The sequence below is a fragment of the Anas acuta genome, unplaced genomic scaffold (genome assembly GCF_963932015.1).
Source record: "Anas acuta unplaced genomic scaffold, bAnaAcu1.1 SCAFFOLD_52, whole genome shotgun sequence".
Taxonomy (NCBI): domain Eukaryota; kingdom Metazoa; phylum Chordata; class Aves; order Anseriformes; family Anatidae; genus Anas; species Anas acuta.
This window is the reverse complement of record NW_027075986.1, coordinates 518,363-590,196: the sequence shown is the minus strand read 5'-3', so window position 1 is coordinate 590,196 and position 71,834 is coordinate 518,363. Positions and strand designations below refer to the sequence as shown.

At 44.1% G+C, this 71,834-nt stretch overlaps 1 pseudogene; it reads left to right on the top strand.

Moving 5' to 3' along the window:
* The first annotated feature begins 21,871 nt into the window (after positions 1-21,871).
* Positions 21,872-54,050, top strand: LOC137848791 (kinesin-like protein KIF27; annotated as a pseudogene).
* The last annotated feature ends 17,784 nt before the right edge of the window (positions 54,051-71,834 follow it).

The window sequence follows — 71,834 nt, the reverse complement described above, 5'->3', positions numbered from 1 at the left end:
GTGCCTGTTGCCACTGAGCAAAACGGGGAGAGCTGCTTTGTCGAACGCGGCGTGTTAAAGCACGTGCCGCTGCCTGGAAGAAAAGCACGGACTTCTTCCCTCGTGTGGGACTTCTTCCCTAGCGATCTGTGGTTTACCTGATGGTTTCCCATAAGCTGTGAATGTTTAAAAGAAAAAAAAAAAACAAAACCAAAACCCAACCCCAGCGTTGAGAGTGGTGAGGCAGATCCTCACCTGGGGACTCAGAATCAGCGGTGACATCACCATGCGAAGCATTGTGTGCGCTTCGGGTCGGGGCTGCTGCGAGCCTCGCAGCGGGGAGGGAGAGCGGATCCGGGTTGCCTCTGTGTCAGGCCTGTGCCCTGGTGGCTTCGTGAGCACTGAGAGTTTGACTCCTGTGTTCCCAGCTTTTGCTTGCGCACCTGCGGTGTGGCAGAGCCAGCGAGCTGCTTCCTCAGCTGGAGGAGGAAGAGGAGTGACCTCAACGTTGCCGAGGTAAAGCACAATTATTGAAAAGATTTGGCAAAGATGTGGGTTGTAGCAGCGCGGCTGCTGCAGCTGCAGCAGATCCTGGAGTATTGGAGAAGATAGAGAGGGGTTTCTTGGTGAAAAGAATGCTGTTAAAAGTGTTTTCATGCCAGAAATTAGGAGAAACGCCTCTGTTGTTTGACATCCTCTATTGACCTGGCACATTGGCATTACAGCGTACCCTGGCACGCTGTTTGTATGGAAAAAAAAGGTCTTTTAGTCAGGGCAGGCCAGAAACCTGCCTTGGCACTTCCACATCGCAGCAATGCTTACAGACCCTGCATCCTGGCTGCCAGGCCAGGATCTAAATCCGATGGTGCTGTTGGTAAACTGAAGCTCAGGAAGCGCTTCTGGGTTTTTCTGTACTTCCATGTGAATTTTTACCCTCTGAAGATGGTGTATTAAGCTATTTTTGTAACAACAACTAGGTTTAAAAGCAGTTTCAGTTTAACATCTACATGCTTGGGTGTTATTAACAGAGCTTTGTATACTGAGCTGGTGCTTGGTAGGAGAAAAACCATAAATCTTCCCTGGGAAAGTTGGACCCCCTCAGCTACATACTGCTATGAGGAAACTCAGATGTAAGAACACACTTAAATAACACATCAGCAGAGCTGTTGTGCTCCTGACCACCAAAGGCACCTTTTTCCAACACCGTCGTACTGGAAGTTGATGCAGCTGGTTCCATCCTTAACGTGGGACTGTACAGTGCTGTAAAAGAAATATTTTTTCACAGCTTTGGAGAAAGTGAAGCAGAGAAAACCCCACCTAACCACTGATACCTGGACCCCAAACTGCCACAGACTGACAGCGATGCCCACTGGATATCTCCTGCTGCCTTCTGACTGCTCCAGCAGAAGTCCCGTTTGAATTAGCCAGCAGGTCCCTCTGAGTGGCTTTGCTGAAACTCCTGCCCTAGGAAGTATCCTACGGGAGCCAAGTTGCTAAACTGATGTGTGGTTTTCCCTTAACCCCCTCAGCCCTGACTTTGCAGCTCCTGACGACACTGCCAACGTGTGCAGTGTCACCGTGTGCCAACTAGGTGCCAGCTGCCATGGTTTATAGATTGTAAAATGAGTGATTTGGGACTCGTGAGCACTGAGAACAGGTTAGCAATTGCTTAAGAGCTTTACTTGTGTCGCTCTGGGGCAGGGAGATGGGTGAAACATCTTAGGCTTGAAAGTGATTCCCTGCAGAGGGACGTGCTCAGATCTGCACAACAGATCTGTCGTTTTGGTCACCTTATTAGATCCCTGCTTGAGAGGTTGCTTGCAAGAATCGATTCCTCTTCACCTTGATGTGTCAAGCTAAAGACAAATCTGTGCCGAAGCACTGTCTGATCAGACGAGTGCCTCAGTTCAGGATTGTTCTTGGACAGCTCCAGAAACACCAGGACGATCAGCGCCTTCAGGAACAGATTAATTGGATCTCGAGGCTGTCATAAAACAGGTCCCTGAAGTTTGAAGACTCTTCCAATAGTTTGGGCCAGCAAGGAGCAGCTGTAGCTGGCGGCTGCGGTAACTCGGGGCTCAGAGTCTCAGAGAGCGTGCTGAAAGGTGACCCCCCGCTGGCTGCTGGAGGAAGCTGAGGCAGCGTTCAGCTCTAACCTTTGCCTTCTTGGCTGTCATCTTTGCACTCCTGCTGTCAGTGGGTGTTGAGTGTCCTTCCCCCCAGCCTCAGCACGTGCCCTCAGATGTAGGCAGCGTTTAGCAGCTAGAATTCACTCCAATATAAAGAGTACAAATCATGCGTTTTCTGCTTTTGCTTTGGAACTCTTAGCTTGAGGTTTTCCTGCAGGCCATGAGGTTTCTTGCAGCAGCAGGGATGAGTTCTGTTAGCAAGAGGCTGTTCTGTGCTTCGACTGTGGGAAGATGAATGGTTACCCGTGCACCGTTAAATAGAACTTGACACCTAGCACACCGCACTTGCAGCCTGTGGGGTGCTTTAACAAGCAGGTAAATCAGCAGAGGCTGTTTTGCAGCCGGGGTGATGCTGGGTGATTAAAAAGCAGGGGCAGAACAAGGAGTTTCTAGTGTTTGTTCTTGCTTGTCATCTGACTCTCCACTTCCACTGTTCGTTAGAAAAAAGAACAAAAACAAAACAAAACAAAACAAAACAAAACAAAACAAAACAAAACAAGGGGTAAGCATCTTAATATCTTTATTATAAATGGAAGGCACAAAACAGACCAGCTACAGAGACTGTCCAAGAGAAATACTTGGTGCTTTATAAACAAACAAGGAAGTACCCTTAGGTGGGTGTGATAATCCTCCTCTAATGCGTTTTTGGAGTGCAAAAATAGATTTGTTCTTGCTCTTCTCTCCAGGACAAAGGCAGAATAGGCAACTGCAAAGTTAGACCAGGGAGGTCAGTTTGTTCCATACTGAGAAAGACAAGCCTGTAAAACAAACTAGACAGATTTTCTTGGTACTATTCATCTTCCTTCAGCAAAGGCAAAGCTTATGACACTTGTTGGTGTGTGTATATATATTTATCCAGTGCTCTCACAACAAAATTTTGATTTGAAGAGGGCACACAGATCTGATTTTTTTTTTTCTTTTCCAGTAACTAGTATAATAAGCACTGGTATTTTTGTATAAAAACAGAAAAATACAAAACAAAAGACTGAATATTATGTGGTATGCATGACATTAAAAAAAATGGTGGTTTCAAAGCAATATGTACCCTGGTGTGTTTGCCATATCCTAGAGTCCAGCTTAAAGTGCATCTGATCTGTATTGCATTTTGATATTAATCTCTGTGTACAATGTTTTGCATGTAATTTATATAGTTCTTGGGAGAAAAAAAAAAAAAAAAAAGAATGAATTGTCAGTTAGCTTCTTCTGAGAAAACAGACTCCAAGCAGAGATATTACTCAAATCAGAAGTGGACGAGCAGTTGAGGGGTGGGAAAAGGGATACATATACAAAATTTAAAAATAAATAAATAAATAAATAAAACATGCTGGGGGTGGGGGAGAAGGGAAATGGTTTTGAATCAATAAAGCTTTGGCTGTTGAGCAGAAACAATGCGCGAGTGCATCCAGAGAATAAAATGTGCCCACATGTAACTGTGACGTCCTCAGTGTGTCCACCAGCTTGTGAAATCAATCCCACATCTTCTCGTGGTGCTGGATGAATGGCTGAGCTTCCCATCTGAGCAAGGCAGAGCGTGCAAGTAGGGCCTGCAGGGTGGAAAGAGGGATGGGGCTCAAGAAGCAAGCCCACTGCTATGACAGAGTCCCTATAGGCAGTGTGGGTTTTCTCTCTATGCAAGCCTCATTATTCAGAGGCAGAGTATGGCTTCGTCCATTCAAGGTCCAGAATCAGTTGTCAAATGCTAGCCAAAGCCAGTGGCTCCTGGGCTATGTGACAAACTAACCCTAGAGCAAAAACCCTCCTTGTCCTCTTACCTGGTGCCCTTTCTGCGATGCCTTTAGGGTGAGTCAAGGCTATGATCTCCACCTTCTGGGGCTGGTGTTTGAGCTATGTCCTACCTCAGTGCTGAGACTCTTTTGCCTCTGTAGAGGCCCTTTGCCATGACACGAGTGACGATGAGAACTAAAATCAACTAGCCTCTGAAACGTTCTTGTTCCCAAGCACAGCTTTTTCACTGGATTGCTTGAACTCCTCGTTTTTGGCCGAGAAGCTATTGTTTCTCTGTGCCTTTAATAAGAGGCTTTCTCTGGAGCCAAGTCAGGATGGCAAGATTGAGCTGGGCAAGGCTATCGAGGAGGAAATTCAATCTTCCCAGCTGGGTGTCTGACCCTTGGAGCCCGGGCCAACTGATCTGAAGCGGCTGTAAAAGCTTTATTTCACAGCATCGCTGTCTTCCCTGCTCGCATTCTAGGCACGGTGTTTCTGCTGACAGCATCTTCCACCTCCTCAGCAGAAGCTGCTTCTGTCTTTAAACGTAGTACAGGCTGGACGCAAAGAAAGAAACTGCTAGCGGTACTTTTAGCTATTTAAATGGGGAGAAAAACAGCCACTGTTTCTTTCTTTGTCCAGGGCAGCCACGAATGCTTGCGTGACGTGGGCTCCTCTCCCACGTCCTTAATTGCCAAGCCGATAGCGGCTCTGGTGACGTGTCCCATGGGTGTCTGCGCAGTGACAGGGCTGCCTCACCCCTGTGTACCCCAGGACAGACATTTGGGGGGCTCTTTGCTGCTACCACAGGGCGCAACCTGCGGGTCCTGGGGCAGGCAGGATGAGTGCTGCTGGGCCCGGAGGGTAGGCCTGGCCTGAGAGGAGACAGTAAAGGAGGCAGGTTTGGGGCTTAAAGCAGGCTTGTCCTGCCCCAGCCTTCTCCAGAACCTGTGTGCCTGGCTCTGGAAAGCCGTGACAAGACATAAAATGACTCGCAGCTTGCCAAGAGAGCTGCGGTGGTGGAGGAATGGCCGCCTCAAGGGGCTGAGGCCAGGCACCATCACGGGCAGGACTCGAGAGACGAGGCACGATCTTGGCACAGACAGAGAAGGGAAGGGGAAGCACTGCTCTGCTGGCCCTGAGCGGTGCAGCCCCAGGAGAAAAGAAAAATCTGTGTTTCCTTCCGCTGATGTCCACGCTGAAGGTGCAGAAGGGTTCCGTGCTGTTGCTTGGGTCAGCCTTGTTGCCAGGTTGGGAATGTTTAGCCTCCCGGTGCTTCGGTGCTGTTGGGCTGCACTCAGAGTGTGAGCTCTGGGCGTTATTTCTCAACTACTGCGTTATTGGAGCGTACAGACCCGAGATATTCTGCGGATAGGTGATTTAAGCCACGTCAGAAACACCGCTGTGGCATGTGCCAGCGTCGGACGCCCGTTCGACTGATCGGGCGGAGCAGGTGAATTGAATTTGGTGCTGGATGGCAAGGTGGTGTTGGGAGAAGAGCTAGGCTAAGGAGAGCTTCCTCTTGCTCTACCCCTTCCCATCTCAAATGGCCGCTTCCTGGGGAGATGGGTTCGTTGGGAGGTTAACTACAACGTTACAGTGAGGATGAGGAATCCTCTTTAGTCCCGTAGGTATTTGCTGCCAGGCGGCAGCGTTGATTTCAGAAATTGTATTTCAAAAGGGAAAAAGAAAGGAAATCTGTATTCTTTGACATACTCTCTTTTCTCGGAGAGTAGATGTAGGAGCTTCAGCAGTGCCCTTCCTCCAGAAACGATTCCCAGTGTCTGCTCAGACACTGAGGAGGAAAATGGAGGAGAGCCACCCGCTATAAATAAAGGAAAGAAGGGGTCATGGATTAAGGGAGAGCCACTACTTCAAAAATTGGTGCTCTCTACAAACCGGTTAAGGGTTTGGGACCTGCAGGTGCTGCCTACACCTGTGTGCGTTGCAGTCGTGCCTGTTGCCACTGAGCAAAACGGGGAGAGCTGCTTTGTCGAACGCGGCGTGTTAAAGCACGTGCCGCTGCCTGGAAGAAAAGCACGGACTTCTTCCCTCGTGTGGGACTTCTTCCCTAGCGATCTGTGGTTTACCTGATGGTTTCCCATAAGCTGTGAATGTTTAAAAGAAAAAAAAAAAAAACAAAACCAAAACCCAACCCCAGCGTTGAGAGTGGTGAGGCAGATCCTCACCTGGGGACTCAGAATCAGCGGTGACATCACCATGCGAAGCATTGTGTGCGCTTCGGGTCGGGGCTGCTGCGAGCCTCGCAGCGGGGAGGGAGAGCGGATCCGGGTTGCCTCTGTGTCAGGCCTGTGCCCTGGTGGCTTCGTGAGCACTGAGAGTTTGACTCCTGTGTTCCCAGCTTTTGCTTGCGCACCTGCGGTGTGGCAGAGCCAGCGAGCTGCTTCCTCAGCTGGAGGAGGAAGAGGAGTGACCTCAACGTTGCCGAGGTAAAGCACAATTATTGAAAAGATTTGGCAAAGATGTGGGTTGTAGCAGCGCGGCTGCTGCAGCTGCAGCAGATCCTGGAGTATTGGAGAAGATAGAGAGGGGTTTCTTGGTGAAAAGAATGCTGTTAAAAGTGTTTTCATGCCAGAAATTAGGAGAAACGCCTCTGTTGTTTGACATCCTCTATTGACCTGGCACATTGGCATTACAGCGTACCCTGGCACGCTGTTTGTATGGAAAAAAAAGGTCTTTTAGTCAGGGCAGGCCAGAAACCTGCCTTGGCACTTCCACATCGCAGCAATGCTTACAGACCCTGCATCCTGGCTGCCAGGCCAGGATCTAAATCCGATGGTGCTGTTGGTAAACTGAAGCTCAGGAAGCGCTTCTGGGTTTTTCTGTACTTCCATGTGAATTTTTACCCTCTGAAGATGGTGTATTAAGCTATTTTTGTAACAACAACTAGGTTTAAAAGCAGTTTCAGTTTAACATCTACATGCTTGGGTGTTATTAACAGAGCTTTGTATACTGAGCTGGTGCTTGGTAGGAGAAAAACCATAAATCTTCCCTGGGAAAGTTGGACCCCCTCAGCTACATACTGCTATGAGGAAACTCAGATGTAAGAACACACTTAAATAACACATCAGCAGAGCTGTTGTGCTCCTGACCACCAAAGGCACCTTTTTCCAACACCGTCGTACTGGAAGTTGATGCAGCTGGTTCCATCCTTAACGTGGGACTGTACAGTGCTGTAAAAGAAATATTTTTTCACAGCTTTGGAGAAAGTGAAGCAGAGAAAACCCCACCTAACCACTGATACCTGGACCCCAAACTGCCACAGACTGACAGCGATGCCCACTGGATATCTCCTGCTGCCTTCTGACTGCTCCAGCAGAAGTCCCGTTTGAATTAGCCAGCAGGTCCCTCTGAGTGGCTTTGCTGAAACTCCTGCCCTAGGAAGTATCCTACGGGAGCCAAGTTGCTAAACTGATGTGTGGTTTTCCCTTAACCCCCTCAGCCCTGACTTTGCAGCTCCTGACGACACTGCCAACGTGTGCAGTGTCACCGTGTGCCAACTAGGTGCCAGCTGCCATGGTTTATAGATTGTAAAATGAGTGATTTGGGACTCGTGAGCACTGAGAACAGGTTAGCAATTGCTTAAGAGCTTTACTTGTGTCGCTCTGGGGCAGGGAGATGGGTGAAACATCTTAGGCTTGAAAGTGATTCCCTGCAGAGGGACGTGCTCAGATCTGCACAACAGATCTGTCGTTTTGGTCACCTTATTAGATCCCTGCTTGAGAGGTTGCTTGCAAGAATCGATTCCTCTTCACCTTGATGTGTCAAGCTAAAGACAAATCTGTGCCGAAGCACTGTCTGATCAGACGAGTGCCTCAGTTCAGGATTGTTCTTGGACAGCTCCAGAAACACCAGGACGATCAGCGCCTTCAGGAACAGATTAATTGGATCTCGAGGCTGTCATAAAACAGGTCCCTGAAGTTTGAAGACTCTTCCAATAGTTTGGGCCAGCAAGGAGCAGCTGTAGCTGGCGGCTGCGGTAACTCGGGGCTCAGAGTCTCAGAGAGCGTGCTGAAAGGTGACCCCCCGCTGGCTGCTGGAGGAAGCTGAGGCAGCGTTCAGCTCTAACCTTTGCCTTCTTGGCTGTCATCTTTGCACTCCTGCTGTCAGTGGGTGTTGAGTGTCCTTCCCCCCAGCCTCAGCACGTGCCCTCAGATGTAGGCAGCGTTTAGCAGCTAGAATTCACTCCAATATAAAGAGTACAAATCATGCGTTTTCTGCTTTTGCTTTGGAACTCTTAGCTTGAGGTTTTCCTGCAGGCCATGAGGTTTCTTGCAGCAGCAGGGATGAGTTCTGTTAGCAAGAGGCTGTTCTGTGCTTCGACTGTGGGAAGATGAATGGTTACCCGTGCACCGTTAAATAGAACTTGACACCTAGCACACCGCACTTGCAGCCTGTGGGGTGCTTTAACAAGCAGGTAAATCAGCAGAGGCTGTTTTGCAGCCGGGGTGATGCTGGGTGATTAAAAAGCAGGGGCAGAACAAGGAGTTTCTAGTGTTTGTTCTTGCTTGTCATCTGACTCTCCACTTCCACTGTTCGTTAGAAAAAAGAACAAAAACAAAACAAAACAAAACAAAACAAAACAAAACAAAACAAAACAAGGGGTAAGCATCTTAATATCTTTATTATAAATGGAAGGCACAAAACAGACCAGCTACAGAGACTGTCCAAGAGAAATACTTGGTGCTTTATAAACAAACAAGGAAGTACCCTTAGGTGGGTGTGATAATCCTCCTCTAATGCGTTTTTGGAGTGCAAAAATAGATTTGTTCTTGCTCTTCTCTCCAGGACAAAGGCAGAATAGGCAACTGCAAAGTTAGACCAGGGAGGTCAGTTTGTTCCATACTGAGAAAGACAAGCCTGTAAAACAAACTAGACAGATTTTCTTGGTACTATTCATCTTCCTTCAGCAAAGGCAAAGCTTATGACACTTGTTGGTGTGTGTATATATATTTATCCAGTGCTCTCACAACAAAATTTTGATTTGAAGAGGGCACACAGATCTGATTTTTTTTTTTCTTTTCCAGTAACTAGTATAATAAGCACTGGTATTTTTGTATAAAAACAGAAAAATACAAAACAAAAGACTGAATATTATGTGGTATGCATGACATTAAAAAAAATGGTGGTTTCAAAGCAATATGTACCCTGGTGTGTTTGCCATATCCTAGAGTCCAGCTTAAAGTGCATCTGATCTGTATTGCATTTTGATATTAATCTCTGTGTACAATGTTTTGCATGTAATTTATATAGTTCTTGGGAGAAAAAAAAAAAAAAAGAATGAATTGTCAGTTAGCTTCTTCTGAGAAAACAGACTCCAAGCAGAGATATTACTCAAATCAGAAGTGGACGAGCAGTTGAGGGGTGGGAAAAGGGATACATATACAAAATTTAAAAATAAATAAATAAATAAATAAAACATGCTGGGGGTGGGGGAGAAGGGAAATGGTTTTGAATCAATAAAGCTTTGGCTGTTGAGCAGAAACAATGCGCGAGTGCATCCAGAGAATAAAATGTGCCCACATGTAACTGTGACGTCCTCAGTGTGTCCACCAGCTTGTGAAATCAATCCCACATCTTCTCGTGGTGCTGGATGAATGGCTGAGCTTCCCATCTGAGCAAGGCAGAGCGTGCAAGTAGGGCCTGCAGGGTGGAAAGAGGGATGGGGCTCAAGAAGCAAGCCCACTGCTATGACAGAGTCCCTATAGGCAGTGTGGGTTTTCTCTCTATGCAAGCCTCATTATTCAGAGGCAGAGTATGGCTTCGTCCATTCAAGGTCCAGAATCAGTTGTCAAATGCTAGCCAAAGCCAGTGGCTCCTGGGCTATGTGACAAACTAACCCTAGAGCAAAAACCCTCCTTGTCCTCTTACCTGGTGCCCTTTCTGCGATGCCTTTAGGGTGAGTCAAGGCTATGATCTCCACCTTCTGGGGCTGGTGTTTGAGCTATGTCCTACCTCAGTGCTGAGACTCTTTTGCCTCTGTAGAGGCCCTTTGCCATGACACGAGTGACGATGAGAACTAAAATCAGCTAGCCTCTGAAACGTTCTTGTTCCCAAGCACAGCTTTTTCACTGGATTGCTTGAACTCCTCGTTTTTGGCCGAGAAGCTATTGTTTCTCTGTGCCTTTAATAAGAGGCTTTCTCTGGAGCCAAGTCAGGATGGCAAGATTGAGCTGGGCAAGGCTATCGAGGAGGAAATTCAATCTTCCCAGCTGGGTGTCTGACCCTTGGAGCCCGGGCCAACTGATCTGAAGCGGCTGTAAAAGCTTTATTTCACAGCATCGCTGTCTTCCCTGCTCGCATTCTAGGCACGGTGTTTCTGCTGACAGCATCTTCCACCTCCTCAGCAGAAGCTGCTTCTGTCTTTAAACGTAGTACAGGCTGGACGCAAAGAAAGAAACTGCTAGCGGTACTTTTAGCTATTTAAATGGGGAGAAAAACAGCCACTGTTTCTTTCTTTGTCCAGGGCAGCCACGAATGCTTGCGTGACGTGGGCTCCTCTCCCACGTCCTTAATTGCCAAGCCGATAGCGGCTCTGGTGACGTGTCCCATGGGTGTCTGCGCAGTGACGGGGCTGCCTCACCCCTGTGTACCCCAGGACAGACATTTGGGGGGCTCTTTGCTGCTACCACAGGGCGCAACCTGCGGGTCCTGGGGCAGGCAGGATGAGTGCTGCTGGGCCCGGAGGGTAGGCCTGGCCTGAGAGGAGACAGTAAAGGAGGCAGGTTTGGGGCTTAAAGCAGGCTTGTCCTGCCCCAGCCTTCTCCAGAACCTGTGTGCCTGGCTCTGGAAAGCCGTGACAAGACATAAAATGACTCGCAGCTTGCCAAGAGAGCTGCGGTGGTGGAGGAATGGCCGCCTCAAGGGGCTGAGGCCAGGCACCATCACGGGCAGGACTCGAGAGACGAGGCACGATCTTGGCACAGACAGAGAAGGGAAGGGGAAGCACTGCTCTGCTGGCCCTGAGCGGTGCAGCCCCAGGAGAAAAGAAAAATCTGTGTTTCCTTCCGCTGATGTCCACGCTGAAGGTGCAGAAGGGTTCCGTGCTGTTGCTTGGGTCAGCCTTGTTGCCAGGTTGGGAATGTTTAGCCTCCCGGTGCTTCGGTGCTGTTGGGCTGCACTCAGAGTGTGAGCTCTGGGCGTTATTTCTCAACTACTGCGTTATTGGAGCGTACAGACCCGAGATATTCTGCGGATAGGTGATTTAAGCCACGTCAGAAACACCGCTGTGGCATGTGCCAGCGTCGGACGCCCGTTCGACTGATCGGGCGGAGCAGGTGAATTGAATTTGGTGCTGGATGGCAAGGTGGTGTTGGGAGAAGAGCTAGGCTAAGGAGAGCTTCCTCTTGCTCTACCCCTTCCCATCTCAAATGGCCGCTTCCTGGGGAGATGGGTTCGTTGGGAGGTTAACTACAACGTTACAGTGAGGATGAGGAATCCTCTTTAGTCCCGTAGGTATTTGCTGCCAGGCGGCAGCGTTGATTTCAGAAATTGTATTTCAAAAGGGAAAAAGAAAGGAAATCTGTATTCTTTGACATACTCTCTTTTCTCGGAGAGTAGATGTAGGAGCTTCAGCAGTGCCCTTCCTCCAGAAACGATTCCCAGTGTCTGCTCAGACACTGAGGAGGAAAATGGAGGAGAGCCACCCGCTATAAATAAAGGAAAGAAGGGGTCATGGATTAAGGGAGAGCCACTACTTCAAAAATTGGTGCTCTCTACAAACCGGTTAAGGGTTTGGGACCTGCAGGTGCTGCCTACACCTGTGTGCGTTGCAGTCGTGCCTGTTGCCACTGAGCAAAACGGGGAGAGCTGCTTTGTCGAACGCGGCGTGTTAAAGCACGTGCCGCTGCCTGGAAGAAAAGCACGGACTTCTTCCCTCGTGTGGGACTTCTTCCCTAGCGATCTGTGGTTTACCTGATGGTTTCCCATAAGCTGTGAATGTTTAAAAGAAAAAAAAAAAAAAACAAAACCAAAACCCAACCCCAGCGTTGAGAGTGGTGAGGCAGATCCTCACCTGGGGACTCAGAATCAGCGGTGACATCACCATGCGAAGCATTGTGTGCGCTTCGGGTCGGGGCTGCTGCGAGCCTCGCAGCGGGGAGGGAGAGCGGATCCGGGGTGCCTCTGTGTCAGGCCTGTGCCCTGGTGGCTTCGTGAGCACTGAGAGTTTGACTCCTGTGTTCCCAGCTTTTGCTTGCGCACCTGCGGTGTGGCAGAGCCAGCGAGCTGCTTCCTCAGCTGGAGGAGGAAGAGGAGTGACCTCAACGTTGCCGAGGTAAAGCACAATTATTGAAAAGATTTGGCAAAGATGTGGGTTGTAGCAGCGCGGCTGCTGCAGCTGCAGCAGATCCTGGAGTATTGGAGAAGATAGAGAGGGGTTTCTTGGTGAAAAGAATGCTGTTAAAAGTGTTTTCATGCCAGAAATTAGGAGAAACGCCTCTGTTGTTTGACATCCTCTATTGACCTGGCACATTGGCATTACAGCGTACCCTGGCACGCTGTTTGTATGGAAAAAAAAGGTCTTTTAGTCAGGGCAGGCCAGAAACCTGCCTTGGCACTTCCACATCGCAGCAATGCTTACAGACCCTGCATCCTGGCTGCCAGGCCAGGATCTAAATCCGATGGTGCTGTTGGTAAACTGAAGCTCAGGAAGCGCTTCTGGGTTTTTCTGTACTTCCATGTGAATTTTTACCCTCTGAAGATGGTGTATTAAGCTATTTTTGTAACAACAACTAGGTTTAAAAGCAGTTTCAGTTTAACATCTACATGCTTGGGTGTTATTAACAGAGCTTTGTATACTGAGCTGGTGCTTGGTAGGAGAAAAACCATAAATCTTCCCTGGGAAAGTTGGACCCCCTCAGCTACATACTGCTATGAGGAAACTCAGATGTAAGAACACACTTAAATAACACATCAGCAGAGCTGTTGTGCTCCTGACCACCAAAGGCACCTTTTTCCAACACCGTCGTACTGGAAGTTGATGCAGCTGGTTCCATCCTTAACGTGGGACTGTACAGTGCTGTAAAAGAAATATTTTTTCACAGCTTTGGAGAAAGTGAAGCAGAGAAAACCCCACCTAACCACTGATACCTGGACCCCAAACTGCCACAGACTGACAGCGATGCCCACTGGATATCTCCTGCTGCCTTCTGACTGCTCCAGCAGAAGTCCCGTTTGAATTAGCCAGCAGGTCCCTCTGAGTGGCTTTGCTGAAACTCCTGCCCTAGGAAGTATCCTACGGGAGCCAAGTTGCTAAACTGATGTGTGGTTTTCCCTTAACCCCCTCAGCCCTGACTTTGCAGCTCCTGACGACACTGCCAACGTGTGCAGTGTCACCGTGTGCCAACTAGGTGCCAGCTGCCATGGTTTATAGATTGTAAAATGAGTGATTTGGGACTCGTGAGCACTGAGAACAGGTTAGCAATTGCTTAAGAGCTTTACTTGTGTCGCTCTGGGGCAGGGAGATGGGTGAAACATCTTAGGCTTGAAAGTGATTCCCTGCAGAGGGACGTGCTCAGATCTGCACAACAGATCTGTCGTTTTGGTCACCTTATTAGATCCCTGCTTGAGAGGTTGCTTGCAAGAATCGATTCCTCTTCACCTTGATGTGTCAAGCTAAAGACAAATCTGTGCCGAAGCACTGTCTGATCAGACGAGTGCCTCAGTTCAGGATTGTTCTTGGACAGCTCCAGAAACACCAGGACGATCAGCGCCTTCAGGAACAGATTAATTGGATCTCGAGGCTGTCATAAAACAGGTCCCTGAAGTTTGAAGACTCTTCCAATAGTTTGGGCCAGCAAGGAGCAGCTGTAGCTGGCGGCTGCGGTAACTCGGGGCTCAGAGTCTCAGAGAGCGTGCTGAAAGGTGACCCCCCGCTGGCTGCTGGAGGAAGCTGAGGCAGCGTTCAGCTCTAACCTTTGCCTTCTTGGCTGTCATCTTTGCACTCCTGCTGTCAGTGGGTGTTGAGTGTCCTTCCCCCCAGCCTCAGCACGTGCCCTCAGATGTAGGCAGCGTTTAGCAGCTAGAATTCACTCCAATATAAAGAGTACAAATCATGCGTTTTCTGCTTTTGCTTTGGAACTCTTAGCTTGAGGTTTTCCTGCAGGCCATGAGGTTTCTTGCAGCAGCAGGGATGAGTTCTGTTAGCAAGAGGCTGTTCTGTGCTTCGACTGTGGGAAGATGAATGGTTACCCGTGCACCGTTAAATAGAACTTGACACCTAGCACACCGCACTTGCAGCCTGTGGGGTGCTTTAACAAGCAGGTAAATCAGCAGAGGCTGTTTTGCAGCCGGGGTGATGCTGGGTGATTAAAAAGCAGGGGCAGAACAAGGAGTTTCTAGTGTTTGTTCTTGCTTGTCATCTGACTCTCCACTTCCACTGTTCGTTAGAAAAAAGAACAAAAACAAAACAAAACAAAACAAAACAAAACAAAACAAAACAAGGGGTAAGCATCTTAATATCTTTATTATAAATGGAAGGCACAAAACAGACCAGCTACAGAGACTGTCCAAGAGAAATACTTGGTGCTTTATAAACAAACAAGGAAGTACCCTTAGGTGGGTGTGATAATCCTCCTCTAATGCGTTTTTGGAGTGCAAAAATAGATTTGTTCTTGCTCTTCTCTCCAGGACAAAGGCAGAATAGGCAACTGCAAAGTTAGACCAGGGAGGTCAGTTTGTTCCATACTGAGAAAGACAAGCCTGTAAAACAAACTAGACAGATTTTCTTGGTACTATTCATCTTCCTTCAGCAAAGGCAAAGCTTATGACACTTGTTGGTGTGTGTATATATATTTATCCAGTGCTCTCACAACAAAATTTTGATTTGAAGAGGGCACACAGATCTGATTTTTTTTTTTCTTTTCCAGTAACTAGTATAATAAGCACTGGTATTTTTGTATAAAAACAGAAAAATACAAAACAAAAGACTGAATATTATGTGGTATGCATGACATTAAAAAAAATGGTGGTTTCAAAGCAATATGTACCCTGGTGTGTTTGCCATATCCTAGAGTCCAGCTTAAAGTGCATCTGATCTGTATTGCATTTTGATATTAATCTCTGTGTACAATGTTTTGCATGTAATTTATATAGTTCTTGGGAGAAAAAAAAAAAAAAAGAATGAATTGTCAGTTAGCTTCTTCTGAGAAAACAGACTCCAAGCAGAGATATTACTCAAATCAGAAGTGGACGAGCAGTTGAGGGGTGGGAAAAGGGATACATATACAAAATTTAAAAATAAATAAATAAATAAATAAAACATGCTGGGGGTGGGGGAGAAGGGAAATGGTTTTGAATCAATAAAGCTTTGGCTGTTGAGCAGAAACAATGCGCGAGTGCATCCAGAGAATAAAATGTGCCCACATGTAACTGTGACGTCCTCAGTGTGTCCACCAGCTTGTGAAATCAATCCCACATCTTCTCGTGGTGCTGGATGAATGGCTGAGCTTCCCATCTGAGCAAGGCAGAGCGTGCAAGTAGGGCCTGCAGGGTGGAAAGAGGGATGGGGCTCAAGAAGCAAGCCCACTGCTATGACAGAGTCCCTATAGGCAGTGTGGGTTTTCTCTCTATGCAAGCCTCATTATTCAGAGGCAGAGTATGGCTTCGTCCATTCAAGGTCCAGAATCAGTTGTCAAATGCTAGCCAAAGCCAGTGGCTCCTGGGCTATGTGACAAACTAACCCTAGAGCAAAAACCCTCCTTGTCCTCTTACCTGGTGCCCTTTCTGCGATGCCTTTAGGGTGAGTCAAGGCTATGATCTCCACCTTCTGGGGCTGGTGTTTGAGCTATGTCCTACCTCAGTGCTGAGACTCTTTTGCCTCTGTAGAGGCCCTTTGCCATGACACGAGTGACGATGAGAACTAAAATCAGCTAGCCTCTGAAACGTTCTTGTTCCCAAGCACAGCTTTTTCACTGGATTGCTTGAACTCCTCGTTTTTGGCCGAGAAGCTATTGTTTCTCTGTGCCTTTAATAAGAGGCTTTCTCTGGAGCCAAGTCAGGATGGCAAGATTGAGCTGGGCAAGGCTATCGAGGAGGAAATTCAATCTTCCCAGCTGGGTGTCTGACCCTTGGAGCCCGGGCCAACTGATCTGAAGCGGCTGTAAAAGCTTTATTTCACAGCATCGCTGTCTTCCCTACTCGCATTCTAGGCACGGTGTTTCTGCTGACAGCATCTTCCACCTCCTCAGCAGAAGCTGCTTCTGTCTTTAAACGTAGTACAGGCTGGACGCAAAGAAAGAAACTGCTAGCGGTACTTTTAGCTATTTAAATGGGGAGAAAAACAGCCACTGTTTCTTTCTTTGTCCAGGGCAGCCACGAATGCTTGCGTGACGTGGGCTCCTCTCCCACGTCCTTAATTGCCAAGCCGATAGCGGCTCTGGTGACGTGTCCCATGGGTGTCTGCGCAGTGACGGGGCTGCCTCACCCCTGTGTACCCCAGGACAGACATTTGGGGGGCTCTTTGCTGCTACCACAGGGCGCAACCTGCGGGTCCTGGGGCAGGCAGGATGAGTGCTGCTGGGCCCGGAGGGTAGGCCTGGCCTGAGAGGAGACAGTAAAGGAGGCAGGTTTGGGGCTTAAAGCAGGCTTGTCCTGCCCCAGCCTTCTCCAGAACCTGTGTGCCTGGCTCTGGAAAGCCGTGACAAGACATAAAATGACTCGCAGCTTGCCAAGAGAGCTGCGGTGGTGGAGGAATGGCCGCCTCAAGGGGCTGAGGCCAGGCACCATCACGGGCAGGACTCGAGAGACGAGGCACGATCTTGGCACAGACAGAGAAGGGAAGGGGAAGCACTGCTCTGCTGGCCCTGAGCGGTGCAGCCCCAGGAGAAAAGAAAAATCTGTGTTTCCTTCCGCTGATGTCCACGCTGAAGGTGCAGAAGGGTTCCGTGCTGTTGCTTGGGTCAGCCTTGTTGCCAGGTTGGGAATGTTTAGCCTCCCGGTGCTTCGGTGCTGTTGGGCTGCACTCAGAGTGTGAGCTCTGGGCGTTATTTCTCAACTACTGCGTTATTGGAGCGTACAGACCCGAGATATTCTGCGGATAGGTGATTTAAGCCACGTCAGAAACACCGCTGTGGCATGTGCCAGCGTCGGACGCCCGTTCGACTGATCGGGCGGAGCAGGTGAATTGAATTTGGTGCTGGATGGCAAGGTGGTGTTGGGAGAAGAGCTAGGCTAAGGAGAGCTTCCTCTTGCTCTACCCCTTCCCATCTCAAATGGCCGCTTCCTGGGGAGATGGGTTCGTTGGGAGGTTAACTACAACGTTACAGTGAGGATGAGGAATCCTCTTTAGTCCCGTAGGTATTTGCTGCCAGGCGGCAGCGTTGATTTCAGAAATTGTATTTCAAAAGGGAAAAAGAAAGGAAATCTGTATTCTTTGACATACTCTCTTTTCTCGGAGAGTAGATGTAGGAGCTTCAGCAGTGCCCTTCCTCCAGAAACGATTCCCAGTGTCTGCTCAGACACTGAGGAGGAAAATGGAGGAGAGCCACCCGCTATAAATAAAGGAAAGAAGGGGTCATGGATTAAGGGAGAGCCACTACTTCAAAAATTGGTGCTCTCTACAAACCGGTTAAGGGTTTGGGACCTGCAGGTGCTGCCTACACCTGTGTGCGTTGCAGTCGTGCCTGTTGCCACTGAGCAAAACGGGGAGAGCTGCTTTGTCGAACGCGGCGTGTTAAAGCACGTGCCGCTGCCTGGAAGAAAAGCACGGACTTCTTCCCTCGTGTGGGACTTCTTCCCTAGCGATCTGTGGTTTACCTGATGGTTTCCCATAAGCTGTGAATGTTTAAAAGAAAAAAAAAAAAAACAAAACCAAAACCCAACCCCAGCGTTGAGAGTGGTGAGGCAGATCCTCACCTGGGGACTCAGAATCAGCGGTGACATCACCATGCGAAGCATTGTGTGCGCTTCGGGTCGGGGCTGCTGCGAGCCTCGCAGCGGGGAGGGAGAGCGGATCCAGGGTGCCTCTGTGTCAGGCCTGTGCCCTGGTGGCTTCGTGAGCACTGAGGGTTTGACTCCTGTGTTCCCAGCTTTTGCTTGCGCACCTGCGGTGTGGCAGAGCCAGCGAGCTGCTTCCTCAGCTGGAGGAGGAAGAGGAGTGACCTCAACGTTGCCGAGGTAAAGCACAATTATTGAAAAGATTTGGCAAAGATGTGGGTTGTAGCAGCGCGGCTGCTGCAGCTGCAGCAGATCCTGGAGTATTGGAGAAGATAGAGAGGGGTTTCTTGGTGAAAAGAATGCTGTTAAAAGTGTTTTCATGCCAGAAATTAGGAGAAACGCCTCTGTTGTTTGACATCCTCTATTGACCTGGCACATTGGCATTACAGCGTACCCTGGCACGCTGTTTGTATGGAAAAAAAAGGTCTTTTAGTCAGGGCAGGCCAGAAACCTGTCTTGGCACTTCCACATCGCAGCAATGCTTACAGACCCTGCATCCTGGCTGCCAGGCCAGGATCTAAATCCGATGGTGCTGTTGGTAAACTGAAGCTCAGGAAGCGCTTCTGGGTTTTTCTGTACTTCCATGTGAATTTTTACCCTCTGAAGATGGTGTATTAAGCTATTTTTGTAACAACAACTAGGTTTAAAAGCAGTTTCAGTTTAACATCTACATGCTTGGGTGTTATTAACAGAGCTTTGTATACTGAGCTGGTGCTTGGTAGGAGAAAAACCATAAATCTTCCCTGGGAAAGTTGGACCCCCTCAGCTACATACTGCTATGAGGAAACTCAGATGTAAGAACACACTTAAATAACACATCAGCAGAGCTGTTGTGCTCCTGACCACCAAAGGCACCTTTTTCCAACACCGTCGTACTGGAAGTTGATGCAGCTGGTTCCATCCTTAACGTGGGACTGTACAGTGCTGTAAAAGAAATATTTTTTCACAGCTTTGGAGAAAGTGAAGCAGAGAAAACCCCACCTAACCACTGATACCTGGACCCCAAACTGCCACAGACTGACAGCGATGCCCACTGGATATCTCCTGCTGCCTTCTGACTGCTCCAGCAGAAGTCCCGTTTGAATTAGCCAGCAGGTCCCTCTGAGTGGCTTTGCTGAAACTCCTGCCCTAGGAAGTATCCTACGGGAGCCAAGTTGCTAAACTGATGTGTGGTTTTCCCTTAACCCCCTCAGCCCTGACTTTGCAGCTCCTGACGACACTGCCAACGTGTGCAGTGTCACCGTGTGCCAACTAGGTGCCAGCTGCCATGGTTTATAGATTGTAAAATGAGTGATTTGGGACTCGTGAGCACTGAGAACAGGTTAGCAATTGCTTAAGAGCTTTACTTGTGTCGCTCTGGGGCAGGGAGATGGGTGAAACATCTTAGGCTTGAAAGTGATTCCCTGCAGAGGGACGTGCTCAGATCTGCACAACAGATCTGTCGTTTTGGTCACCTTATTAGATCCCTGCTTGAGAGGTTGCTTGCAAGAATCGATTCCTCTTCACCTTGATGTGTCAAGCTAAAGACAAATCTGTGCCGAAGCACTGTCTGATCAGACGAGTGCCTCAGTTCAGGATTGTTCTTGGACAGCTCCAGAAACACCAGGACGATCAGCGCCTTCAGGAACAGATTAATTGGATCTCGAGGCTGTCATAAAACAGGTCCCTGAAGTTTGAAGACTCTTCCAATAGTTTGGGCCAGCAAGGAGCAGCTGTAGCTGGCGGCTGCGGTAACTCGGGGCTCAGAGTCTCAGAGAGCGTGCTGAAAGGTGACCCCCCGCTGGCTGCTGGAGGAAGCTGAGGCAGCGTTCAGCTCTAACCTTTGCCTTCTTGGCTGTCATCTTTGCACTCCTGCTGTCAGTGGGTGTTGAGTGTCCTTCCCCCCAGCCTCAGCACGTGCCCTCAGATGTAGGCAGCGTTTAGCAGCTAGAATTCACTCCAATATAAAGAGTACAAATCATGCGTTTTCTGCTTTTGCTTTGGAACTCTTAGCTTGAGGTTTTCCTGCAGGCCATGAGGTTTCTTGCAGCAGCAGGGATGAGTTCTGTTAGCAAGAGGCTGTTCTGTGCTTCGACTGTGGGAAGATGAATGGTTACCCGTGCACCGTTAAATAGAACTTGACACCTAGCACACCGCACTTGCAGCCTGTGGGGTGCTTTAACAAGCAGGTAAATCAGCAGAGGCTGTTTTGCAGCCGGGGTGATGCTGGGTGATTAAAAAGCAGGGGCAGAACAAGGAGTTTCTAGTGTTTGTTCTTGCTTGTCATCTGACTCTCCACTTCCACTGTTCGTTACAAAAAAGAACAAAAACAAAACAAAACAAAACAAAACAAAACAAAACAAAACAAGGGGTAAGCATCTTAATATCTTTATTATAAATGGAAGGCACAAAACAGACCAGCTACAGAGACTGTCCAAGAGAAATACTTGGTGCTTTATAAACAAACAAGGAAGTACCCTTAGGTGGGTGTGATAATCCTCCTCTAATGCGTTTTTGGAGTGCAAAAATAGATTTGTTCTTGCTCTTCTCTCCAGGACAAAGGCAGAATAGGCAACTGCAAAGTTAGACCAGGGAGGTCAGTTTGTTCCATACTGAGAAAGACAAGCCTGTAAAACAAACTAGACAGATTTTCTTGGTACTATTCATCTTCCTTCAGCAAAGGCAAAGCTTATGACACTTGTTGGTGTGTATTTCCAGACCCCCAGCTACTGGCACTGTAGCGCATCTCTAATTCTTTGGTAGAAAACGTTCAAAATCTCTTAATGCAAACATTTTACCAGCACCCTGGAGCAAAAAATAAGAAATCTAAAAATCTTACCAACTTCTATTACAGACCTGCTGAATGCACCAGAGTTACTCATTTTTATTCACGCTTTCAGGGACAACTTCAGCTGGTTTAGCGCCCGGATTGCCGTGTTAGCAGGTGTCAGTTTAAAAAAAAAAAAAGCTTTTGAGGTCCTTTTTAAAATGAGACTGCTTTTTTGGAATTTAGGGCTGCGAGGTATGCTTGGTTTTGCTTTCTTCCTATTCCTTAGACCAGATCTATTCAGATTCTGAACAGTGTTCCCGGTCTGTTCAGGAAACTGGAAGGCAACAAGCAAAATGATGAGCTCCTTGGGCAGTCAAAAGAGCTAAATCTGGAGAGTGTTTTGAGTCAAACTTCCATGCTAAGGAGCACCAGTAATTGTTAGAAGTAGATGCAGAGGAACCTGCATGGCACTGGGTGTGTTTCTGAAGGTGCTAAAGGTGTGAAGTGACGATTCCTATCCATAGTAGAGAAGAGAAGGAAAGCTTGCACTTAACTACTGTTTTTATTCCCTTTGCCCAGCAGTCAAAAGCAGTAACTAATATGAGAAGCCAACTTTTCCTCTCTTTATCTTAGATTTGGGAAAATTCCCTGCCAAAAAAATATTTCCTGGAAAATTCACTAGTGTTTGTGTGAGTAAAAGGTTCCAACCTTTGATTATTAATTTGTAAGAACTATTTCATCCACTTTTGTCCAGAAGAGTCAGAAATAATTTGCACAGAAATGTGCAGCGTTTTAATGAAAGGATTCAGAATCACTCTAATTTGAACTTTATCTGGTCTGGTTGCAGGTTTTGTGTTTAGTGTCTTTAAAAAAAATAATAATTAAAATTTCTGACTTCATCTCAGAAAAAAAGAAAAAAAAATGCTTGTGGCTAAATAAAATCTGTTGCAGCTCTGCTCATCGAAAAATCATTGGCTGTTAAATTGGACCTAAGTCGTCTTCTCTAACCTTTCATGATCCTGAAGCAATGGATGAGGATGGATATATGGATTAGGGAACAGCACCTGGTGGCAAACCTGTGGTATTTGCTACAGCGCAGAAAGAAAAACCCAATTGCTTCCAAAAAATCCAACTAATTCAAAATCCTTGGCATCATGCAGTCATGCCACTGGCAAAGTGAGCATTCCCCTGCCTCTCAAAGCTTGCTGTACCCTTGATCTGCTGTCTTCCTGCTGTTAATTGATTGCAACTCTACGTGTCTGATCAGGGCTGATCAGGGCTACGAGTTGTTCTCGCTATGGAGATCATACAACATATACTGTGCACGCTTGTGTGTATAGATCTGTTTATCCTGTATGCATGTACATACGTCTGCATATTTGTGTGGTGGCCCCCAGATCACTCATGTTACAAAGCATCGGCCTCGAAGGCATACTCATCAAAATCTTTTGTAGAGCCTCCATTTTTTTCTAGTTCCCTCAAAATGAGAGAATTTTTACGCGCTCTCTGTGTCGAAAAGGCAAAAATTCTGATTTTCACTGTCGCTCTCGCTAACTTTCTCTCACTCCCTCCTCGTGTGTGTATAAACACAGATGTGTGTATGCGTATGCACATCTGTGGATTTATATGCACTGGTATGTTTTTTGCTGTACAGGTAATAAAGACGGGGAAAGGTTTTTGTGTTTTCTTAATAGGTGAAGAAATCTTGAAGACCAGAGATTGGAACATACCGAATTTTAAATTAAAAAAAAAAAAAAAAAAAGTTAAATTGTCCGGCTGTGGAAGATGGAGCCTCATTTTTGCAGCCACTTTGAATCACGAGTTCATCTCTAAATGCGCTGGGTTTTTTGTTTTTGTTTTGTTTTGTTTTTTGGTTTTTATTTTTTTGAAGAGCTAACTAACCCTGGCTGTCTCCAGTCTGAGAGAGCATTCAAATGGACTTGCTTCCTCTATTAGTTATAAGCTGTTTAAAAGCACATCCTATGTTTGAATTGTGGATGAGAGGTTCCCTTGGCAAAGTGAGGAGGAAAATTCTTCCTACCCCTTTATTATTAATTCACGGATTCAGTCTTGGTTTGGCCTACAGGAGAAGTTAACTGGAAGTCTTTGAAGATCGATAACTTTGCTGAGGTTGTCCAGGTAGGTGAAATGGAAGACCCACAGTGCCTGGAACGTGCTGTTTAATGCGTCCTAACTGTGTTCTAGAGAAGTTATTTGTAGCCAGAGTTGATTATTGACTTGCATGTATGATCAGGTGGTTTTTTAAGGAGTGACTCCGTTTTCAGGCTTCCAGATGTGCTCCAAGTCATCTTACTGAGGATGTGGAAGAGAACACTTGCTGACAAAGCTCCTGGCAGCTTTACGGAACTTTCATATTTAGTTAGTTCATGTAACAGCTGATTTCAAGGCTTTGCTCTCTTCGAGAGACTGATAACTTGATTTGATGAACTGAAGAAAGCTGGAAAAATGTTGGTTCCTCATTATTTTTCACTTGTTACTTTCTTTAGGGTTACTTTTCAAAAGAAGATTTCCCTGCTCACAAGCCAGTAGAAGACTTTCAGCCCAAGCAAGGGTGAAGACAGCTCTCTCCAAGAGCAGAGGAAGGCCCTGTGGAGAGAAGCCGAGCTTGTTAGCAGAACTCGTCGGCATGTCTAAACAAGGAGACGATTGCTACTTCTATTTCTATTCTACCTGTACCAAGGTATGGCTGGCTTTCCTTTGCTTTGCTTTTTTTTCCCATTTTTTTTCAGGAAGGAGTAGATTAGGAGGAGGAAGCACACTGGTCTTTGGTTAACTTGAGAACCAGATAGATTCTGAATTCAGTTGTAGCAACATTAGGCAGCAGCATGGCCATTTTTGAGGCTGTACTCTATTTTCCTCGTTGGTTTCCTTTTGGTTCCAGGGAGACAAATGTGCCTACCGCCACTGCGAAGCTGCTCTGGGCAATGAGACGGTCTGCAAGCTGTGGCAGGAGGGTCGTTGTTTCAGGAACGTCTGCCGATTCAGACACATGGAAATTGACGTGAGTGCCTAACGATGTGTTCTCAAAATCAATCAACAAAAGCATTTTTCAGTGCCGTAGGTGTACTGATTGTGCTTTTGCAGGATAGATTTGTTTGCTTCAAAATCATACTGGTTTCTGTTACCAAGAGAGGGGGTGGGAGGAAGCAGAGGAAAATAAAATCAATGCCTTAGGTATGTCTTAGCAATATATATATATATTTTTATTAGATGCTGACAGTTTTCTCAACAGATGCAGAATAGCTGTTAAATAGACTGCTAAAACCTGCTGGAGCAGGGGGGTAATAAACAGGCTGTTCTATCCTCATGGGAGCAGGCTTGATAATGAACTATCGGGTCTCTTCTGACCCACAGTCCTTCTGATAACGCTGTTCTAGCTGCCTGGGGTAGGAAGTGGGGAAAGTTAAAGGTGCAGAAGAACTAAGTCTCCAAGAAGTAGTTCTAGACAGGGTTAACCTAGGCAATTTCAGATGTTCTTTTTCCCTCTGAATAATGTTAGTATAATCCTAGGTGTATTAGTTTAACCCACCCTCAACTGGTGTCTGAGAGTGCCTGTCTTCTCTAACTGAATGATGACAAATCTAAATGTGCATAGTGGTTCCAGCTTATGCAAACTTTGTGAATATGCCCAGAAATACTCCACTGAACTGAGAAACTGACCTTTGGAATGATGTTTCAGCACTGTGTTGTGACAGCTGTCATGATCTGGAGCTGCGCATCTCTTTGCAAGCCTCAGGTGCATGTTATCACGAGCTTTTCTTTCTTTCTGTCTTCAGAAAAAGTGCAGTGAGATTCCTTGCTACTGGGAGAAGCAGCCGGGAGGCTGTCAGAAAGCCAACTGTGCTTTTCATCATGCAAAGGGATGTTACATCGATGGACAATTCTTCCCACCAAGCAAGAGTGAGTTTAGGTCCTTTTTCTTTAAGCGCTGAAGACTTAATTTGGAGTATTACTTAGTGGGTGCCAATCCTGTAGGGGGCATCAGGTAACTGTTCATTTGTGAGTACAGGAAAAGGTCTGCAGTCATAGGTGTACTGCACCGAGTGTACTGCTGGTGTTTGTTTTCTGCTTTCGTGCTCAGCTTCTCTTTGCTTTGTGTGATGTTTGCCTTGCAGTTTGCTTCCTGTTGTTTCATCTTTTGCTGGGTGGTAGGGAGATGTGTTGTTGTTCGAAGGGAAGTCATTGTTGACGGTGTAAACAGTGATGGGATGGGCAAAAGGAGATGCTGAATTCATTGTCTGTGCGGGTTATCTGCCTTTCCTACCACCTCTTTGCTAAATTGTGGTCAAAGTTTTAAACTGTCATATTACCGATGATCCTCCTCTTCCTCTAGCTACACTGCCAAGTCCGCCTGAGTCCACGGACGATGCTTTGAAAGTGGCTCAGATGTCACTGCAGCAAAACAAACTTTCTGTCCAGTCAAATCCCTCTCCACAGCTAAGGGGGTGATGAAAGTGGAAAACTCTGAAAATGTCCCAAGCCCTACACACCCTCCAGTTGTAATCAATGCTGCAGATGATGATGAAGATGATGATGGTGAGCATGTTTTGGTTCTTGGAAGGAATTTGTGCTGTAAATGATTGTGTAAATCTTTGTTTCTTGAAGGAATCTGTGCTGTAAAGGAATGTAGAAATCACAGATGACCTGAGGTCTGACTAGCGATAGGGCAGGCAGTGTGGCCAGGTCACTGGTGGCTTTGTCCGGCAGTCAGTGGACAGAACCTGAAACGTTGGAGGAAAGCTTGGAACCACTCCTGGCTTTAGCTGGTCTGTTGTGTAAAGTTCTATGTGAAACTAGGAAGGAAATTTCTTTTTTCTGTCTGAAGAGCAATGTGTTGTGTAGTAGTTAAAGCTGCAGAGAGAATCTAGAGTCCTAGATGTTTTGTCCTAGTGTATTCTACTTAGGAGTTCATCAGGTCAACGTAGCTCTTTAAAAAACAAAACAAAACAAAAGAGCAACAAAGTTTTTTATATGAAGCATGGGCTGAAGTGTCACTGCATGAGCTACGTAATCATGAACAATCTGGTCTATGCATAACTGAATAGATTTTTCCCCTTCAGACCAACTTTCTGAGGAAGAAGAAACTAAAACTCCCGTCCAGCAACCAGCTGTGGAAGGCAAAAATGGATTACGGGTGATTTCCACTCGCAAAGGCAGTTCTACTGCTACTAAACAAGGTATTCCAGCACCTTAGTAGGATAAATCAGAAGAACTTGACAGTTAACTCAAAAGCAGTGTGGTGTAAAAACACAACAAAATGTAGGGGTGCTGAATGGACTCGGTTATTTCCATGATCTCATTTCTGCCATGAATACCATCATGTGCCCATTGGGTCATAAAGGTGAACTCCTTTTCTTTACTTTTGGAGAACAAAACAGGGCCACAGCATGGAGTTGAAATGGCTGCACATGCAGCCTTGCAACCACTGTTGATAAGCCATATCTAACGATAGAGGGATCTAATATCGTGTAAATGGATTAAAATTAAAACTACATTTTTAAGCCTGAAGGATGAAAGGAGGGGCAAAATGCCCTTGGTTCTCTGGCTCTTTCACTTGTGAGGAGTGTTGCCAGGCTTTATTCTAAATACTTCAGAAAGTTGCTGAGCGCTAAGAAGCCTGAGGAGCTGTGGTCCTCAGTGAGTGCCTCTAAGCCAGTCTCATGAACTGTTTCCTATTTTCAGAGGGCAATCTGAATTTTGGAATAAAAACACTTGAGGAAATCAAATCTCAGAAGATGAAGGAAAAAAATAAGAGACACAGTGGTGAGTTAGTACAGTCAGTACTTTAGGTGTTAGCTGAGCACGTGTTTCGATGATAGATGGTGGCAAATAAGCATGTTAGTAATAGACACAAGGAGACAGCGTGTGGGAAGATGCTCTTTTCAAAGTTCTTGGAAATCTGTGGCTTTATTAGTTTAGTTGAAGATGGAAGTGGTTCAAGAAGAACTGAGTTGTGTTTTTGGGCTATTCAGCGTATTTTCATTGAAACAGTAGATCACCGTATTTAAAGCTATGTGGTTATTCCACAAATGCTTGAAAGTCTGCTCCTAACGTCAGCCTAGAGTCCTAAATTGTGATGTGCTGCTCATTTCTTTGTGGTGTTTGAACATTTGCCAGTTAACTGTAAATTCATGCATGTATAAAAAGCTGTACGCAGACCAGGAAGCTGCTGATGCTCCAACTGAGTTTCTGGGTGTGCATTACGCTCCTCTTAACATGTGTGTTGGGGGCTTACAGCAGTGCTTACAGTAGAGCTATTTGACCTGCAGTGTGGGTTAAGGTGGGTAACATAGAAAAGGGATTCGGTGTTACTGAAACACTGGATATGTTACTTTTATTATAGTTAGCTTTGTTACATCATGTCTAAAACTAGACTGAAGCTCTTCAGGGCATTGTCCTGTCTTCTGTTTCTGAGAAGTACTTAAATGCTTTAGGGAACTGAAGCTAGAAATACACCCTTTTGTTTCAGTCATTTCACAGTTTAGCTTTCTAAATGTCTCTTTGTTTATCAAGTCTTTAGGGTGGAGTAAGCTCTGTGTACTTACAAATTGCTGCATCAGACATGCTAAAGCAGTGTTCCATGTCATTAGTGGGACCGACTTGGTCTTATCTGTTGTTTTAATATAAAAATCTGAAATAATCCATTCACGTATGCTGACATGGTTTGTAGAAAAGCATGACCTACAAATGAGTAAAGCACTAAATAAATAAATAAATAAATTACTACTTGCTAGAAATAACCATTGCTATAATGTTGCCTTAAAATTATATGGTACATGTATATAATGCTCATCTTCTGTTGGTGATGCATGAATCTGAGTAACAGGTACTTTTGGCTGCAGGAGCTGTGTTCACAACTCTTACTGCTTGGAGCAGACTGCACAGAGAGTTGCACTAACAGCCTGCTAGTGATATGCAGATCAGAAAGTTGGGAAACTGGGTCATTTATGGGAGCTGTCAATCCATGCCATGATGGTGTTGCAACTTGGATTATTGAGGGCTCTTTTTGTAACGGGGTTACTTACTTCCTTGACACATTAGTGAAAGTCTTCTCTCAAGACTGTGGCTCTTGCTAATATATAACACAAATGGAAACAATTTCAAATACTTGCCAGCAGGCTTTGCTTCCTTTTACCTTCATGCGGATTTTTCCTGTAGCCTATGTAGTAGGGAATATTGTGTTCAGATAAATAGGGTTTGGGCAACAGGCTGTTATTTACTTCCAATATTTTACCGCACTTCAAAACTCTTCCTTGAAAACTACTGTAGAAGTTGAAATAATGCTTCAGGTCATAGTTTGATCTGTGGAATTATGAAACTCCTTGTGGTATTTGATTAAGGAGGCAGTGGGGAGGCATTGGGGAGGCAAGGACAATCCCCAGACAAGGACTGTATATCTCGAAACAAGACGCTGCAACTCATGATAAGGAAGCGGCAGACGGACAGAGAAACAAATGGAAGGACTATAAATCTCAAAACTGGACATTGGAATTCATTATAAAGATACAACAAATGGAAGAATTAGCAACAACCAGCGCTTGCAATTAAGAAACATGCCAGCTCAGCAGATTCCTGACCAAAGGTGAAAAGTACACTGTGAGGAAGACTCGGGGTCTTCCTCCCAAAGACCCCTGCCCACGTCCCAAAGACCCCTGCCCACAATTCTTGGGAGGCTCTACGCAGGCGCAAGGTGCCAAAAGGCTAATTAGCATGAGAAGCGAGGGAAGGCGGGGATAGGTAAGGAATATGTATAGGCGCTTGTAGAATATTGATAGATTGATTGTATAAATTCAAGACTGCTTTCCGCCTTGGGTATGCACGATAGGTGGAGAGATCCCCTGTGCATCATCCAGCGCTGCAATAAAGAATATACCACTTCAAGGAATTTCGGCTTTGATCTTTGAATCATATTTGAACACTTTCTTTCTGTGATCAAAAAGCTTCCTTAAACACAGCCTCAAGCTCAATTACACCAGTGTGTTTTTAATTTTCTACGGCTGGTTATTTCTATAGCAATACAGAATAACACTGCTCATAATTGCTGAGGTGGGGGGAACTATACCAGCCTCTGAAAGGGTGCTAGCAAGCACCTCTAATTAGCTGAAAGCTTTTGAGGTATCAGCCCATTGTTTTTTCAGGGAGGGGGGAATGGGAGCCATACTTTGAAACTGAAGTGCTAGGTGCTTAATAAAATGGGTCTGCCAGAATTGTAGGTGTGGTGCTAAAATATGAAGCCTGGCATGGTGGTAGGCCTTGGTGAATCACTGGATCCATCTTTAGGTGTTGCAGAAGTGGGATAATTTGATCCTGCTGTAATATGAATAGTATTGAAATGTCCTACCAACTGAATTAGCAATGTTAACAACTATCTGCGACTCAACTAGAAAATAACCTGCAATCTCATGTATTTGCAATTCACTTTATAAACTCATTGCCATCCATTATGATGATGATGATGTAGAAACACCGAATTCAGGAATAAGGTTTTGTAAATTGATATCATGTTGTCACTGTAGTATTTCAGTGAATTGGAACAGCAGAATTCCATGGGTAGTACTTGTTAAATGTACTTGTCAGCTGGGCTCTTAATTGCATGCCAACTACGATAAGACAGCAAAGGTATACTTACTGGTGTATTTATATTGGTGTATTTATAGACGAAAGAAGGGAGTTTGCAGCCACTTTATGTACCTGTGTAGAGGTTCAGCTACGTGTAATTGTTTTCAGATTGTATGTGCAAAAAGAAGGCTGCCACTGTACAAATAAAGACTGTTGTGCCGTTGTACTGTTTACATTAACTATAAATACACCACAGTAGAGAGAGACTAGAAATTCCAAGCTTTTACTGAAGAGTCATACTATAGTTCTTTTTTTTTTTTTTCTTAAGCCAAGCACAGCAGGGAGTCTGCAGACAAAACTTTGAGTGTTGTCTGCTTTAGAGCAACATCCAGCATCATAAGTTCTTGTGGAACATGACTGAGCACTTTTATCTGGTGCTTTTTCTTGCTGTAAAGATGCACCTGTAATCTTTTCTCTGAGCTTCAAGTTTCAACATATTTTGTGTCCAGCTAGTAAGAGCATGAAGTCTCTCAACTTTAACTAATTTCCTCAGCTGGTTAACTATATAGTTATTTAGCATTAAAATATTTGTCAATGTATGCACACGTGTGCATATGTGCACAGTCTTGTCTGCACAAAAATCCAAATGTATCCTGTTCTGTCATTTAAAGAGTGACAAATATGAATTACTTATGATGTAGATATGATTGACCTGTATTTTCTAGATACATAGTTGTGGTCTGATCAGCTAATCTGAATATCAGCATCAAGTAGATTCACAGCTCAATGGCCGTTTTCTCCTAAGAATGACCAGCTTCATTTTCTCTTCTTTTGAGAGAAATGGAGTTGAGTAACTTTGTGTGATGAGAATGCTCTTTTCTGTAACCTTTTTGTCTCCTGTAAACTTAAGAGTAGAGCATGGTTCTTTCATCTCTGGTAAGTGAAATGACATATTCCTTTTAAATCATTATTTTGGGGAATGGTCTCTGCCATGCTATTGTTGCATGTTGACATACCTGAGTATATATGGAGCACCTATACAATTTTGGACTGGAGAAATTCTGGAGTTAAGTGGTAAAGAGAGCCTGTGGAAACTTCTGCAGAGTCTCATGTTCTTTTGTAATAGTACTTAATAAGGAACAGATTTGTAGGTTATCTAAGCAGATAACTCAAGAACTTGTTTCAAACTCTAAAGATCCCTTTTGAACAGTAATTTCAAGAAGTATGTATTATCTCACTACACCTCTGTCATAATATGTCAGCATATCTAGATGTCTGTTTTCTATGAAATTTGTAATCAGAGATGGATATCATCACTTTCAATACTCTGCTAATTGACCAAACTCTGCATGGAAAAACTGCAGTTGGACAAACATAGATATACCCAGGATCTAGCTTTAATGCTAGGTAAATGATTTGATCTTTAGAATGGTGCCCCAGGGATGTACATGTTGCTTTTAGCTACAGGCAACAACAGAAGGCATAAGTGTTACTTAGTTCTGTCTCCTCCCAACGTATCCTCTGTGTCTTGCTGTAAGAACAGGTGAACTTGATGTTTGTGGACGGTACCAGCTGAAATGCTGGGTTCACCTCCCTGTGGAGAAAACTGCTTGCTGAATCTCCAGTGCATTGCAAACAAAATTAAACTTCTTGTAAAAGAAGAGATAAGGCTCCTTACCCCAAACTGGAGCTTGCGTATGTGTATTATCTACTTCATTTTTAAATTGTGTTTGTCGAGGCTCTGGGGATGGCATCTGAAATAGTTTTTAAGCACTAAATTATTCTATTCTATTCTATTCTATTCTATTCTATTCTATTCTATTCTATTCTATTCTATTCTATTCTATTCTATTCTATTCTATTCTGTCTATTTCCACCCAGAACATGAAGACCAGCTTCTTGTAGAGCCACCTTTTTTCCACGAAATCTCTCAAGAGCGAATGTATTAGCCTAAAATGTGTTTGGTAGACAGTTTTTTTTTTTTTTTTTTTTTTTTTTTTTAATGTAATTCTTCTTTAGTTACCTAAGGTAATACAGTGTAGTCGGTTAAAATATAAATAAATTATACTGTATCTTTTTGATTTCTCCCTCATTCCCCCAATTCCAGCCCTGTCTTATGCTTTCTGAGCCAAAAAAAAGCCACTTCTGTGGTTTAATGATATGAATTATTGCTTGTTTGATCAAACAATGTTTTCATTCTACCTTCTGTGCTACTTTCCCAGGAAACTGATAATTAAAAGAAGCCAGCTCCCTAGAATTTCAGACAATGGCAATGGAATCTGCTCTAATCAGTTCAGTCCCTACCACTGCATCTCGTTTTGCCTTACTACAACTGGAAAGTGATACTGATTCAGAGCCTGGAAAAGGCAGAAGTGGCCGACGTGCTGGTAAATCTCTAGCTTCAGGGTGTAGATCTATAAATGTGAAGAAAAGAGAGAAAAGAAGAAAAAGGAGAGAACAGCAGCAGAGTGAGGTCAATGATGTAAAGGGATTGTATTTTCAACAGTGAGTAAGGTTGTTGTCTCATCAAGAGTTTTTGCTGTCCCTGAAAAGTCATTGGTTTTGGTTTTCCCTGTGAAAGAAGAACTACTTAATCGCAGATTACATCTTTACATTGTCCTGTCTTATGTTTCTGAGAAGTACTTACACGCTTTAGGGAACTGAAGCTGGAAATACACCTTTTTGTTTCAGTCATTTCACAGCTTAGCTTTCTAAATGTCTCTTTGTTTATCAAGTCTTTAGGGTGGAGTAAGCTCTGTGCACTTACAAATTGCTAAAGCAGTGTTCCATGTCATGAATGGGACCGACTTGGTCTTACCTGTTGTTTTTCATATACAAATCGGACAGAATCCGTTCGTGTTTTGCTCCTTGAGCTCTGTCGGCATTGTGTCTACAGATGTGTCTGTGTGGACGTGTGCCTGGGCACTCCCGGCGGCTGCTGGGCCAGCAGCTGCGAGCAGTTGTGAGCGTGGCTCGCCTACTTGGAGACCGCTTGTGTTTGAGGGAAAACTCAGCCTTTACCGCTGAGCTCCACCGGAGCCGTAAGGAGACGCTCTCCTCCATGACGAGCGCGGCGATGGAAGCCGCATTTCGCACCCCTGCTTTGACCACAAGCAGACGGCCCCCTCCACCCTCCCCAGGACTCGAGGGCGAGCTGTGCGCGTCCCTGGGGGCCGGGGGCTGCCCCCCGCTGCCCTCCGGTGTCCCCTCACACCCACCCCTCAACCCCCGCTCCGCCCGCGCCCTCCTGCCGCGGGGGGCCGCTGTGCGCGGCGGGGCGGCGCCGCCGAAGGTTGCGGCCGTTGCCTAGCGAGGCGCTGTCACCAGCAGCTCGGGCGGCCCAGGCGCGGCCCGCCGGCCCCTCAGCCCGCCCGGAAGCTGCCTCCCGCCGCCCGGAGCAGGTTTGGAGCGGGGAGCGACGGGGCCGGGGCTGGGGCTGGGGGGAGCCACCCCACAGCGCCGCTGAGCCGGCATTTTGCTTGGTGTTTGTTTGAGGAAGTAGGAAATGGGATCTCTCCCCTCCTCCGCCCCTCCCCTCCCGCGACTGGTTTGGGTGTCATTTTGGGAGGGGGGGGCGGGGGGGGGGAGTCAGTAAGTTTTCAGTATGTGCTCGTGATTGCCGTGCCCTTTCTGAAATGAGCAGGATTTCAGGCTCTTGCTTCTCTTTCTTGGTTTCCCTTTGCTCTGTTCTGTACAACAAGGCTTTTTGTCAGCTTCCAATGTTTCTCAGCTCTGAATGGACAAGCCCTCAATGCAAATGGGTGTGAGTGAAATGCCAAAACTCTTCTCTTTGCAACCACAGAAGACTTGTGTTTCAATCTGGTTGCATTTTCATGCAGGCTGAATTTGATGTGCTTAGCTGGTGAGTCCTGCCAGTTGGGTAACAGAGCAAAAAGGCTGCGTGGGAGTTGAGCAAGAAGGAAGTTCAGCAAACTTTCCTTTGCATGGCAAAGCCTCCTTGACTGAGAATCAGCAAGAGCAGAAGATGTGTTTGGGATCCGGCAGCATTTGATACCCATCGAGGCTTTGGAGTGTTTCTGGTAGACATTTGTAAAGAAATCCTATTCGATGCTTCTTCTTGTGCTTCAGAATTAATAGATGGGTAGCAGTATAAGGAACCATGGTTGCTGAAATATATAACTAATAAAAAATAGTTCCATATGGGCATAAAGAGACGGATTAAAATCAGAGGAATGCTTGGTGTGTAGTAATCACAACTATTTAAAATCATACCCACCATGTAAGCAACACGACAGCTTTCTGTGCTTCTGAAATTCTAAATACTTGGCCCTTGTAAGCAGAAGATGGCTTTCAAGCACGTGTGTGTCTATAGGTATAAATTCAGGATAAAAAGGTTTTGTTTGAATAATTTCTGTTGCCTATGCATCGGTACTGTAGCAGTGAGAAAATAAGGTTCATTGTAAGTCTATGCTTTATCAAGAGTTCATTAACAAGATCTTACAATATTGTTGCTTCATCCGGCAGTATAACATCCAAACAGAAAGTCTGACCACTTTCAGACCAAAGGTTAAGTCTGCTAGCTTAGAAGGTAATAGAAGCAAAATTAGTTTCTGCACTGGTTTAACAGTTGTTAACATATCTGCTTTTTTATCACAGTTCCTTTCCAGGGTGTAATGATGCTTATGTATTCTTTGGGAAACTCTTCAACATTCTGTTTCAGCAGGGAGTTAATTCTTTATTATTTAACTCGGAGAACATTTTTTCTTAGGTGCAGAAAATTGCAAATGAGGTGAACAGAGGAATTGTAACAGATCTCGTAATGACTTCCTGAATACCGAGTGGGGAGCACAGAGATGGAGGCCGGCATGGAGGAGATCCTGGTTAAAGTTGCAGTAAGGGTCAGACCTCTGCTTTCCAAGGAAGTACTTCATAACCACCAAGTATGCGTGAGATTAGTCCCAAATACACAACAAATAATCATTGGGAAAGACCGTGTCTTCACTTTTGATGTTGTATTTGGCAAAAACTCAACCCAAGAAGAAGTTTATCCAGTTTGCATTAAACCTCTTCTAGTGTCTTTGGCTGAGGGATATAATGCTACAGTATTTGCATACGGACAGACAGGTTCTGGGAAGACTTACACCATTGGAGGTGGTCACATTGGTACGTTGTAAAAAGTCTTTTTTTGTGTGTGTGTGAACAATGTAGTTCTGCAAATTAAGTATTTAATACATAACAGATGATGCTTGAGAATTTTTAAGAGATAATGAAAAAATGTATAGCAAAAAAAGACATATATATTCCAAAGTTTATGTGATGGTTGTGTTCTAAACACAAATTCTGTGTCCGTTAGGCTATACCAAAAGTATGAGAGAAAAAAAAAAATAAAAAAAAATTAAAGTGCTCTTTCCCATTCTCTATTCTAACAGGCAACTTACACTACTTTCTGAAACACAGTGCTTTAGAAATTTTGGCTACATTTATCCTACTTAGAAAGTATCTGCTTTAGGTAATTGTATGAAGCAAACTCACTCTTGGACTTTTTTCAGAGTCTGACAAAGAGATTTCATAGATAAATTTCATGGAATAGAATCCTAGAATGGTTTGGGTTGGAAGGGACCTTAAAGACCACCCAGTTGCAACCCCCCGCCACGGGCAAAGATGTCACCCACTAGACCAGGTTGCCCAGGGCCCCATCCAGCCTGGCCTTGAACACCCCCGGGGATGGGGCATCCACTGCTTCTTTGGGCAACCTGTGCCAGTGCCTTGCCACCCTCTGAGTAAAGAATTTCTTCTGAATATCTAATCCAAATCAACCCTCTTTTAGTTGGAAAGCCATTCCTCCTTGTCCTATCATTACACCACCTGCCAAAGAGTCCCTCCAGAGTCCCTCCCCAGCTTTCCTGTAGGCCCCCTTTAGGCACTGGCAGGCTGCTGTGCCTAAAGCCTCTTCTCCAGGCTGCACAACTCCAACTCCCTCAGCCTGTCTTCGTAAGAGAGGTGCTCCATCTCTCTAAGTATCCCTGTGGCCCTCCTGGACTCTCTCAAATACTTCCACGTCCTCGTGCTGGGGGACCCAGAGCTCCAGGTGGGGTCTCACGACAGCAGAGCAGAGGGGGACAATCACTTCCCTCCCCCTGCTGGCCATGCTGCTTTTGATGCAGCCCAGGATATGGTTGGCTTTCTGGGCTGGAAGCACACATTGCTGGCTCAGGTGGAGATTCTCATCATCCAACACCGCCAGGTCTTTCTCCTCAAGGCTGCTCTCAATCTGTTTTCTGTCCAGACTGTAGTTGTGCTTGGAACTGTTCCAGCACAAGTGCAGAACCTTGCATATTGGCCTTGTTGAACTTTATGTGGAATTCAAATTTTGCTTTTTTAAAGGCAGATATCTGAAACTCTACTATTCGACTTACTTGGTATTTCCAAGTCAGTGTTTCTCAAACACCTGAGACTGGAAACTACTATTTTTCTGTATTAGTTCGCAGAAGAATTCTTCAGCTTCTGCATGTATACAATTTTGCTTTCTGACTTTCCCTGAAATCCTGTATCACCAGCTCTGGTTATCTTCCCTTCCGTATCGAGAAGTCACAATTTGTTTGTCTGTTCTGCTGAATAAGAGAGAAGAAGTGGAGTAGCAGGAATTAGAAGACTACCTGGATTTTTCTTGGTCCTTGATTCTGAATTTGAAACCCTGAAAATTATGTATTCGTTCTTTTTGCATAAAGGATTTGAAGTTTTATCATTAATTCATTAGCAAGTTCAAAATATTTTTTTCTTCTAGCGTGATTTTTTACTAATTTAATTTTCTTGTAGTCTCGTACCCGCAGAAAGTAGTAAAGTTCTGTATCATTTCCATGCATTTCTGATCAACAGAAAAGCAAATCTTTACATGAAAACTTGGGAAAACTGAGCTCTTCCTATTCCTTATTATATTGAGTGATAAACCTCGCAGACTTCTCTTTAGTTTTAGTCTTTGTAATTTGTGTGACAGAATGACTGCAAGTATCTGTGACATCTGTGTTTATATTTTAGCATCATTTTCAGAGGATGAAAAAGGCATAATCCCACGGGCTATTCAGGAGTTATTTCAGCATATTTCTGAAAACCATAACATCAATTTCCGAGTGAAGGTATCTTATATAGAGGTTTACGAGGAAGAACTTTGAGATTTATTGGAGTTGGAGACCTCTGTGAAAGATTTACATATCTGAGAAGATGAAAAGGGAAATACAGGTAGGATTTCAGCTCTAGAACTTTGTGCATTTGATTTCTGTTGTGTGCACAAATTATTGTTTCCATCTCTTGAAAAGAGAGCTTACCGATGACTAATACTAGACGAAGTCACGTTTTCAAAATATCAATTCAGTTTAGCTGATCTGAAGCAGCCTTCATTTGAGATTCCTATGAACAATATCAATGTTCCTCCAGAAGCAGCATCAGGTGGTAAGGTAGTACTGTTACTGTTTCTGCAAATTCAGCATAGAAACACAATTGTGCATGATTATTCAGTTGAATGAATGCTTTAAGATTAAGCCTTTGCTTCTCACTTCAAAGTTATATTTGTTAAGCTACTTATGCTGTAAATATCTGCTTCCATTCCACTAAGAACTATGTTCTTAACATAGGCTGGGAGTCACTTTTACTACAAACTTTCAAAATTTCTGTCTTTTTTTTTTTTTTAACTGACAAAGTAAGCTTTGAGCTAGGTTTGCTCATACTTTTTTTCTAGATAGCACTAGGTTGCAAATTGCATAAGACGATGTGTAAACACCTAAGTGTATTCTGTGTATTCTGTTTACAATACTGTTTCAAATGGTGTGACAAAATACACCCATATATTCTATTTCTGCAGGTTTCAGATGTGTTGTACTTCATGCTTTCCACATACTGTTTTATTTTATTTAGCTATGTGCTACGACCTTATAATAATGCAGGCTGGTATGCTTCTGTGATTTGTGTTTATAGATTGACTCTTCATAATTGCAGTAAACTTTTACTGAAAAGTTTAAAATTAATGTAATTATTCTGATTTTCTTTTGGTGTTTGAAGTGATTGTTGGTGCTAAGGAATTCCTAGTAGAATGTGCAGATGAAGTGATGAGCCTGTTGGAAAGTGGCAATGCAGCTCGTCACGCAGGCACAACACAAATGAACGAACACTCTAGTCGATCACATGCCGTTTTTACTATCAGTATTTGTCAGAAACAATCTGCAGAGTCTCAAAAAAAATAGTGATCCACAGGATTCATCTTGGAAATCAGTCCAGATGATTGCTTCAAAGTTCCATTTTGTGGATTTGGCAGGATCAGAGAGGGTGACAAAGACTGGAAATACCAGTGAAGGATTCAAAGAATCAATTCAAATCAATAGTGGTTTGTTGGCCTTGGGAAATGTCATCAGTGCTCTTGGAGACCCAAAAAGGAAAAGCGTACATATTCCATACAGGGATGCTAAAATCACTCGCATTCTGAAAGACTCCCTAGGAGGGAACGCCAAGACTGTCATGATAACATGTATAAGTCCATCCTCATCAGACTTTGATGAATCTGTAAATTCGCTCAAATATGCAAACAGAGCCAAAAACATTAGAAATAAACCAGTTGTCAACTACAACCCTGATCAAGACCGGATTGATGAAATGGAACTTGAAATCAGATTGCTCTGAGAAGCTTTGCAGAACCAACAAGTTGGTAATCAGTGTTGACATGACTTAAATCAAGAAAGAACCTGAATCAGTTTGCTAGAAGAACAGCTCACCCAGCTTCAAGTTCAGTGCTTCAGCTACAGAAACTGTTTGGACGAAGCCTTCCCATTCCTGGTTGATTTGAATGATGATGTTAGCTTAAAAAGCAGGAAGCTCTCACCGTGCAGCAAATTGACAGGGGAACTGGCACCATGCAAGAGCCCCATCATATCACAATTCTTCAGCTGAGGAGAGAACTAAAGAACTGCCAGGTATTTCTTTCTAAGTTGATTGTTTAGGTACCTATGAACAAATCAGGAAAGCTAATGTGTCTGTCTTGTAGGAGGAGGAGATAGAGTTCCAACAAGCTAGAATTTTATAAAATCAACCTATTTTCATTTTTCACACTGAATTCTGGTAAGCCTGTAGATTGTTACCTCGCAATCGCATACACAAATTCTGGCTTTTCTTGGTTCTCATCATCCTAAATTACAGCTCTGTTATTTATTCTTCATTTTTTTTCTCTGGCTTATTGTAAAGCTCTGCTTCCCAGGTTCAAAACAGTGTAAGAGCTGGGTAAGAGCTGGATACACTTGGTGGGTGATGCAAAAGAACGGAGAGGTGCGGTGTGTACCTCAAGGAGACTTAATACTGGGTGAGAATAGCCCATGAACTGAATTGTACCATGTTAATTAGTATATTACACTGTATGTTATCACTACCATGATTACTATAGGTGACTAATTAGAATGTATGGAAAAGAGTGTAACCTGAGCATGACATAAATGGTATGGAATAAGGGGTGGATAGATGTCCTGGTTTCAGTTAGCACAGAATTAATTTTCTTCCTAGTAGCTGGTGGAATGCGGTGTTTTGGCTTAGGATGAGAAGAGTACTGATAACACCCCGATGCTTTAATTGTTGCAGAGCAGTGCTTATACTAAGCCAAGGACATCTCAGCCTTTTGCTCTGTCCTGCCAACGGGCAGGCTGGGGGTGCAGTAAGAGCTGGGAGGGGACAGACCCAGGACAGGTGACCCAAACTAGCCAAAGGGGTATTCCATACCATCTGACGTCATGCTAAACAATATATAGGGGTGGCTAGCCGGGGGGGAGGGGGCCGGACTGCTCGGGGTTAGGCTGGGCATCGGTCAGCGAGTGGTGAGCAATTGCATTGTGCATCACTTGTTTGTATATATTATTATTATTTCCCTATTATCACCATATTATTATTATTGTTATTATTGTTATTATTATTTTCCTGTCTTATTAAACTGTCTTTATCTCAACTCACGGGCTTCACTTTCCATTTCTCTCCCCCGTCCCGGAGAGGGAGGGGGGAGGGTGAGCGAACGGCTGCGTGGTGTTTAGCTGCCGGCCGGGTTAAACCACGACAAAACTGAAAGATACCCAGGTAAGCATGCCATCCACAGCTCGGAGGAGATGGTTAGGGAGATGCTAAAATAAACAGGGCAATAAAGGCTCTTGAGCAGCTCTTAAGAGTTGTATTTACTTGAAAGATATAGGTTGTACAGAAAAGATAGAGTTGTACAGAAGTATCTGTCTTTAGAATAGTAAGACATAGTGTGTCTATACTTTGCATTTGGCTCCTAAAGGTTTTCTGGAAGGCCAACTACATTTGGAAGTAACCTTCAATCACTATTGGATCACTTACCCAGAAAAACATCTGAAAAAAAATAACATTATAATTTCTTTAATCTTTAGGCTCTTCTTTGAGATGAAAAATGAGGAGGGCCATCCTTATTTTTTTGTTTGAGAAGTGTATTAATATTATGATTGATGCTGAGATTTTACAGCCAAATCTCACAGCACACCGAAGAAAGTAATTGGATTTAAATACCCACTTTGTAAGGTAGTGTTGGTTATGGGTCCATTATTTCCTTTGGGAGAAAGAAACTTGTCAAAACAAAATCAATAGATGAGAAACAGAAGTAAAGAAACGACTGGTGGAAACCACTTTTGAAGGGAGCAGCTGATTCCCCAGAGGGCCATGCTGCCATAGCCACAGGGACCTTGACAGCCTAGAAAGGTGGGCTGACAAGAACCTCATGAAGTTCAGCAAGGGCAAGTTCAGAGTCCTGCACCTGAAGAGGAACAACTGCAGGCACTAGTGCATGCCGGGGGCCACCCTGCTGGAAAGCAGCCCTGCAGAAAAGGAGCTGGGCGTCCTGGTGGCCACCAAGTTGAACATGAGTCAGCCATGTGCCCTTCCTCCTAAGAAGGCTAGTGGTTTTGTTGGCTGCACTAGGCAAAGTGTCACTAACAGGTCAACAGATGTGATCCTTCCGCTCAGTGAGGCCACAGCTGGAGTAGTGTGTCCAGTTGCAGTTGCAAACTGTATTTTGTGGTGCGTTATACACAGCATAGGCAGCCAGTCAAAAGAGGTGATTCTCCCACCATATTTAGCATTGATGTGGCCTCACCTTGAGTATCGTGTGCTCAGGGGCACCCCAGTTGAAAAAAGGATGTGAAGATAATTGAAAGTGTGAAGAGGAAGGCAACAAAGCTGGTAGAAGGGCTGGAAGGCAGGTCCTATGAGGAGAGACTGAGAACACTTGTGTTGTCCAGTCTGAAGAATAGGAGGCCAAGAGGCGACCTCATGGCTCTCAGCAACTTGCTGAGGAGGGAAGGTGCTGGTCTGTGCTGCTGGTAACTGAGGGAAGAATGCATGGGAATGGCACAAAGCTGTGGGGGATGTCCAGTTCACGCTGGACATCAGGGAAAATTTCTGTACCATGAGGATGGTCAGACACTGGCACCGGCTTCCTAGCGAGATGTTTGGTGCCCCATGCCTGTCAGTATTCAGGAGGCGTTTGGGCACTGCCCGCAATAACATGCTGTAACTTTAGGTTAGTCCTGAAGTGGTCAGCCAGTTGGACTTGATGATCTTTGTAGGTCCTTTCCAACTTCTCTACTGCATTCTGCTTGATTCTGTTCAGTTCCGGGCTCCCCCATGCAAGAGATTCAGGGACATAATGGAAAAAGTGCAGCAGAGGGCCACAAAGATGCTTAAGGGACTGGAGCACCTCTCCAATGAGGAAAGGCTGAGAGAGATGGGACTGTTCAGTTTGGAGAAGAGGAGGCTCAGTGGGGGATTTTAGCAATGTCTTACAAATACCTGAAGGGAAGGTGCAGTGAACGTGCAGCCAGGACAAAAGGCAGTGGGCATATACTGGAACACAAGAGCTTCTAGGCAAACATCTGGAAGCACTTGTGTACTGTGTGGTGGCCGTGGCTGTGCACTGGAACAAGTTGCCCAAAGAAGTGGAGTCATCCTCTGAGACCTGCAAAAGCCACCTGGACATGGTCCTGGGCAACCTGCTCAAGGTGGCCTTGCTTGAGCCAGGGGTTAAACCAGGTGACCTCCAGAGGTCCTTTCCAGCCTCAGCTGTTCTGTGATTCCATGGTGGGAGAATTTGCCATATATACGTCACAACTTTGCAGTTCCACTCACATCTTTGAACAACAAATAAATATATGTATGTATTTAATTTTCCAACGTCAAGAATAACAATGCCTGCTTTTCCACTGGCTGAATTTTCCTTTTATTATCTAGCAGGCTCTAGCTATGGATGAAGAAGTATTCAGCCAGAAGGATCATGAATTGAAGATATTGCAGAATCAGATAAAGACATTAATACAGGAAAATGAAGAGCAACTGGAATCTTTAAAGAAGGCTGAAGAAAGACATAGATTACAGGTATTTTTCCTCTGGCATATATTACATATATCTATATCAAACCATCCGTCCACCATAGGAATGTACTCATGATTTCAAGACAGATCCTTCAGAATTTTTTTGGATGTAAACACCTACCAGTCTTACAAGCACCTTGTTTGAATTAGAGCTGTATTCCCTAATGAGCTGAGATCATCTAGTGGGTGAATCACAGTACTGTGATTCCTGAAGTTTGTGTATCAGCCTAACTGTGCCACAGCCTTCCTGTATGATATTAAGTGGTTCATTCACCCTCTCTTTGCTTCCTGCCTTCCTCCAGATCTGTGTTGTTGCTAAGTTGTTTCAGGACGATTCATGATTTAGGACTTGAAAGGCTTTAAAAGATTGTTTAGAATCTCAAAAAGACCATCAAGTTCCTACAGAATGCTTTAATTGAAAGGCTGTGTAGAAACATGCTTTGTTATATCTTTATTCAGTGTGAGAGTAAAGTATTGTTGACTTTTGACTTTTTAAGACAGAATTTCATCCTAGTATTCTGAGAGTTTACTATTACAAGAAGCTGAGTGACACAGTGGAAACACTGCTTGCCTCCTTCCCTCTCTAGATCTTGTATATGCTAATGAAATTGTAATGGGTAGTAAGTGAATAGCATTTCAAGATCCAGGAGACCATATATAGGATAGTTGATAGATCTGACTTTATAGGATGATAGATCTGACCTTTTTTAAAGAGAACAGCATAAACATGGCTAGTTAGTACTCTTCTCCTTTTTCTCCTTTTTTTTCCTTATTCTCCTTTTCCTCCTTTTCCTCCTTTTTCCTCTTCTTTGCTGATGGCTTGGGGAGAGTCAATGAATGAAAGGTAAGTACACTGGTCACCATCTTTTCCTTCCCTCTGTAACTTTTTTTCTGTTCTGTCATTTCTGGATAGGCTTTTTTTGTGTGTTTTCCCTTTTTAACCCATACTGCATATTGTCAGCTTATTAGACTAAAACAATCCATGCTTCTAATACACATAGATGCTTATATACGATTATGCTTATAATTGTATCCTATGGAGGATACGAGGCAGATGTTATGAACAGAAACAGTTGTACTGTAGGCAAAAGATCGCAGCTCTCACTTTTACTTAAAAACAGAAAAATCAGTATAATAATCAAATCAAATGCTTGTGTCAAATGGCTTAAAGTTGTATGCACAGGAAAGTGTCATTTCAATGATACATGACAGAATAAGAACTGTAAAAGTAGCATGTAAATGTTTGTACCCATGTATTTATGTAACAGGTTATGCACTATGGGGTTGTATGTACAAGGGCATAAGGGACAGAGTCTTATAGGGATTAAAAAAATAAAAAAGTTGTAAGGTGGAGTTGCCCATTACTACTTCCACAATCATAAAATGTATGGTATTGACATATATATTCTTTTTGCTATGACACAGAAATATTATGTATTGTATTCCAACAAAATGTCAATTTGTGGGGCATTGTCTATGTATGGGGAAAGGACTTGCAGTCTAAGAAGATGAGAAAAAAAGAATAAATAAAAAATATATGATTCAAAGTAGGAGAATGCATACTTTAGTTAACTATCTCTAGCTGTTATTCAAATTTCCTGTTGGTAGGCAAGATTTTCGATGTATTCTGAAAGGAACAGAGAAGACTGAAAATTGTATGGTCTTGGCCTTATGGATAAATCAGTTCAGTGAAGATATGTAATTTTGAACAATGCACAGAGATTGCTGTAGGAAAGGCAAGTAAGTTCTTCAAACTAGCATTACCGACAAATTTGAGGCTGGGTAGAAAAGAAAGTAACGGTTGATACAGGGGATCCTGGGGTCACGTACAATTTTATGAATGTTAATTAATAAAAATAATCTTTCAAGTTGGACCACTCCAAGAGGAAGAGGAAGCCTACATGTATGTACATTTCATTCTTTAAACTCAGACCATGTGCTTCATTTGAACATTTTTCTTGAATTACCGTTTTATTTATCCATGAACACACAAATAAGGCAAGCAAGGGCTGATAAATATGTCATCTACTTCTCACTAGATGTCTAAATCTAGCTGACATAATTTATATAGGACAGGTCCTTTAGAGACAAAAATGTCTCAAAAAAAATGATTGGAGTTTGGGGAGAGGTAAGATTCTACCTGTCATGCCAGAGAATTTTCAGTTTGTTGCAGAATTTGCCTGTGCACTGCAGAAGAATTTAGAGTTAGTGAATGATATACAAGAAGACTGACCTTTATAATGAATTTAGAAAGGTATGATGCAAACCTGATGATCAGCAACCGTTTTTGTTTTTGTTTTTTTCATATGAGAATGAAAAAATGGTGGAACAGCAAATCCTTATTGATCAGCTAAAAGAAAAATTAGAGAAGTTTATGGTTGTGAAAACTTGGGACTTCTCAAGTGCTTGTGGAGATGGGCCTGCTGTTACGGCATCTGCAAGAAGGCCATACAGTGTCCCACTCACAAAGAGTCTGCTACACTCGCTTTACCCATCTTCAGGGACAGAGACACGAAAGGTAAGGTCTACCTAAGCATTACATTTTTTTTAACAGTTATCGTTCAATAATTCAGTTTGGCGTGACAAATTATGGTGACCTATTGTCAGCTGCTGTTTAGCTTTGAAGCATTTTAGCATGGAAGACTGAAAAAGTACTTTTGAATGTCTTGCAACACACGCTATGTCCCAGTTGTCCAAAATCTATGGGCTTACATTTTGAATCCCAGAATGGCTGGAGTTTGAAGGGACCTTTAAAAATCATCTAGTCCAACTCTGCCATGGACAGAGACACCTTTCACTAGATCAGGTTGCTCAAAGCCCCATACAAATTGACTTAAAACACAGAATTTATCACAGTCATAAAGCTGTAGTCTTTAGTGATCTTTTTGTGCAATGTTTAACAGTTTAGATAGGAAGCATTACCAAAATGAATGATTATTCTGTACTGATAAACTGAACATTTTGGGTAATAAGTTGGTAACAGTACCTTCTTTTGCACTTGGGACAAGTGTTCTAAGCAGAACCTTCTCTTGCAAAACCTTCTGGTACACAGGTACTCAGAAATATTATTTAAACACCTGCAATTCTGCATACAAGGTCAGGTAGTGAAAGACTTTTAAACTGAAATACTATTGGAATATCAATAAAGAATTACTGAACTATTCCAAGTGTTTTTTTGGTGCTTTTTGGCAGGTGTATACCAGTCCCCCTGCTTTTTCCCTGGCTCGGATGATGGCAGGATTCCGTGCTCGTAGCCAGATGATACTGAACTACATAGAAGATCAAGATGAAGTCCTTCACTGCCACCTCTCTATCAGAGTGATGAAGAGAAAGAAAATACAGACAGTCAAAAGTAATTTTTTTTTTTTTCTCATTTAGGTAATTTTTTCTTTAACTTTTGTTACAGATAAATATATAGCAAATACAATATTACTGCCTAATCCTACTGTAATGTGAGGCCATTTGTGATACTACTTAAAATAAATTTGCAGGACCAACTAGGCATATTATGAAACTAGTTTAAAAACCACGTTTTTTTGATGCGATAAAGATTGCATGATCTTTGTTTTGGGGACATCATCCAACAAGATCAAGCATGGGAAGAAGAAGGTGCAAATGCTTATGTAAGCTTTCTCAGTTTGGCACTCTTCTCTTTAATATCATGTACTTTATATAAAGTTAAAAGAAAAAAAAATCCCTTTGTGTTTAGAATGTATCATGTTTTCCATTCTTTCTTAGGCATTCAATAAACCAAAAATGGACACGAAAACAGGCTTCTCTGTGCTTTCCCTTTGAGCAAAGTGACATGAAATGTCAAGTTGACAAGTCCAGCTTATGTGACAAATCTGTGCCACAGACTGATACAGCCACAGGTAAAATGGAAGTCATGAGAGTAAATTGTGTTAGATATAGTACTAGAATATGCAATAATGTCTTTATCACATGTAATTATTTTTCTCATCAAAATGTCTTTATTTGCTACAAATACTTTTTTCATTATAGCTCAACATAAATTTATTTTTTAATTATTTTCCTTTTCCCTTTTCTGAAATTGACATCAGTGACCTTAATGTTTGAGTACTACTTACTAGCGAGAAAGCACTTGACCTACAAATCTACTACTAGTTCAAGAAAAGGAAACATGCTATTATTTCATCAGAGATGCACTGAAAATGCTTAAATTAAATATGTTTTTTCTCTCTCAGATTAGCATTCATTAGCATTCTTTAAATGCTAATGCATGCTGTCATTTCCGTATTTAGATGGCAGGGAAAAGACTCTTTGCAATACTCTCTCCTTTTGGCTCTTTCGCTTCATCTGTAAGAATTCTATACATACTATATTTCAGATCACTGTCTTTTGGCTAAAGAGTGTATTCCTTTTATTCCATTTTTATTCCTTTTTTTTTTGGTTTCCACATTGCTTTGTTTTCTTTCAAGGTGAAGAAATCGACTGCCTCCAGAAAAGTCATGTTTTTAACATGCAGAAGTTAAAGAATTCAGAGTTGAGACTCACTGAGGCCAAGCAAAAAATGGGAGAACTTGCACTTAACATCAAAATGAAAGAAGAACTTATTAAGGAATTAGTAAGAACAGGTAAGTGACTGAAAAATTGAAATGAAGACATTCAGAAATAAGCAAGAAAAAAGACACAAAACTTCTGAAGACCTGCATATCTTAGTTTTTGGGTAATTTTCTTCTGCGGGAATACTTCTGGTAACTTACAGTTTCCTAACTTCTATGAATTACTTGCTATGAGTGCATTGAAGGCTGCAAATTTTTATTGTGTCCTACTCAGCTGTGATCTGCAGATTTGTTTGTTAAATATTTTTTTGTGTTTTGTAGCTTATTGTGTTTGTCCACCTATAGTGTAATTTTTCATGTATGCTTAGTGCAACTGATCTCTTCATGGACATGTGTTTGTCACCCAGTGTCTGGGATAGGAGAGAAGATACGACACTGTGCTGGGAATGCTTGCATTGCCATCATAGCAGTAGAGAAGCAGGAGTCAGAAGTGGATGAGGGAAAAGGTCAGTGTCCCTGTTAGCCTATATCATTACACACCTGTCCTGATATATATATGCTTGCCAGAAACTTATCATTGTGATGACCCTAAAGATCTGTGCTTACCTGTTTCAATCACACTCTTCTAGTGTGTACATATTCTCCTGAGGCAGTCTTTTGGCATTGAGAAACATTGTGCGCCCCCAGTAACAGTACTCACGGAATCCCAAACACAGCAAATCAGATTGCCCGAACAGGGCAAATCAGTAGAAACACAATCGAGAGTTTTTTGCTGATTACCAAGTTGAAAGCTGAGAAATATGTAGCATATTCTTCTGGGGAACAAAGAAACAAACATACAAACAAACAACAAAAAACATAATAATACAGGCAAGCTATTTTGTCAAGGACTGCAGTAGGCAGAAAATTTTCACTTGATGTGGCACTCAGGTGTTACTTTCTTTGGTGACATCAGATGATTTATGAAGAGTTCAGATTTAAGATTCCTTTGTTCATCTATATTTCAGTGTTATAAGGGAGCTGTTTGTTTAGGTTTGGAAAATGTCTCAGAAATTTTTGGTTTAATCAGGATGAAGTAAGTAACGATTCAATTACAGGTTTAAGTGATACATTGCAAATTATTAGCTTGCTGCTTTAAAACTATTTGGATATGATGTCTTTAAGGTAAGGATGCAGAGTGTGTAAGCAGGCAATATTCTTTGAAGATAACTAAACCGGAACAAGAATCCCAGCAGGCCAAAATGGAACTGGCCGAAACTCAAAAGCAGCTTCAGGAGCTGGAGAATAAGGAGCTGAGAAAGCCAAGCTGCAAAGAGAGTTCCGAAAGAAGATGGATGCAGCTAAGCTGAAAGTGCAGGTATTTCCAATATGACCATTAGGATTTGCAAATTCCTGTCTCAGCATCACCTTTGAAATCCGTACACTCTGATTGTGAAACTCTCACCAGCTTCACACAATTGAAGCTAGTTGGATTGAAGTAGCCAATGAGAACCTTCACACAGTTATACCCACTACTATTTAACAACTAAGTAGTTAGATAGTTCTGTCTTTGATGATTTTACGAAGGCTCAGAGACCTTAGAGATAATGTGTGATTGTTGTGGCAAAATGTAGCAAGTCTTGCTCACTGTCCTAACTCAGTGAAATAGAGAATTAACCTGAGTCGGGTTTTAGTTTTAAGTTTTCCTGTTGTTAAGCTGAAATTTTCCGTGAACATTCAGGCCTTACAGAAGAAGAAGCAAGACACTAAGAATCTGGCTTCTCTATCTAACCAAAGTGAAAAACGAGCAATAGAACTTGAGCAGAACGTGGCTCAGATGAAGCATCAGCAGACCCTGCTAGAGAAAAGACTGTGTGAGGAGAGTGAAAAAAAAGAAGCAACTAGAAGCAGAGCTTCAGCGGGACCAGCTACAAATTAAAGTAGGATTCTTTCTGTTTCCTTATGACAAAGAATAAGATCAACCAGTTTGACCTTTGTTTTCCCAAAGGCAATGTACTATACTACCAGATTTTGTCCTTTTAAGTAATTGCTTACTTGACACTGAAGAAATTGTGTATAAGTATTTTCACAGAAATCTTCATTCTTCCTTTCTCTTCAGCTATTTTTTTGAATGTTATTATGTGATGTCTAGCCCTGAGTTGCAATTTTGCATGTAAATTAGTTCAATATTTCTGATTTCATGATTGTGTAGATTCTGTCATTAAATGTGTTTGAAAAACACACTGACTGAGGCAGAAAGAGTTTTGTTTGTTTGTTTTTGTTTAGAGGAACTTCAGCTTAAGATGGAACAGCAACAGAAGATTCTTAAAGACAGAGAGATTGCTGCATTTAAAAAGAAGAAAAATAACTCGGTGTGGACTTTACAGAAATCAGAGGTAGCTAATCTATTCCAAATCTGTGTGGACACTGAAAAGAAAGGTGTCTTTATTCACCCCGTGTCATCTTTGTAAAGCGTTTGGAAGAAGAGTATTCCGTCCTCCCTCCCCTGTTTTTTTTTTAAATTGTTATTTTTTTGTTGTAGCAAAAACTGAGACAAGTCAAGAAGCTCTTTAACTGGTTTTGAATGAACGAAAGGAGAGGGCTGTAATGTCTTTGTTTTTTCTATGACTTGTCAAAGGTAGTAATGCAGATAGCTGGAAATTCAACAAGTTTGGTTGTCTGGTAGGTTTGAAGGTGATTCTGATGAGCTCTGTTATAAATGTTGCATGGTTTGTTTGTTTATTTCTTTTCCCATCTGACAAATATGACAAATGGCTATGGTTTTGGTTGTTCATGACAGTGTTAGAATAGTAGGTTTCCTGTGCAACAGTGCTACCTGCATGATTTCAGAACTAGACATTGGAACATGAGAGTTTCATGAGTTAACCAAAGTCTTTAGAGGTGAAAATCAATTTAAAAAATGAAATAAAAGCAACTTCTTAGCCATACCAGCAATATGCCCACTGATAAACCATTGCTTCAGAAGAGACTTATAATAGACTCTGCTAGCAGGATCAGAACTCCCATTTTTTCTTTCTTTCAGCATCAGAGTTTCTCATCACGATGTGTTTTTCCACAAATCTTGGTCTTGGGCAAGAATCATGCAATGAGGATGGGCTAGCTGATTTCTTGTGGTACCTTTCAAACTTAGTTGTTGTCATTCTATATATGACATCTATTTCTATAACTGTTTTTAGGAAAATAATACATTTCCTTAAAAGCATCTGATAAAATTGTTTGCATAAGATGTAGTAATATAACATTGCTGAGCCTCTCCTTAAGTCAGTCCTATTTCTGTATTATCCTGAATCAGGATTCTGTTGAACACTTAATGTTAAGAATTGAAATGTTGATTTCTCACGTTTTATCAGTTACTCTAAAAGAGGAAAAACATAGTCATAAAATTCTGACCCAAATAGTCCTCGTTAATGCTCTCTGGATCTCTGTTTAAATTGTAGAAGTTAGAAGAGCAAAAGAAATGGCTGGATGAAGAAATGGAAAGAATTCTGCAACAGCACCAACAGTTAGCGGAACTAGAAGAAGATTTAAAGAAAAGAGAAGCCATTGTAGCTAAAAAAGAAGCATTATTGCAAGAGAAGAGCCTCCTAGAAATCAAGAAACTGAGATCTAGCCAGGTGATTTAAGAAATAAAAAAAAGAAAGAAAGAAAGAAATTTAACACAATTGTAGAGCTGCCTGAAAAGACTATGGGAGGAGGGCAGCCGGATAACAGAAGAGGTTTAAGCCATGCAACTTGTATCTCTAGCGCTGCCATTACATTATTGTGTGGCTTGATCAAATGAACATTTTAAACATGAATAATAGAATGTAATAACCTTTATTTACATGATATCCCCGAAATTCTAACAACAAAACAAAATCTGTCTTCCAAAGTTCTGTTATTGCAGCATATTAAATAACGATATCTAAAAAATTGCTCAGTGCCTGCAAAGTAGAGAACATGGCAGAGAAACATTCTGTATTATTTACTTTGGCTACTGAGAAACAGAAATTGAAGTGTCATTGTCACCGTAATGACTAACTCATGTAAGATATGTAGAAAACTGCACATTGCTTTTCTTTGTTTTCTTTCATCTTTTGATTAAATAGTAAATTTTATGGTAGCTGTCTACTTAGCCTAAATGGCGTCCCTTTACAAGAAGTAGACAGGTCTTCCACTTTAGGATGCGACAGTCTCATGTACATGTTTATGGGGAAGGAGTTTTATACTTACGGTTTCTTTCATTCTTCCTCTTATTTCTTTCTCTCTCTCTCTCTCTCTCTCTCTTTTTTTTTTTTTTAAAGGCTTTAAACAAAGATAGTATGAAATTGTCTACTCGCTTAAGTATGCTGGACCAGGAATTGTGTGATAAAGGTATGCAGCTTCAGGACAGCACTACTGAAGATAAGACAGACATTCTGGAAAAAATTCAGGTTCTTCAGAAGGAAAGGGATCAGCTACTCAGGAGAAGAAATAGTGTGGATGAGAAACTGAAAGAGGGTAACTGAAAAGTGTTGTCAGCTGAAGTAAGTAACTATCTCTGAGATACATCAAAGTTTTAGGCAATGTTGTATAATAAAGTATTCCAATCATGACCTAAAATGTCTCCCAGTATTAGACAGTAGAGAATCAAGGAACTGAGGTTGGGTGTTTTTGTTAACAGCCGACATGAAAGTACTGCTATAATGGCACTACTTCCATAACAGGGAACAACATATACTTTCAGAGGAACTTACTTACTTTAGCTAGAGTCCGGACAAATGTCGCTGGCCTAACAATTCTATAATTAGAAATAATGAAACAGGATGTCCATCAATTTATCTTAGGCAGCTATTTTCCTATCAGGACATAGAACAAGGTGAAGTACTCTAATAGTGATGTCCCTTGATTTTTTTTTTCATAGGCTTTTGTGAAAGACCAAACCTCACCTGAAGGCCTCCATATAGTTACAATGAAAATAAGCCATATTATGGATGTTACACACTTGAATTGATCAGTATAATTAAGTTGAAGATTGAATAAATTGATGTCAAATACACAGTTTTGTTTTAGGTCTTGAGAAGCAGCAGTTGGGGCCTATTACTGAGCTGATAGCATGCCAGAAAGAATCCTATTTGCTTCACTCCACAGAATCTTCTGCAATACTTCAGGGCATGAATTTCTGCCACCTTCCTGCACAGATAATGGTCACCAAACTGCTTACAGATCTGATTGGTTCATTAATCGCTAATTAGAAAACTAGTTCAACTGAAAAAGTAATAGAAGTCATCAAATTGTGGGGAGGGGAAAATGGAGGAAGAATAGAATGTAGGCTTTTGTGGTGATGAACCATTTGTTTGAACTCTGGTCTGTGGAAGGGATATCAAGACATTTCCTGCTTGCTCCAAGCAGGTTCTAGATTTGTACTCTTCCTCTTATTTTTCCCATTCCATTCTCTGTACTACTACTAGTTAGTCTTGCTCTTCAATTTAGATTCACCTTTGAGAATGAAGTTAATGTCTTATGCACACAAAGGTTTGTTTTGTACTTTTTTTACAATCTCACTCCTGTGTTTCTGTGTAGGAAGAACATGTCCTTTTGCAGCTGGAAGAAGGAATTGAAGCCCTGGAGGCTGCTATTAATTACAAGAATGAAAGTATTCAGAGTCGCCAGTACTTGCTTAGATCCTCTTCACAGATCCTTTCACAGAGTGAGGATAATGCAATAGGAAAACTAGTTTCCTTGTCTGCTGATGAGCTCAGAGCTATCCTCTTCAAATACTTTAACAAGGTTTGCTTTGGCTAATGATCAATATTTTAGCCTATTACCTGTTATTGCGCTAAATAGTTAAATGAAATAGTGTCAAGAAGTAAAGTCAATTTAATCCACTTTCCTTGAAAGCCTGCTTAGGTTACTCACATCTGTTGTTAATTTGGATATTTTGCATCTTGACATCAACATAAAAAAGGATGCTTTTCTATTACTTGTTTGTATCTTGTTTTGGTGTCATTAGCTTAAAAGGTGTTGCAACTCTGGAAATTTCCTTGCTCCTTTCCACTGCTTTATGCTGCTAACTTCTCAAGTAGCAACATATTTAAACAGTGGTGTCATATTGAAATTCTTCCCACCTGCAGTCTTTATTAACCTCAGGATAGTATTTCTTTTTTCCAAATCCATTATAAAATCTTTCTGCAAACAAGCGCTTACCACCATATACTGAAGAATCGTAATGACACCTGGAAACATAAAAAAGAAATGCATTAGGACTTGGTGTCTCTCTTTGCCCATGGGTGAACCTTGGGTGATTTTGTGAACAAGTTGTCTGTGGTACACAAATTGGCAGTTTTCCAGAAACAGGAAAAAAACTCTTGTATCAGTTTAAGTTCTGCACAGGGCATTAAAAAATCCACTAGTCCATGTGATCAAAATCTACAGAGCTCAATTCTGAAGTGTGAACTCGTGTCAGCAGGCAAATCTGTTTCCAGTATAAGCTTACAGCTTATACAGACAATTGCTTTTGTATCCATTCATCTATTAAGCAGAACTGTAAAAGCATTTGTTGAAATGGTTTGATAGAAGTGTATTAGATTGTCTTAGATTGTTGGCCTGCGAGAGTCTGAACGTAAATTACAACTGCAGACTGAAGAACAGGAGATGAAGGTCATAGACCAGGAAAATATAATACGTAATTGGAATCTGCACTTGAGCACATCAAGTTGCAGTGTGACAGGCAGCTGACGCTACAACACAGAGAACATGAGAAAAAACTACAGTTGATACTGCATCATTTCAAGGGTGCTTGTTTGTTTTCCAAGGGGAATTGTACAGCAGATATTATCTTTAGTCACTGTTGAGAAATACTGTGTTTCATATGAAAGAAAAAAGAAGATATGAGGTAGAAAGATAACATTTTGGCTGTTACTAATTCTGATGTCGTGTAGGATGCTGATGAACAGACACAAGGTGCTTGTATAAAAGAAAAAAGCTGACCATTTTTAAAAAACGGTCAGAATTGTCACATTTTTATATTCAATTTGTTGACATTGGAAAGGTGAAAGATAGCAATCCCATTGATCTTTATCCTCTAAATGCTCCTATTAAAATGGAGAATTGGGGTTGGCATGGGCTTTTTGATCCTCTGTCATACTAGTTTAAATGTACACCCTGAAAGCAGAGTGTCAGCAAAATACAGGACATTCTCTAGCTGGGCTAGATCTTGATTTTGGCACAGAGAAGTGAAGTGAAGATTTGATTCTCATACTAGTTTTACTTGCCCTAGAACAAGATGGTGAAGGTATTGCAGAAACCTTGAAAGAGTATGAAGTAAAAGTCCAGCAACTGGAAAAAGACTTCTTTTATTCTAGAGAAAACCAGCAGAGAGCTGAAGAAGAAATTGAAGGGCTTTTTTGGAGAGTCACCCCATCAACTAATGGCACCTACTAAATGTAAGTACATGATCTTAAAATGCTTTTGTGTTTGTCAGTAGATCATTTGAGGGGTAGCAAACAGACAGAAGTATATCAGATAGACATAAAACTCATATTTTTACTGAACTAACTCTTATCCAGGAAGGTACTACATCTCCCCACACTTGCAAAGGAGAGACAACATCAGTTTGTAATAGAGGCAGTGGTATAACACTGTTCTAAATTCGTGTTTGGTTTTCTGTGGATTCGAGCATAATTTCAGAAGCTACAGTCTCACACTGTTGTGGTTGAGAAAACGGTATTTTATGATCTGAAAGACTCTGAATGGCATTATAATTAACAAATGTGTAATATGCTATGCTTTTAGATGCCAGTATTTTAAACAATCAACTTGATTTTGCTGCCAGCACTTGATTTCATAGAAGTTATTTCTTGGAAGATTGTCAATGAAGAGGTCCATACTTCCAGTTAACTAAAATCATTCTTTATTAAGGTTAAAAGACCTAGATATTTGTAGTAAGAAGATAAGCTTCCTAATGTGATCTATGCTTTGACCAAAAAAAAAAAAAAAAAAAAAAAGGACCAACAAACAACTATGAAAAGTTTTTTTGATTGTTCCAGGTCCTACTAACCACAACTCAAACTTAAAATGAAGTAGTTCTAGTGTAGAAGCAAAAATGGTTTAATCATTGTCATTATCTTGGTTGTCTTACACCTCACACTGCCACCACCACCACTTCACACGCACAGTGCAGCCTTCTTGGCCCCGTGTTTCGTCTTAAGGCTCAGCGTGACTCATTCTTCCTCTTAATTGATGGTTCTATTTCGTCACACTTGAGGTAGTGCCATGTCTTTGTAACACGTAGATGCTGGTCACATATGCATCTGTTGCTACCAGAGTGAATTGAGGTTTAGCTCTCCAGGCAGGATAATAAGCCTAGAGGTTCATTACTCGGAAGTATGCTGTGGCGGTGTGAACATGAATATTGCACAGGTTGGACTGTAAATGAGCATGGGGAAGATTATTCTGTGTCTAATACACAAAGAAGCATGTAGTCCAGGACATGTTTTGCTGTGAGGAAACATCCATCGCAGCCAAACTGTAGCGAAATGTAGAAGGGTGAATGTCCCTGTGAATTTCTAACTTTTTCAAATCCATATGTTTGTAACGTTTGTAAGAAGCGCTCAGTATTTTTGTATAATTACCTTTAGTTATCTTTCCTCTGAATATATTTTGGGGCATAATACAATGTAATAAAAAAGTGATGAGCTTTAAAAATAACAAAAATCCCTGTGTACATTAAAGTCACATTCAAAGACTATGTTTTGTGTGTTCTGCTAATGAAATTGCAGACTACTTTTGAAAATACGAAGAATTTCATATTTTACTGTCATGGTTCAGTTGTTTTAAGATTGCCTAAATTGCAAGTTAGAATGGTGAAGCTTGTATTACAAGCAAAGAGCCAGCGGAAAGTAAAAGACACAGTCTTTTACTTCCTCGTCTTTCGGGTGCTTAACATACAATGGTGCTAGCTCAGACCTAGGAATCACCAGTCTTTATCTTGTTCCCTGTCTCAAGTCCCCCCTTTTCTTGAGCCTAAGAAAATTCTTTGGCTTATTACAATCCTTCTTGATTAAAAGTTTTCATTAAATTCTTACCAGTTTTGACTTGGTGCTTGTTTCAGTTACACTTCCAGGTATCATAATCTAGTCCTTCATACAGCACCAAAATGCACATTGTACCACTACACAAGTCAAGACTACTACTCTTAAAAAGAAGATCAGGATTCCTCTAAACGATTGCTTAAGCCAAGAAAAGTTGGGTAACCAAAAGGTTATTTTGTTGCATAATTCTCGAAAACCCCAGGAGGTGTCATCTTGAATTACCTTATGTAATCACCTTAGACTAATCACCTTATTACCGTAGTCTTTCCTCAAATGTTTTCGTGCTCAGTCTCAATTCCTCCTGCCTCATTTACACACATACAGCAACTAATATTGATTAAAGTGCATCCTTCCCCTTGGGAGGCAAATAAAAGGTCTAGTGCCTAAAACATTGATTTGTTCTAGTTGCTTGCACCAAACTGTAAGATGTTGTTGCAAATATTGGTTTCCTAAATGGGTTAGATCTTCTCCTTTGTCCGGCATTTGGTAAGGCCTGCCATACAATATCTCCAAAGGGGCTTAGTTTGACCAAGTTTGCTCCTGGGGGATGGATGGAGCCCGTGGTAGGGAGCCGTGTGGGAGCAGTGCTTGAGGAGCTGCTGCCTTTGGCAGCCCCTGCAGGCTCACTTCAGGAATCCCGTGTGAGGGATGAAGTTCTGTGTTTTTTGTTTTGTTTTTGTTTTGTTTTGTTTTGTTTTGTTTTTCTGAAGAAACCGGGTGTTTAAGAAGGAAATGCAGAGTTGCCTTTGTTTGGCACTCGATGGTCTTGAGGTCTCTTCCAACGTAGACATTCTGTGATTCTGTGAAGTCACAAACGCCAAGGCATCACACTGGCTGGCTCTGCAGCACAGATGCCAGGAGTGCCGCTTGGCATGGCGGCGGCGGCGCGGTGCCCCAGCCCCAGGCCCGTCCCAGCCCCAGCGCACATTGCCCTCCGCTCCCCCATGGAGCCCCCCGCCGCCTCAGCAGCCCCGCGGCGGACGCCCCATGGCAGAGCCGCCCCCGAGGAGAAGGAGCCCGCAGCCCTCTGCCCACACCGCACCGCACTGCACCAAGCGCCGCGCAACGGCTGCCACCACCGCGGGGGCTCCTGGTGTGAGTGGCAAGCGGTGGCAAGGGGGGGCTGCGCTTCCTGAGTCGAGCTGCTGGACACCGGCTTGCCTGGGCAATTGCCCATGTTGCTGAGGAAGCAACAGAGCCAAAGCCCTTGGGGCTGAAGATCCAGCACAGCTGGGGAGGCTTTGGCATTTCTGCACAATGCTGCTCAATCCTGCTTGGGAGCCCAGCCTCAGGTGCGGAATGAAGCCAAGCAAGCTCGAGGGAAACTGTGTGCTGGTAAGTTGTCAGTTCTTGCTTTCTTTTTCATTCCTCACGCCTAAGAAAACCTAACTCTTTCAAGCACCTGTTTGAAGACACGGTTTGATGGACTTGATTCTGGGTGTGCTCCTTAAGCTTGTTTGGCAGCTGTTGAACCCCGCTACACTTGCAGGAGACCTATGCTCGAGTTGATGCTTGCTGTGATCAAGCGGTGTTCTTTTGCTCTTCTTTGCTTTGGGGATGGCGGGTGAGGTTGCAAAGAGTTTTCAGGAGGATTCTTCTTTTCCTTTGCAGAATCCCAGAGTGCGTATTAGAGCTGATCTTCATCTCTGCTCGGAAAAGCTTCACGGGCCAAAAGAGAATGGAGATGAGGAAGGCAATGGAGAATGATGAGGACTATTTGCAGTCAGCACCCGTAAGCTTTGTGAAAGAATCAGGTGCATTTCTGTAGTGGTAGAAAGCGTAGCTGGAAAGACTTCCTAAGGACGTCAAGTCCAATTCATTGTTCTCAGTTAGAGCAATCCCGTAGTTTAGACTCCTGATAAGGTATTTGTCTGTAGGCAGCTGCCAACTTGTCCAGCTAATCCAATTCAGCCTGGAAAACAAGCAAGCAAGCAAGCAAGCAAAAAGCACAGAAACCTGCAGTTTATGGAGTGCAACTGTCTCCTTTCTAATCTCATGGGTTTCACCAAGTTTTGGGTGACTCCAGGGCTGGCTTGCCAGGGAGACTTTCTTGAATTGCTGGCAGATCAGCCAGAAGGGCAATACAAGGCCCTGGCTAAACACAATCTGTAGGCTGCTTCTAGATCAACAGTTTCCTTGGTTACTCCACAACCTCCACAATCTCCACTTGCTTCGAAGCTGTGTAGATTGCAAGTCCACTTTGTGTTTTTCAGCCACTCTGTGTCAAATGGTAAGAGTTTTCACTGGCTGTTAAAACAGAAAGGACAAAGAGCCCCTCCTCTGGGTCTTCAGAAGGCTCCTAAGATCCCCCAGACTGGCTAAGTAGCGACACTCTAGTATAGATGCATCTAGATGCAGTAGAGCTAGATGGTGGGAGAGAGGCTCTAGCATGGACGTGACACGCTTTGACAGCATCTTTTCTCTGACAGCAACTTCTGCCTTGGCTCTTCCCATCAAGCCAGAGCAGTTTCTTGGCCTGCGCAACCTGCAGACTGACCTCTCGTGTGTATCCGTGCTGGACTGAGGGTAATGTTTGGAACACACACTGATGCTGTATTCACTAGAACTTTGAGAAGAGAGCGCAAGAAGCTAACCTGCATACGAGTTTCTTAGGTTTCTGTAGAGAGAGAGAGATGTACATGCATGCATATTTACTTCTGTCTTTACTTCTTTCAAGATATCTTTTGTTCTCCAAAATGAATCCTCTGACTGTTACTAACGTATGGGACACACCTTGACACTCTAATGGCATAGAAATACTTTTCAGCTCATCCTTGCTATTGTTTCTGGATTGAAAAAATAATTGTGAATATGATTACCTGCTTGGAATCTTTTTTTTTTTTTTTATTTAGTATATATCTATTCTATTATGAAATCCTATAAAAAGGAGTGAACTCAAGAGGAAAAAAAAAAAAAAGAAAACAATTTTATATCCACTTCTAAATTAGCTCAACAAATGAAACAGTAAAAAATGCACATAATATTTCTTCTATCCCAAGATTTCATGGTACAATAGTTCTTTGCCTAACCCTGCAATAGCCCCATAGGCATTGCAATTGCTTACTTGTGTTCTTCTCCTTTGCTTGTGTTTAGTGTTTGCTTTTCTAATGTTACAACATTGGATTGATTTACCTCTTTAGGTATCAAGAGAATAAGGCATTTGCTTCAGAGGACAGTACTTTGATGCTTTCCAGGGCTAATGGCCAAAGTTCTCAAAGCACTTTTTTTTCTTTTTTTTTTTTTTTTCCCCATCAGTGATTTATACATTTGTCAATCTTTCCATCTTCATTTACAACTCCGAATTTAGGTTTTAGGTGAACAAGAACCCTGAAACCAGCTGAAGCCATATCAGACATGAAGCCATATCAGACATAGTAAGGACATGTGTCTGTGAGGAAGTAATTCAGAGTGATTCTCTGGTGTCCTTTGGACAGCTTTCCTCTGGTCCTCTGCACTAAGCATCCCCAAGGGATATTTCAAAGCTCTCGGAATGATCTGTCATTCTCTCTTCCACTGGAGTCTCTATTAGAAAAGCGTGACTATTCCTTGCCCATGTGGAAAAGAAGTCCTCCTTGCGTTGTTTCTAAGCAAAACCTCTTTCTTGTGTTCTATGGACAGAAACCACTTGGCTAGACAAACTCAATCATTGCAAATGGAAGGAGTGGAACTACTTCAGCACCGTGCTTCGGCTTCTAAGCAGAACTGTAATGTAGGTGGGGACGTAGCAAGAGGACATGGCCAAGCCAGGGTGGACTTGAAAGTGCCGTGTCCGAGCCACAGCAAGAAGTCCGTGATTGCCCCTTGGAGACTGCTGCTCACCTAGTAGCACAGCAGCTGGAACGCTTCTGGATACTGCTGATGGATTGCCATGAATCAGGCAGTGACACAAGCTACGAGAACGACGGAAGTGACTGGAAGTGATGCTTCTCCCTGTTCTCCATTGCAATTTGTGAAAGAAAGGAGAAGAGAGGAGAAGAAGAAAGGAGAAGATGGGAGGGAAGGGGAGGGAATGAAGAGAACGGGAGGGAGGGGAGGGAAGGGTAAAAACGAGAATGGGAGGGCAGGGGAGGGCAGGGGAGTTCTGGGGAGGGCAGGGGAGTTCTGGGGAGGGCAGGGGAGGGCACGGGAGGGCAGGGGAGGGCAGGGGAGCAGAGTGTAGTGGAGTGTAGGGTAGTGTATGGTAGTGTAGGGTAGTGTAGGGGAGGGGATTGTTTGGTGAGGAGAGTGTAGGGGAGCGTAGGGGAGGAGAGTATAGGGGAGTGTAGGAGAGGAGAGTGGAGTGGAGTGTAGGGAAGGGGAGTGTAGGGGAACTGAGTGAAGGGGAAGGTAGGGGAGGTGTGTGTAGGGGAGTGTAGGGGAACTGAGTGAAGAAGAGGGTAGGGGAGCAGAATGTAGGGGAGGGTAGGGGAGCAGAGTGTAGGAGAGTGTAGGGGAACTGAGTCAAGAAGAGGGTAGGGGAGCAGAATGTAGGGGAGTGTAGGGGAACTGGGTGAAGAAGAGGGTAGGGGAGCAGAGTGTAGAGGAGTGTAGGGGAGCAGTGTGTAGGGGAGGTGTGTGTAGGGGAGTGTAGGTGAGGAGAGTGTAGGGGAGTGTGTGTGGGGGGAATGTATGGGAGTATAGGGGAGGAGAGAGTCGGGGAAGGAAGTGGAGGGGAGGAGAGGGAAGGGGAAGGAGGGAATATTGCCTTATTTGTTACCTTTTTACTGTCTTCGTGTAGAGCCGTGACAGGCAAAATAAACTATGTTGGTGAAAAGGACGTCTTTGTCTGGTGTGATTCCCGCTCCCCCAGTTTAAATTAATCAAGAATAATCTGCTCCTGATTGAGGTCTTCCCTTACTAGTGCAGTGCTAGGACCTACGTGCTCAATGTGCTGAGGATGTGCAAGAGTCTTAGAAAACAGTCAAGTTTTCCTCCCTCCTTGCTTCTTTATGAAATAAACATGATATCATACAGCACCGGGCTGTTTTTCATGATGGAAATTCACTTCTACCCTGCACAACAAAGCTTATGATATATCCAGACCAGAGCTAAGCCGTCAGCTTGGGCAGCCACTGTCAGGCGTTCGCTTCTGGCCAGTTGCCCCTTGGGGAAGCCACTTGCACTGGTTGCTTTCCTCACAAGTTTACCAAGTTTGCGTAAAGCTCCAAAGCTCAGGCCTATGCAGACACAGACCTGCTGCTCCTTTAACACACAAGAGGGGGCTATTGTTCACAACAGCTTTTCCAGTGCTTCTCTCCGTTTTTTGTTGGAAATCCAGTCCTTGCTTGCAGATTGGCTTTTTCAATTCAGTGATTAGTGGGTACTGGAAGGTTCAAAAACAACACCTGACAATCTTGTCCATACGTAGGTAAGGAGAGATCTAAGGAAGGAACAGGTTGCAATACCTAAGGCTTATGCATCGCTCAAGCTTCCAGTTGAGCTGTGAAATCCACACCTCAGGTCACTTGAGGTACCAGGAGTCCCTGTAGAACATACAGGGGTCTCCAGCAGTGAGGTTCCCTGAGCAGAGGGCTTCAAGAGCTCCACAGGGAATGAAAAGAAGACTTGTGATATCCATGAGGAATGTGGCTTGCTCTCGGCAATAGAGACAAATTCCTTTCTGATTAATGCTCCACCCTGCTCCACTCCAGGGACAGATGCCTATGGCAACCTGGTCCCAGTACGTAGTACTAGGATGAGGTGGCAGGGACTGTCCCCATTCATTTTATTTCTTCAGGGTGGCCATGCCTCCTCTCTGGCTGAAGGTGGGCTTCATGGACTGTGTGAAGGGGAGAGGTCTGGGGAAGGACTGAAAAACTTGAGAAATACTCCGAGGATAAATCAAAAGTTGGTTGCACTGAAGTAGATAGGAAGTGCAAATGATAGCCTGGGTAGATTTGCTGCAAAGAATCTGAAGAATCTGGGTCTGCTTGCCAGAGCACTCATCCCAGTGGCTCATGATTTCTTTTGCACAGTTTTGGTTTTTTGTTCCCCAAGTCAGGACGGAATTTTGGTAATGCTCTTACACTTACCTCATGAAAGAAAGACATGTTCTTTACTAGGTATGATTTTACCTGCTTAGATTTAGGGTACTTAGGCTATGCTATACAACTCTTCTTCACAAGAATAGTCTTCTCTATACAACTCTGTATAGTTGGTCTAATGAAATGAAAGGAACAGTGTCAATTTACAGGAACAGTGTCAATTCCAGCATTTGAAGCAGTGCTGTGGCTTCATAATTAATAGACAGCTTTTAGAAGAACAGACAAAAATGATTCTATCTATCTTTATTTCCTGTGTAGATTTACTTATGTGGTTCTTTCCCATTCATACTAATCCAGCTATTCACATACAGACCGGAGTTATGCACTAAAAAATTATGTCACTCTGTCACTTTCTGTCATGATGTAATTATTGCTTACAAGCAGCAGTCAATTGAACAAAGCCTTTCACATTACTGGCTGTCTAACAACTATGCTGCTGTTGTATTTCCCAGGTGAACCACTTCAGAATTTCATAGAAGTGAAGAAGGATGCCTATATGGTATGCTATCTGGCTACCCAGGTGTAGTCTGTTGGTTCCAAAACTGCCTGTCTTCACCTTGGGCAAAAGAACACAAGGTACTCAATATTGAAAAGATACCAGATAAGCATTAGTATCTTGAGTGTCGTAAGTACTCCAAGCCCGAAGGGAATTGCCACATTTCCTCTTGGCCAGCACAGCCGTGGTGTTTTTAATATCTTGGAAAACAAAATGATCAGGTATGCTGTGAATCAGCTGGCAATTTGCTTTGTGGCTTTTCTCATGAATTCTGCATGCTTCCTTTCTTTGGAGATACTTGACTTGTACATCCAGGTCTTTCTTCTTTAAGAAAGTAGAAGCATCTCAAAAAGCAAAAAGTTACCAAGGTGTTTGAAAACAGGAGTCCAAATCTAACAGATGTAGGGATTTATAACAGAGGAAGTGGAGACAAAGATCAGCCATGAAATAGATCTGAGAAAAACACAGGTAGCAGTGTCACGTGCGGATAAAGGAAAAGAGATAACCAAATGTCTTTCCTGAAGTGGAAAAATAATGGGGAAAACAAGACTCATGGGAAAAGCAAACATCTTAGCTGGGATTGACAATAAGTAAAAAGCTACTACGCAGAAGTCTGTAGCTGTTGTAAAGTTGCCATGCCATTTTGCAGAGCAGAACGCAAACACATCAACGTGCATTCTGGGCTTAGAGGAAGAAGCTCGTGAATTCTTGGTAGTTCTCATTCTGAAGTGAAGGGTCTGTAATGTGCATATTGAAGCAAAAGTCACACTTGTACAATATGTATAGAATTCCCTGGAGCATTTAACAAAAACGCCTGACTGGTAAGGTAGGACTGGTTAGAAATGCTCGCAAGTTGGATGACAGCTGATGACTAGGTTACAGTGCAGAGTAACCTTGGATTTCAGATGACAACATTGCGGTTGTGCCAGAAGATAAGCTGTAGATCACCTTACACGAGCATGACATTTATTTCACCCATTCTTGTAGAAAAAGGGAAGGATTAATTCATTAGGAGGAAAGAGGCACAAGAATACAGTGTGCCTCTTTGATTTGTTCCGTACCTAGTTGACATCAAGAAATACAGACCTAGAAACCCAATGACAATCTTATCTACATCTATGTCCAAAACCTAATTTGATGGAAATCTCAGAGCATGTGCTACTACAAGACTAACAATGAAGATCCTCTGCCCAGAAGAGTCTTTCAGAAAATGCTTCTCTCTACTCCAAATTGTCTCAGAGCAGAAGCCCCTGAAAGAAAAAAGAGCCTTGCTGCAGAAACACATAGCTTTCCCAGTGAAGATTGCTCAAGACTTAGTGCTGGAAGCCTGTTGTCCGAACTGAGCAAATGACTGCTTGAACAAGAATTTGTTTCCGGTAGCCTCTGCTCCACAGTGGCAACATCTGGCCAGAGGAAGACAGGAAGCCAAGAGGAGACTTGCCTTTGTATGTGTGCCAGCCTCGGTCAATCCTTCTGCACACAATTCAGCTGTCACCCCCATGGAAGACAAACACCTGCGAGGAAGTACAGAAACTGCTGGGATTGGAGGTGGTGGTATTGCAACCAGCTTTGGCTGCATTCTTCGACAAGTCCGGCTGTTCTACTGGATGGAAATGGGAATGCAAATTCTGGCATGACAACTAACACCCTGGGATGAAAGAGGACATCCAACAGGAGACTGCAAGACAAACTTTCTTTCAAAGGAGGAAAGAACAAGGACAAGATCATATTTTTACAGATTTGTTGTTGCATTGCTTCACTCTCTCCAGCACAGTAAAATGGTGACACTGATGGACAGTAAAACCAGTTCATTTTCTTCCTATGAAAGTTTCTCTTCGGGTCTTCTTCCCAGACTCCACTCTTTTCCAGTGGCTATGGCTTGAAAGCAAGACCCAGGACATAAAGACAAGATTCACTTCAACAATCAGGTTTGCTTATGGACAGAAGAAGTAAGGTTAAGACACGGCTGAAGATGAGTGAGAAATTACCAGAGAGGTGGGATAATCAGAGAAAGGCTGTAGCAAAAACCAGTCTGTTGGGTTAGCTCTTACTCTACATTTTTAAGCACTTGTAACTCATCTTGGTGCCAGGAACTGCAGTTTACTTTTCAACTTCTTTTTTATAATTTGTGATAGTTACACATTTTCAGTCCAAAAATAAGATAAATTGAAAGCTGACTATAGGGTAAAAATACATAAAAAACAGAGCTGTGTATAGAAATTAAAATAAAATAAAATAAAATAAAATAAAATAAAATAAAATAAAATAAAATAAAATAAAATAAAATAAAATAAAATAAAATAAAATAAAATAAAATAAAATAAAATAAAATAAAAAAGGATTCTGACCTACTTATTATATATTTTTAATTTCCTTCATAACTTACCAAGGAACAGACTGAATTTTAATAAGAGCTTTCTTTCTCCACCTCTCAGCCTTTCGTGTCTTTGACAGACTTCCGCAGTCAGCCAGTTCTTGCTGTTTCCGTGATCTCTGCAAAGAGTCTTGTACTCCCTTATCTTCGGGTCGGTAACCTACAATGGTGCTCGCTCAGACCTAGGAATCACCAGCCTTCATCTTGTTCCCTGTCTCACTACAGAGCTCACCCTGACATCCCTGTTGGAAGGAGAACGCTTTCTTACCGGAGAGGACTACTGTGCATGGCTGCCCTGTGTCTCCATTGATCAGACTCACAGCAAAGTAAAACACATGAGGATGAAACGGATTTCCCTCTGGACGTATCAGAGTATGTATCGAAATAGGACCTGGAAGAACAAAGGGCGTTCTCAAGAGCCTTTCCCATTCATTTGCTTAGTCATTGGGAAACTCTTTCAGAAAATTCAGGCAAACAATTTCCTTGCATGGAAACCTCATTTTGTCTGTAGAGCTAAGCATTTATCCGAGGATACCCAGTTTTCTTGACATGGTATAAGCCTTTCTGCTCTAACTTCCCTCGGATTTTCTTTTCTTCTAAAGTTCATTTCTCTGGAAAAGCAATGCAATCCTTGAATTCAGACACCTGTGGAAAACTTCAGAAACTTCCTGGTCAAGAACTTTCTTCAGAAAGCATCAATGATATCACAACAACAGAGACTTCTTTAACACATCCTTTAAAATACCCACAACAGACTCTGTATCATTTACATGCAGACAAATCCCCAGCTTGATCATCTACATTGAATTTGTTGCATATTAAACGTATTTCTTTTTTGTTATTATTATTACAGCAGATGTCATACATACAGGCCCGGTTTTTCAGTCTTCTCCTACACCGGCTAGGGCTACGTTTAGGTTTGCTCGGAAAGAGCGAACCCGGAGGGTCCAGTTGCATGTGGGGCTGTGTAAAGACTCCCCTGGGGAGTTCACTTGTACCCAAAGCCTTCCTTTGGGGATATTTTTGGATGGGCGAAAGGGGCTCAGAACGCGTTTTCTGGGTTCTGACTTTTCAGTCGTCTCTAATACCGGTCAGGGTTATGTTTCGAGTTGCTCGGAATGAGTGAACCCGGAGGGTCCAGTTGCATGTGGGGCTGCGTAAAGGCTCCCCTGGGGAGTTCACTTGTACCCAAAGCCTTCCTTTGGGGGCACTTTAGGATGGGTGAAAGGGGCTTGAAACGCTTTTTCTGTGGCCCGAGTTTTCAGTCTTCTGCCATGCTGGCTAGTGTTATATTAAGGGTTGCTCGGAAACAGCGAACACGGAGGGTCGAGTTGCATGTGGGGCTGCGTAAAGGCTCCCCTGGGGAGTTCACTTGTACCCAAAGCCTTCCTCTGGGGGCACTTTTGGATGGGCGAAAGGGGCTCGGAAAGCGTTTTCTGGCGCCAGAGTTTTCAGTCGTCTCCCATGCTGGCTTGGGCTATGTATAGTTTTGCTCTAAAAGAGCGAACCCGGAGGGTCCAGTTGCATGTGGGGCTGCATAAAGGCTCCCCTGGGGAGTTCAATTGTACCCAAAGCCTTCCTTTGGGGGCACTTCTGGATGGGCGAATGGGGCTTGAAACGCTTTTTCTGTGGCCCGAGTTTTCAGTCTTCTCCAAGCTGGCTAGGGATATATATTTAGGGTTGCTTGTAAAGAGCGAACACGGAGGGTCCAGTTGCATGTGGGGCTGCATAAAGGCTCCCCTGGGGAGATCACTTGTACCCAAAACCTTCCTCTGGGGGCACTTTTGGATGGTCGAACGAGACTTGCAATGCGTTTTCTGAGGCCCACATTTCAGTATTCTCCCTTTGCGGCTAGGGCTATATTTAGGCTTGCGTAGAAAGAGTGAACACGGAGGGTCCAGATGCATGTGCGGCTGCGTAAAGGCTCCCCTGGGGAGTTCAGTTGAACCCAAAGTCTTCTTTTGTCGGCACTTATGGATGGGTGAATGGCGCTTGAAACGCTTTTTATGTGGCTCGAGTTTTCAGTCTTCTGCTATGCTGGCTAGTGTTATATTTAGGGTTGCTCGGAAACAGCGAACCCGAAGGGTCCAGTTCCATGTGGGGCTGCATAAAGGCTCCCCTGGGGAGTTCACTTGTACCCAAAGCCTTCCTTTGGGGGCACTTTTGGATGGGCGAAAGGGGCTCGGACTGCGTTTTCTGGGGCACGAGTTTTCAGTCGTCTGCCATGCCAGATAGGGATATCTTTACTGTTGCTCGGAAAGAGTGAACACGGAGGGTCGAGTTGCATGGGGGGCTGCGTAAAGGCTCCCCTGGGGAGTTCACTTGTACCCAAAGCCTTCCTTTGCGGGCACTTTTGGTTGGTCCAAGGGGAATCGCAATGTGTTTTCTGAGGCCCGCTTTTTCAGTCTTCTCCCATTGCGCCAAGGGCTGTATTTAGTCTTGCGGTGAAAGAGTGAACGCAGAGGGTCCAGTTGCATGTGGGGCTGCATAAAGGCTCCCCTGGGGAGTTCACTTCTACCCAAAGCCTTCCTCTGGGAGTACATTTGAATGGGCGAAAGGGGCTCGGAATGCGTTTTCTCGGGCCCGAGTTTTCAGTCGTCTGCCATGCCGGATAGGGCTATCTTTACTGTTACTCGGAAAGAGCGAACCCGGAGGGTCCAGTTGCATGTGGGGCTACATAAAGGCTCCCCTGGGCAGTTCACTTGTACCCAAAGCCTTCCTTTGGGGGCACTTCTGGATGGACGAATGGGGCTTGTAGCGCTTTTTCTGGGGCCCGATTTTTCAGTCGTCTGGCATGCGGGCCAGGGTTATATTTAGGGTTGCTGTGAAAGAGCGAATACGGAGGGTCCAGTTGCATGTGGGGCTGCATAAAGGCTCCCCTGGGGAGTTCACTTGTACCCAAAGTCTTCCTTTGGGGGCACTTCTGGATGGGTGAATGGGGCTTGAAACGCTTTTTCTGTGGCCCAAGTTTTCAGTCTTCTGCCATGCTGGCTAGGGTTATATTTAGGGTTCCTCGTAAACAGCGAACACGGAGGGTCGAGTTGCATGTGGGGCTGCGTAAAGGCTCCCCTGAGGAGTTCACTTGTACCCAAAGCCTTCCTCTGGGGGCTCTTTTGGATGGGCGAAAGGGGCTCGGAAAGGCTTTTCTGGCGCCCGAGTTTTCAGTCGTCTCCCATGCCGGCTAGGGTTATGTATAGTTTTGCGCTAAAAGAGCGAACCCGGAGGGTCCAGTTCCATGTGGGGCTGCATAAAGGCTCCCCTGGGGAGTTCACTTGTACCCAAAGCCTTCCTTTGGGGGCACTTCTGGATGGGCGAATGGGGCTTGAAACGCTTTTTCTGTGGCCCGAGTTTTCAGTCTTCTCCAAGCTGGCTAGGGATATATATTTAGGGTTGCTTGTAAAGAGCGAACACGGAGGGTCCAGTTGCATGTGGGGCTGCATAAAGGCTCCCCTGGGGAGATCACTTGTACCCAAAGCCTTCCTCTGGGGGCACTTTTGGATGGTCGAACGAGACTTGCAATGCGTTTTCTGAGGCCCGCTTTTTCAGTCTTCTCCCTTTGCGGCTAGGGCTATATTTAGGCTTGCGTAGAAAGAGTGAACACGGAGGGTCCAGATGCATGTGGGGCTGTATAAAGGCTCCCCTGGGGAGTTCAGTTGAACCCAAAGTCTTCTTTTGTCGGCACTTAAGGATGGGTGAATGGCGCTTGAAACGCTTTTTATGTGGCTCGAGTTTTCAGTCTTCTGCCATGCTGGTAAGCGTTATATTTAGGGTTGCTCATAAACAGCGAACATGGAGGGTCCAGATGCATGTGGGGCTGCGTAAAGGCTCCCCTGGGGAGTTCAGTTGAACACAAAGTCTTCTTTTGTCGGCACTTATGGATGGGTGAATGGCGCTTGCAACGCTTTTTCAGTAGCCTGAGTTTTCAGTCTTCTGCCATGCTGGTAAGCGTTATATTTAGGGTTGCTCATAAACAGCGAACAAGGAGGGTCCAGTTGCATGTGGGGCTGCATAAAGGCTCCCCTGGGGAGTTCACTTGTACCCAAAGCCTTCCTTTGGGGGAACTTTTGGATGGGCGAAATAGACTCGCAATGCGTTTTCTGAGGCCCGTTTTTCAGTCTTCTCCCTTTGCGGCTAGGGCTATATTTAGGCTTGCATAGAAAGAGTGAACACGGAGGGTCCAGTTGCATGTGGGGCTGCGTAAAGGCTCCCCTGGGGAGTTCAGTTGTACCCAAAGCATAACTTTGGGGGCACTTTTGGATGGGCGAAAGGGGCTCGGAATGTGTTTTCTGGGGCCCGAGTTTTCAGTCGTCTCCAATGCTGGCTAGGGCTATATTAAGTGTTGCTCGGAAAGAGCGAACCCGGAGGGTCGAGTTGCATGTGAAGCTGCGTAAAGGCTCCCCTGGGGAGTTCACTTGTACCCAAAGTCTTCCTTTGGGGGCACTTCTGGATGGGCGAATGGGGCTTGAAACGCGTTTTCTTTACCCGAGTTTTCAGTTTTCTGCCATGCTGGTTAGGGTTATAATTAGGGTTGCTTCTAAAGAGCGAACCCGGAGGGTCCAGTTGCATGTGGGGCTGCATAAAGGCTCCCTGGGGAGTTCACTTGTACCCAAACCTTCATCTGGGGGCACTTTTTGATGGGCGAAAGGGGCTTGTAACGCTTTTTCTGTAGCCCGAGATTTCAGTCGTCTGCCATGCGGGCCAGGGCTATATTTAGGGTTGCTGTGAAAGAGCGAATACGGAGGGTCCAGTTGCATGTGGGGCTTCGTTAAGGCTCCCCTGGGGAGTCCAGTTGTACCCAAAGATTTCCTTTGGGGGCACTGTTGGATGGTCCAAGGGGAATCGCAAAGCGTTTTCTGTGGCCCGCTTTTTCAGTCTTCTCCCATTGCGCCGAGGGCTATATTTAGGCTTGCTGTGAAAGAGTGAACCCGGAGGGTCCAGTTGCATGTGGGGCTGCATAAAGGCTCCCCTGGGGACTTCACTTGTACCCAAAGCCTTCCTTTGGGGGCACTTTTGGATGGTCGAATGGGGCTTTTAGCACGTTTTCTGTGGCCCGATTTTTCAGTCGTCTGCCATGCGGGCCAGGGTTATATTTAGGGTTGCTGTGAAAGAGCGAACCCGGAGGGTCCAGTTGCATGTGGGGCTGCGTAAAGGCTCCCCTGGGGAGTTCAGTTGTACCCAAAGCCTTCCTCTGGGGAACTTTTGGATGTGCGAATTAGGCTTTTAACAGTTTTTCTGTGGCCCGAGTTTTCAGTCGACTGCCAGGCGGGCCAGGGCTATATTTAGGGTTGCTGTGAAAGAGTGAACCCGGAGGGTCCAGTTGCATGTGGGGCTGCATAAAGGCTCCCCTGGGGAGTTCAGTTGTACCCAAAGCCTTCGTTTGGGGGCACTTCTGGGTGGGTGAATGGGGCTTGAAACGCTTTTTCTGTGGCCCGAGTTTTCAGTTTTCTGCCATGCTGGCTAGTGTTATATTTAGGGTTGCTTGTAAACAGCGAACACGGGGGGTCCAGTTGCGTATGGGCCTGCGTAAAGGCTCCCCTGGGGAGTTCACTTGTACCCAAAGACTTCCTTTGGGGGCACTTCTAGATGGGCGAAAGGGGCTTGAAACGCTTTTTCTGTGGACCGAGTTTTCAGTCTTCTGCCATGCTGGCTAGGGTTATATTTAGGGTTGCTGTAAAGAGCGAACACGGAGGGTCCAGTTGCATGTGGGGCTGCGTTAAGGCTCCCCTGGGGAGTTCAGTTGTACCCAAAGCCTTCCTTTGGGGGCACTTTTGGATGGGCGAAAGGGGCTCGGAATGTGTTTTCTGGGGCCCGAGTTTTCAGTCGTCTCCAATGCTGGCTAGGGCTATATTAAGTGTTGCTCGGAAAGAGCGAACCCGGAGGGTCGAGTTGCATGTGAAGCTGCGTAAAGGCTCCCCTGGGGAGTTCACTTGTACCCAAAGTCTTCCTTTGGGGGCACTTCTGGATGGGCGAATGGGGCTTGAAACCCGTTTTCTTTACCCGAGTTTTCAGTTTTCTGCCATGCTGGTTAGGGTTATAATTAGGGTTGCTTCTAAAGAGCGAACCCGGATGGTCCAGTTGCATGTGGGGCTGCATAAAGGCTCCCTGGGGAGTTCACTTGTACCCAAACATTCATCTGGGGGCACTTTTTGATGGGCGAAAGGGGCTTGTAACGCTTTTTCTGTAGCCCGAGATTTCAGTCGTCTGCCATGCGGGCCAGGGCTATATTTAGGGTTGCTGTGAAAGAGCGAATACGGAGGGTCCAGTTGCATGTGGGGCTGCATAAATGCTCCCCTGGGGAGTTCACTTGTACCCAAAGCCTTCCTTTGGGGGCACTTCTGGATGGGCGAAAGGGGCTTGAAACGCTTTTTCTGGAGCCCGAGTTTTCAGTCTTCTGCCATGGTGGCTAGGGGTATATTTAGGGTTGCTCGTAAACAGTGAACAAGGAGGGTCCAGTTGCATGTGGGGCTGCGTAAAGGCTCCCCTGGGGAGTTCAGTTGTACCCAAAGCCTTCCTCTGGGGAACTTTTGGATGGGCGAATTAGGCTTTTAACAGTTTTTCTGTGGCCCGAGTTTTCAGTCGACTGCCAGGCGGGCCAGGGCTATATTTAGGCTTGCTGTGAAAGAGTGAACCCGGAGGGTCCAGTTGCATGTGGGGCTGCATAAAGGCTCCCCTGGGGAGTTCAGTTGTACCCAAAGCCTTCCTTTGGGGGCACTTCTGGGTGGGTGAATGGGGCTTGAAACGCTTTTTCTGTGGCCCGATTTTTCTGTTTTCTACCATGCTGGCTAGTGTTATATTTAGGGTTGCTTGTAAACAGCGAACACGGGGGGTCCAGTTGCGTATGGGCCTGCGTAAAGGCTCCCCTGGGGAGTTCACTTGTACCCAAAGACTTCCTCTGGGGGCACTTTTGGATGGTCGAATGGGGCTTGTAGCACGTTTTCTGGGGCTCGAGTTTTCAGTCTTCTGCCATGCGGGCCAGGTTTATATTTAGGGTTGCTGTGAAAGAGCGAATACGGAGGGTCCAGTTGCATGTGGGGCTGTGTTAAGGCTCCCCTGGGGAGTTCAGTTGTACCCAAAGCCTTCCTCTGGGGGCACTTTTGGATGGGCGAATTAGGCTTTTAACGCATTTTCTGGGGCCCGAGTTTTCAGTTGTCTGCCATGCGGGCCAGGGTTATATTTAGGGTTGCTGTGAAAGAGCGAATACGGAGGGTCCAGTTGCATGTGGGGCTGCATAAAGGCTCCCCTGGGGAGTTCACTTGTACCCAAAGCCTTCCTTTGGGGGCACTTCTAGATGGGCGAAAGGGGCTTGAAACGCTTTTTCTGTGGCCCGAGTTTTCAGTCTTCTGCCATGCTGGCTAGGGTTATATTTAGGGTTGCTGTAAAGAGCGAACACGGAGGGTCCAGTTGCATGTGGGGCTGCGTTAAGGCTCCCCTGGGGAGTTCAGTTGTACCCAAAGCCTTCCTCTGGGGGCACTTTTGGATGGGCGAATTAGGCTTTTAACGCATTTTCTGGGGCCCGAGTTTTCAGTCGTCTACCATGCGGGCCAGGGTTATTTAGGGTTGCTGTGAAAGAGCGAATACGGACGGTCCAGTTGCATGTGGGGCTGCATAAAGGCTCCCCTGGGGAGTTCACTTGTACCCAAAGCCTTCCTTTGGGGCACTTCTGGATGGGCGAAAGGGGCTTGAAACGCTTTTTCTGTGGCCCGAGTTTTCAGTCTTCTGCCATGCTGGCTAGGGTTATATTTAGGGTTGCTGTAAAGAGCGAACACGGAGGGTCCAGTTGCATGTGGGGCTGCGTTAAGGCTCCCCTGGGGAGTTCAGATGTACCCAA